The 60,948-nt window shown below is 48.2% G+C and overlaps 1 protein-coding gene and 1 long non-coding RNA gene across 2 annotated transcripts; one reads left to right on the plus strand and one right to left on the minus strand.

Moving 5' to 3' along the window:
* The first annotated feature begins 3,811 nt into the window (after window positions 1-3,811).
* On the plus strand, window positions 3,812-60,339 carry LOC137531584 (uncharacterized). Its single transcript, XR_011023677.1, has 3 exons — window positions 3,812-4,040; window positions 53,777-53,937; window positions 60,261-60,339. It is a non-coding gene; the product is annotated as an uncharacterized lncRNA (long non-coding RNA).
* On the minus strand, window positions 50,379-51,889 carry LOC137531583 (histone H1.10-like). Its single transcript, XM_068251528.1, has one exon. The coding sequence runs from the start codon at window positions 51,827-51,829 to the stop codon at window positions 51,206-51,208; it is 624 nt and encodes a 207-aa protein (XP_068107629.1). The 5' UTR covers window positions 51,830-51,889; the 3' UTR covers window positions 50,379-51,205.
* Window positions 60,340-60,948: the final 609 nt, after the last annotated feature.

Here is a 60,948-nt window from a genome sequence, read left to right on the forward strand (position 1 = left end):
GACAACATCTAAAGAACTGCAGGCCTCACTTGCCTCAATTAAGGTCAGTGTTCACGACTCCACCATAAGAAAGAGACTGGGCAAAAACGGCCTGCATGGCAGATATCCAAGGCGCAAACCACTTTTAAGCAAAAAGAACATTAAGGCTCGTCTCAATTTCGCTAAAAAAAACATCTCAATGATTGCCAAGACTTTGGGGAAAATACCTTATGGACCGACGAGACAAAAGTTTAACTTTTTGGAAGGTGCGTGTCCCGTTACCTCTGGCGTAGAAGTAACACAGCATTTCAGCAAAAGAACATCATACCAACAGTAAAATATGGTGGTGGTAGTGTGATGGTCTGAGGTTGTTTTGCTGCTTCAGGACCTGGAAGGCTTGCTGCGATAGATGGAACCATGAATTCTACTGTCTACCAAAAAATCCTGAAGGAGAATGTCCGGCCATCTGTTCGTCAACTCAAGCTGAAGCGATCTTGGGTGCTGCAGCAGGACAATGACCCAAAACACACCAGCAAATCCACCTCTGAATGGCTGAAGAAAAACAAAATAAAGACTTTGGAGTGGCCTAGTCAAAGTCCTGACCTGAATCCTATTGAGATGTTGTGGCGTGACCTTAAAAAGGCGGTTCATGCTAGAAAACCCTCAAATAAAGCTGAATTACAACAATTCTGCAAAGATGAGTGGGCCAAAATTCCTCCAGAGCACTGTAAAAGACTCGTTGCAAGTTATCGCAAACGCTTGATTGCAGTTATTGCTGCTAAGGGTGGCCCAACCAGTTATTAGGTTTAGGGGGCAATTTCTTTTTCACACAGCTCCATATAGGTTTTGAGGTTTTTTTCTCACTAAATAATAAAAACCATCATTTAAAACTGCATTTTGTGTTCAATTATGATATCTTTGACTAATAGTTAACGGTTTTTGATGAGCAGAAACATTTAAGTGTGACAAACATGCAAAAGAATAAGAAATCAGGAAGGGGGCAAATAGTTTTTTACACCACTGTATGTGACTGATCTTGTTTTATAGCCATTTGACAGTTATATATAACCGTCATTTCCGATATCATTTGGTATAGCTGTTTACAGACCTACTCTCTGGCTACTATATATGCCGCTTTAATTACCATAACTGCTGTATTGAAATCCTTATGTGACTGTATGATTGCTGTTTACATAATAAAAAAAAAAAATAATAATAATTACTAAAACATACCTTCCTTCTTCGGGTTGCGGCATCGGAGCTGCGATCAGCAGCAGGGGTTCCCCGCTCGGCTCGGCGGTCTCTAGGCGAGTGCCTCGCTCCCGCAGCGGAGCTTCCTTGTAAAGCAACAGTGCGGACCATGTTGAGAACAGACCCATCCTCCGCGTGCCGCTGCGCCAGACTTGTGCTTCTTCTCCCGCTTCCTCGCGGGTTTTCAGGCGATCGGCGACCTCCAAACCCGGGACCCCCGGCTCCTTTCCATCTCCGGACTCCCCCCTGAAGAGCCAAACAGGAAACCCGGAGGAATGCCGCCACTTTCACGTGTAAATCTCCCGATCCAGGGGCGCCCCCTGGCGGCCACAGCGCTAACGGCGGGGAGGCGGCTGTTCAGGGGCAGATTGCGGAGGTGAGAAGGGGGCAGAGAGGGGAGATCGCTGCTGGGGGTGGAGGAGGGGTCTCTGACAGACAAGTGTAATGCCCTTTGGAGCCTCCAGGGGGCGGTGATGGGAAGCTATGAGGAGTGTGATGTGACTGGAAAAGCACAGTGCCTGTCAGGTGACCCCGGAGCTGCAGGGAGATGCGGCTATGTCACTGGAGAGGGTCACCTGCAGGCACGTGCCGAGGGGAGGGGCTCTGGGTGGCCAGACATGTATTTTTTTCAAGAAATGTGCTGCAAGAAGCTCCGCCCCTAGGTTGTGAGAAGCTCCACCTACCAGGTAATATGGTGCTTCCCACTGACAGACTTCTCCGCCCCCCCCCCCCAGGTGTGAGAAACTCCGCCCATGAACCACTGTAATGCTGGGTACACACATGTAATTTCCTGCCCGATCGAAGTGTGATCAGACAGGAAGTTGCATCGTGTGTACATATCCAAAGTGCACCTGATCAATAAAGTGATCGATTTTCTAATTATAAATGCGCAAAATTGATTATCGATCAGGAGCAAATTGGACAAGTCGGAAAAAAATCACTCGATTCCCGTCAGTCGGGTGGGAAATTGCATTGTGTGTACCCAGCATAAGCTTTGCCCAGCACCCACCGGAAGCATCTCCTCACTAGTGACAACAAAAACATTCCTTCTCTGATGTTATCAAAAATAATGTATTAGGTCAAAATGAGAAAGCCTTTAACATGTTTAGTACAATGTGGAGCTGCTGGGATATCAGCTATGAACGCCCCCTAGTGAGCAGGCATACTTATTGTTCGGATAGATATTTAAATGCAATGATTATATTTGTTTACTTCTTTTCATAATTCACTCTGATGTAACGCTTCCTGCGTGAGGCTCATTGGCTTTTGCGTATAAAATGACTTTGCTTATCTCTTCAATAAAAACTGTGAAACAAAAAATATAAATGTGACTCTATGATCTTTTTGTTATATAATTAAAAAAAAAAAATACTTTAAAATATTCCTTCCTTGCAGCATTGTAGCTGCAATCAGCGGCAGACCCCTAGCATCAGTGACGCCTTCCATAGAGTCTTATAGCTATATGACAGTTATATGCAACGGTCCTTTCTGATACAATTTGGTATATCTGTTTATATAACTTTCTCTCTGGCTACTATATATGCTGTAATTACTATAATTGCTGTAATGAAATCCTTATGTGACTCTATGCTTGTTATTTAAATAATAAAAAGAGTTGTTTAAATAAAAAAATAATAAGCCAGAGGCTCCCAGCATCCTGTATACCCAGCTGAGTATTGTGAGGTCATCAGGTAGTAATCCCAGTATCCTGCATTTATACCCAGCTGAGTATTGTGACGTCATCAGGTAGTAATACCAGCATTCTCTGTGTATACCCAGCTGAGTATTGTGACGTCATCAGGTGGGGAAAAAACAGCTGTAACCGATCAGTCAAGTTTTCATCTGAAAAGACAATTTACAGCACGTGAGCAGTGTTTGCATTTCGTAGCATTACAGTCTATTCTGTACTAAGGATGTGATTATATTGGTCTCTTTTCATAATTCACACTGATGTATTGCTTCCTGCGTGTGTGTGACTCTATGATCTTGTTTTATAGCCATTAGACAGTTATATATAACCTTTATTTCCGATATCATTTGGTATGGCTGTTTACAGAACTACTCTCTGGCTACTATATATGCCGCTTTAATCACCATAATTGCTGTATTCAAATCCTCATGTGACTCTATGATTGCTGTTTACATAATAATAAAAACAATAATTACTAAAACATTCCTTCCTTCTTCGGGTTGAGCTGCGATCAGCGACAAGAGCTCCCCTCTCGGCGGTTTCTAGGCGAGTGCCTCGTTCCCGCAGCCGAGCTTCCTTATAAAGCCACAGTGCGGACCATGTTGAGAACAGACACATCCTCCGCGCGCAGCTGCGCCAGACTTGTGCTTCTTCTCCCGCCTTTTCGCGGGTTTTCAGGCGATCGGTGACCCCCAAACCCGGGACCCCCGGCGCCTCTCCGTCTCCAGACTCCCCCCTGAAGAGCCGAACAGGAAACCCGGAGGAATGCCGCTGCTTTCATGAGGAAATCTCCTGATCCCTGGGCGCCCCCTGGCGGTCACAGCGCTAGCGGCGGGGAGGCGGCTGTTCGGTGGCAGATTGCGGGGTGATAAGGGGAGCAGAGAGGAGAGATCGCTGCTGGGGGTGGAGGAGGGGTCGCTGCAGACACGAGTAATGCCATTCGGAGCCTCTAGGGGGTGGTGATGGGAAGCTAAGAGGCGTGTGATGTGACCGGAGAAGCACAGTGCCTGTCACGTGACCCCGGAGCTGCTGGGAGATGGAGATGTAGGACCTCGGCACTGCCCCTAGGCCATGTTAAGCCCCGCCCCTCGGTCGTGGTAAGCTCCGCCCACTAACCACGGTAAGCTCCTCCCACTACATGCGGGGAAAAACACTTCAGGTAGAAGTAGTGAGGTAAGCAGGGAATATGGTGCCTCCCCTGACATTGACCACTGACCTCTCCTCACATAATACCCCTCTACACTCACTCTGACCTCCCAAGTACCCACACTGACCACTGACCTCTCCTCATATATTACCCCTCTACACCCACTCTGATTCCTCCCCCCCCCCCTGCCCAGTACCCACACTGACCTCTCCTCACATATTACCCCTCTACACCCACTCTGACCCCCCCTCCCCAGTACCCACACTGACCTCTCCTCACATATTACCCCTCTATACCCACACTGACCTCCCCAGTACCCACACTGACCTCTCTTCACATATTACCCCTATACACCCACTCTGATTCCTCCCCCCCCCCCAGTACCCACACTGACCTCTCCTCACATATTACCCCTCTATACCCATATCTATACCCACTCTGCCCCCCCCCCCACCCAGTATCCACACTGACCACTGGCCTCTCCTCACATATTACCCCTCTACACCCACTCTGATCCCCCCCTCCCCAGTACCCACACTGACCTCTGCTCACATATTACCCCTCTATACCCACTCTGACCCCCCCCCCCTCCCCAGTACCCACACTGACCACTGACCTCTCCTCACATATCACCCCTCTACACCCACTCTGATCCCCTCCCCAGTACCCACACTGACCTCTCCTCACATATTACCCCTCTACACCCACTCTGACCCCCCCCCCCCTCCCCAGTACCCACACTGACCACTGACCTCTCCTCACATATTACCCCTCTACACCCACTCTGATTCCCCCCCCCTCCTTCCCAGTACCCACACTGACCTCTCCTCACATATTACCCCTCTACACCCACTCTGACCCCCCCCCCCCTGTACCCACACTGACCTCTCCTCACATATTACCCCTCTATACCCACTCTGACCCCCCTCCCCATTACCCACACTGACCACTGACCTCTCCTCACATATTACCCCTCTACACCCACTCTGATCCCCACCTCCCCAGTACCCGCACTGACCTCTCCTCACATATTACCCCTCTACACCCCCTCTGACCCCCCCCCCCCCAGTACCCACGCTGACCTCTCCTCACATATTACCCCTCTATTCCCACTCTGACCCCCCCCCCCTCCCCAGTACCCACACTGACCACTGACCTCTCCTCACATATTACCCCTCTACTCCCACTCTGATCCCCCCCCCTCCCCAGTACCCACACTGACCTCTCCTCACATATTACCCCTCTATACCCACTCTGACCCCCCCCCCTCCCCAGTACCCACACTGACCACTGACCTCTCCTCACATATCACCCCTCTACACCCACTCTGATCCCCTCCCCAGTACCCACACTGACCACTGACCTCTCCTCACATATTACCCCTCTACACCCACTCTGATCCCCCCTCCCCAGTACCCACACTGACCTCTCCTCACATATTGCCCCTCTATACTCGTGCTGACCCCCCTCCTCCCTAGCACCCACACTGACCTCTCCTCACATATTACCCCTCTACACCCACACTAAACCCCCCCCCCCCAGTACCCACATTGACCTTTCCTCACATATTACCCCTCTATATCCGTGCTGACCCCCCCCCCCCTCCCAGTACCCACACTGACCTCAACTATACCTGGCACCTACACTTACATCTCCTCACATATCCCAACCACACCCACACTGACCTCCCCCCTCCCCAGTACCCACACTGACCTCAACTCTCCTTGGCACCACCACTGACCTCGCCTCACATATCCCCCCACACACACACAGACCCACACTGACCAGGTAGGGCGTTTGTGCAGGTCGGTGGCGTTCGGTGTCTGGTAAGGTGAGGGTTGTTTGGTTAGCGTAAGGCATCAGGTTAGGGTGTTTGTGCAGGGAGGATGGTTAGGGTTAGGCATCAAGTAGGGTGTTTGGGCGGGGGGAGGGTGGCATTAGGTGTTAGGTAGGATGTTTGTGGGGGGAGGGGGTTAGGGTTAGGCATCAGGTTGGGTGTTTGTGTGTGTTTTGGGGGGGATGGTTAGAGTAAGGCATCAGGTAGGATGTTTGTGTGTGTGTGTGTTGGGGATGGTTAGAGTTAGGCATCAGGTAGGGTGTTTGTGTGGGGCAGTGGCATTAGGTGTCAGGTAGGGTGTTGGGGAGGTGTTTGGTTAGGGTAAGGCATCAGGTAGGGTGTTTGTATGAGGGGATGGTTAGGGTTAGGCATCAGGTAGGGTGTTTGGGCAGGGGTGGTTAGGGTTAGGCATCAGGTAGGGTGTTTGGGCGGGGTGGTTAGGCATCAGGTAGGGTGTTTGTGCAGGGGGAGGACGGCATTAGGTGTCAGGTAGGACGTTTGTGGGGGGAGGGGGGTCAGGGTTAGGCATTTGGTAGGGTGTTTGTGTGTGTGTTGGGGGATGGTTAGAGTTAAGGTGGCCACACACGATACAATAAACTGATCCGATTTTACGGCAATTCGATAAAAACAATCGGATCTCCTGAAAAAATCGAAAGCTTTTTTTTCATTCAACTGAAAAATCTGATCGGATTTCCCTTTTTTTTCTATTTTTATCTAACCAGAGTCAGGGCCGGAGCTACCATAGGAAAAAATGGGCAATTGCCTCAGAGCCCCAGAGCCTGTAGGGGCCCCCAAGGTGTCAGTCCCCATCTTAACTGTTGCTTCCCAGGGACTCTGCAGAGTCTGTTAAGTTGGGAGGTGATTGGGGGAGGGTCAGCAGCCAGCTCAGGGGCCCATGAGGGAAATTTGGCTGCAACAAAGGGCCTCTAATGATGCTTTTTGGTTTAGGGGGTGTCTGTTGGGGGGCCCCCAGGCTAATTTTGCCCTAGGGCCCAATTGTTACTTGAACCAGCCCTGTCCGGAATGCCAGATATTTTTCTTCAATCTCTCTAAAGATTGTATGGTGTGTGTTAGATTGTCAATTTATTAATATACACACCCAAGCAATTTTATCAGAGTTTCCAATCATTTTTATCATCATTGGGGAAAAATTGAACATATGTGTGTGGTACATTGGTCATATTTTTGAAATGTTACAATCAGTCAGAAAAATTGATTGCAATTCTTAAATTGAACAGATATTTAAAAAATTGTATGGTGTGTGGCCACCTTAAGGCTGCATGTAGGGTGTTTGTGCGGGGCAGTGGTGTTAGGTGTCAGGTTGGGTGTTGGGGGGGTGTTCGGTTAGGGTAAGGCATCAGGTAGGGTGTTTGTGCGGGGAGGATGGTTAGGTATCAGGTAAGGTTTTTGTGCGGGGAGGGGGGCAATAGGCATCAGGTAGTGTAATTGTGGGGAGGGGGGCGGATAGTGGCTGGATCGTGTACTGGTCAAGGGCACCGCCTTTGACATGGGAGACCAGGGTTTGAATCCTGGCTAGGGTCAGTACCTATTCAGTAAGGAGTCTAAGGCAAGACTCCCTAACACTGCAGGGTGGCCTCTTGAGCACGTCCCAGTGACTGCAGCTCTTGAGCGCTTTGAGTCCGATAGGAAAAAAGCGCTATACAAATATTTGGATTATATGGATAGGGTTAGGCATTTGGTAGAGTGTTTGCGTCGGGGGGGGGGGGGGGGGGGTCTGGTTAGGGTTAGGCGTCAGGGGGGAGGGTTCTGTGTGAGAATAAGGTGTGTGGGGTGGTGGCGTTAGGTGTCAGGTAGGGTGTTTGTGGGGGGAGGATAGTTAGGGTTAGGTATTAGGTAGGAGGTTTGTACAGGGGGGATTAAGCGTCAGGTAGTGTAATTGTGTGTGTGGGGGGGGGGGTGGATAGGGTTAGGCGTTAGGTAGAGTGTTTGCGTGGGGGAGGGGTCTGGTTAGGGTTAGGCATCAGGGGGAGGGTTCTGTGTGAGGGCAGGATTAGGTTTAGCTTTAGTAAAATATCAGAATTTATTACCAATATTTGACAAACCTTCTTTACACTTTAATAGTAGAGTATTGGTACATTTACTGATAATATACTATCAGCTTTCCTGAGCGCCAAAATTTCCTTTTAATTACGTACATTTTCCATATGGGCTAACATGCTGCATTTTATATATGGTACAATGTGCTGCCTTTTATATATGGTATAACTTGCTGCCTTTTATATATGGTATAACTTGCTGCCTTTTATATATGGTATAACTTGCTGCCTTTTATATGTGGGTTAACGGTCTGAATTTTCTTTATAGGCTAACGTATTGCATTTACTTTATGCGCTATTGTGCTGTGTTCTCTATATAGGCTACTATTCTGCATTTTCCATTTGGGATAGCATGATACATTTTCTGTATGGGCTAATATGCAACATTTTCTATATGGGCTAACATAGCATTTTCTATATGGGTTAACATGCTGCATTTTCTATATGGGCTACCATACTGTATTTTCCATTTGGGATAGCATACTGCTTTTTCTATATGAGCCAACGTGCTGAATTTTATATATGGGCTAATGTGCTGCATTTTCTATATGGGCTAACATACCGCATTTTATATATTGGCTAACATGCTACATTTTATACATGGGCTAACGTGCTGCATTTTCTATATGTGTTAAGTTGTGCTGCATTTTCTATATGGGCTTTCATGCTCTATATAACTAACGTGCTGTATTTTATATACAGGATGGGCTAACATGCTGCATTTTCTGTATGGGCTAATGTTCTGCATTTTATACCGTATACAGTGGTTTGCAAAAGTATTCGGCCCTCTTGAAGTTTTCCACATTTTGTCACATTACTGCCACAAACATGAATCAATTTTATTGGAATTCCATGTGAAAGACCAATACAAAGTGGTGTACACGTGAGAAGTGGAACGAAAATCATATATGATTCCAAACATTTTTTACAAATCAATAACTGCAAAGTGGGGTGTGTGTAATTATTCAGCCCCCTGAGTCAATACTTTGTAGAACCACCTTTTGCTGCAATTACAGCTGCTAGTCTTTTAGGGTATATCTCTACCAGCTTTGCACATCTAGAGACTGAAATATTTGCCCATTCTTCTTTGCAAAACAGCTCCAGCTCAGTGAGATTAGATGGATAGCGTTTGTGAACAGCAGTTTTCAGATCTTGCCACAGATTCTTGATTGGATTTAGATCTGGACTTTGGCTGGGCCATTCTAACACATGGATATGTTTTGTTTTAAACCATTCCATTGTTGCCCTGGCTTTATGTTTAGGGTCGTTGTCCTGCTGGAAGGTGTACCTCCGCCCCAGTCTCAAGTCTTTTGCAGATTCCAAGAGGTTTTCTTCCAAGATTGCCTTGTATTTGGCTCCATCCATTTTCCCATCAACTCTGACCAGCTTCCCTGTCCCTGCTGAAGAGAAGCACCCCCAGAGCATGATGTTGCCACCACCATATTTGACAGTGGGGATGGTGTGCTCTGAGTGATGTGCAGTGGTAGTTTTCTGCCACACATAGCGTTTTGCATTTTGGCCAAAAAGTTCCATTTTGGTCTCATCTGACCAGAGCACCTTCTTCCACATGTTTGCTGTGTCCCCCACATGGCTTGTGGCAAACTGCAAACGGGACTTCTTATGCTTTTCTGTTAACAATGGCTTTCTTCTTGCCATTCTTCCATAAAGGCCAACTTTGTGCAGTGCACGACTAATAGTTGTCCTATGGACAGATTCCCCCACCTAAACTGTAGATCTCTGCATCTTGTCCAGAGTCACCATGGGCCTCTTGACTGCATTTCTGATCAGCGCTCTCCTTGTTCGGCCTGTAAGTTTAGGTGAACGGCCTTGTCTTGGTAGGTTTACAGTTGTGCCATACAGGGGTGAGCCTGGGGTGCCTGGCACCTGGGTGCAAGATTTTCTCTGGCGCCTATGGGAGTGGTTAAATTAACCGCGCCCAACCACATAACCACACCCATGTCCTGCCTAATCACACCCACACCTTCCACCTCTTTACGCATGCATGTGATACCCCATTCCTACCCCTCTTTCATGCATAGCAATGAATCAATCCATTTTCCAATCTAAAGATACATACCGGTGCACCGGGGATATCGTATCGAGGGCAGTGGCGCACAATAGTCCACATGGTGGAGGGCCGGCCGACCACAAAATGCAATCTTATTGGCAGCAGATTTCCCCACAAATGCAATATTATTAGCAGCAGATTTCTCCACAAATGCAATGAGAATTGGCATCAGATTTCCCCACAAATGCAATCTTATTGGCAGCAGTCAATTTCCCCACAAATGCAATCTTATTGGCAGCAGTCGATTTCCCCACAAATGCAATCTTATTGGCAGCAGTCGATTTCCCCACAAATGCAATCTTATTGGCAGCAGATTTCTCCACAAATGCAATGAGAATTGGCAGCAGATTTCCCCACAAATGCAATCTTAATGGCAGCAGATTTCCCCACAAATGCAATCTTATTGGCAGCAGTCGATTTCCCCACATGCGCACAATAGTCCACATGGTGGAGGGACGGCCGACCACAAAATGCAATCTTATTGGCAGCAGATTTTCCCACAAATGCAATATTATTGGCAGCAGATTTCTCCACAGATGCAATCTTTACGGCAGCCAGATTTCCCCACAGATGCAATCTTTACGGCAGCCAGATTTCCCCACAGATGCAATCTTTACGGCAGCCAGATTTCCCCACAGATACAATCTTTACGGCAGCCAGATTTCCCCACAAATGCAATCTTAACGGCAGCCAGATTTCCTCACAAATGCAATCTTTACGGCAGCCAGATTTCCCCACAGATACAATCTTTACGGCAGCCAGATTTCCCCACAAATGCAATCTTTACGGCAGCCAGATTTCCCCACAGATGCAATCTTTACGGCAGCCAGATTTCCCCACAGATACAATCTTTATGGCAGCCAGATTTCCCCACAGATGCAATCTTTACGGCAGCCAGATTTCCCCACAGATGCAATCTTTACGGCAGCCAGATTTCCCCACAGATGCAATCTTTACGGCAGCCAGATTTCCCCACAAATTCAATCTTTACGGCAGCCAGATTTCCCCACAGATGCAATCTTTACGGCAGCCAGATTTCCCCACAGATGCAATCTTTATGGCAGCCAGATTTCCCCACAAATGCAATCTTTACGGCAGCCAGATTTCCCCACAAATTTAATCTTTACGGCAGCCAGATTTCCCCACAGATGCAATCTTTACGGCAGCCAGATTTCCCCACAAATTCAATCTTTATGGCAGCCAGATTTCCCCACAAATGCAATCTTTACGGCAGCCAGATTTCCCCACAAATGTAATCTTTACGGCAGCCAGATTTCCCCACAAATTCAATCTTTACGGCAGCCAGATTTCCTCACACATACAATCTTTACGGCAGCCACATTTCCCCACAAATTCAATCTTTACGGCAGCCAGATTTCCCCACAAATGCAATCTTAATGGCAGCCAGATTTCCCCACAAATGCAATCTTAACGGCAGCCAGATTTCCCCACACAAATGCAATCTTAACGGCAGCTAGATTTCCCCACAAATGCAATCTTAACGGCAGCCAGATTTCCCCACGAATGCAATCTTAACGGCAGCCAGATTTCCCCACACAAATGCAATCTTAAAGCAGCCAGATTTCCCCACACAAATGCAATCTTAACGGCAGCTAGATTTCCCCACAAATGCAATCTTAACGGCAGCCAGATTTCCCCACAAATGCAATCTTAACGGCAGCCAGATTTCCCCACAAATGCAATCTTAACGGCAGCCAGATTTACCCACACAACTGCAATCTTAATCGCAGCATATTTCCCCACAAATGCAATCTTAATGGCAACAGATTTCATTTCCCCCACCACATGACAAATGCAATCTTAATGGCAACAGATTTCATTTCCCCCACCACATGACAAATGCAATCTTATTGGCAGCAATTCACTCACCTCTGGCTGGGTCTGGGTGGAGGAGCATATAGGCAGGCAGTGGCTCTGCGGGCGGCTGCAGCTGACTGTGACCACGGCCGGTGGCACTAGGAGGCGCAGGCCGGGCTGCAGGCGGGCAGTCACTGCGTCTGTGCTGGCGGCTGGCCTGGCGTCGCTGCTAGTAGCTCTCTCTGGTCTGGCTCGCTCTCTTTCTGGATGGTGGCGGGTCACGGTGGCACTAGGAGGCGCAGCCCAGGCCGGGCTGCGGGGCGGGCAGTCACTGCGTCTGTGCTGGTGGCTGGCCTGGCGCCACTGATAGTAGCTCTCTCTGGCTCGCTCTCTTTCCGGACGGTGGCGGTCGGCACTAGGAGGCGCAGGCCGGGCTGCGGGCCGGGCAGTCACTGCGTCTGTGCTGGCGGCCTGGCGCCGCTGCTAGTAGCTCTCCGGCTCGCTCTCTTTCCACTCGCTCTCTTTCCACGCAGGCTGCACGCACCACGGGTCGGGTCGGGTCGGGCGGGAAGCCGCGGTAGTCTCACACGTTGAGGCTGAGGCTCGGGCTCCTCCCCCCGTCAAGCGTGACATGAGGTCAGGTGGGTGGGCTTCCTGCCTGTTTCCCCATTGGGCTGCGCCGACGTCTACATGTGACGTCAGGCACAGCCGCCCGCACAGTGTGTCACTGTCCTGTCTAGCACCCGGGGAGATGAGAATGAGATAGGCGGCCGCGGATGACCCGCCGGCGTCTGTCACAGGCCGGCGCCTGGGTGCAATGCACCCGCAGCACCCGCCCAGGCGCGGCCCTGGTGCCATACTCCTTCCATTTCTGAATGATTACTTGAACAGTGCTCTGTGGGATGTTCAAGGCTTTGGAAATCTTTTTGTAGCCTAAGCCTGCTTTAAAGAGGAGCTGTTAGGTATAAGGTCTCAGAGAAAATAAACACATATATCAGTAGCTAAAGATTGGCTGTACTTACATTACATATGCATTTCACTGTCCACGTTTGGATTTCACAGAATTTGTATATAGTATATGCAGAGATAGATGCTCCTGACAGCTCATGGCAGGCTCCATGTTTTTCTGTCAAATGTGTCGTCATGTCCTGCCTGCTTCCTGATCACAGATAAGCTTGTACTAAATAACACAGTGTGCAGTGAATATTAATGAGCCATGTGGCTAGGAACAATAGCTGACTCCTGCAGTGTAGTCTGCCCGAGATTTATCAGTGCTACGCGATTACAGGCTGCTGTAAGGTCTCATTAGCAGCCGAGGGGAGAGCCCCAGAATGCTTTGCAGTAATATGCGGCTTGCGTCTTCTTAAGAATAACAGACTTGCTGATAAGCACACATCAAAGGTAACTGAGATTTTTATCTTCACTAATTGCTTTTGGGCTTCCTTCTAAACTGTTTAACACAGGAGAATAGAGGTTTAAATTAGCTTCTGCAGCCTGACAGTTACTCTTTAAATTTGTCAATACCTTTATCCCTGACCTGTCTGATGTGTTCTTTGGACTTCATGGTGTTGTTGTTCCCAAGATTCTCTTAGACAACCTCTGAGGCCGTCACAGAGCAGCTGTATTTGTACTGACATTAGATTACACACAGGTGCACTCTATTTAGTCATTAGCACTCATCAGGCAATGTCTATGGGCAACTGACTGCACTCAGACCAAAGGGGGCTGAATAATTACGCACACCCCACTTTGCAGTTATTGATTTGTAAAAAATGTTTGGAATCATGTATGATTTTTGTTCCACCTCTCACGTGTACACCAATTTGTATTGGTCTTTCACGTGGAATTCCAATAAAATTGATTCATGTTTGTGGCAGTAATGTGACAAAATGTGGAAAACATCAAGGGGGCCGAATACTTTTGCAAACCACTGTGTGTGTTAAGTTGTGCTGCATTTTATATATGGGCTAATGTGCTGCATTTTATATATGTGTTAAGTTGTGCAGCATTTTCTATATGGGCTAACGTGCTCCATTTTCTAAAAGGGCTAACGTGCTGCATTTTCTGTATGGGCTAATGTGCTGCATTTAATATATGTGTTAAGTTGTGGTGCATTTTATATATGTGTTACGTTGTGCTGCATTTTATATATGTGTTAAGTTGTGCTGCATTTTCTATATTGGCTAATGTGCTGCATTTTATATATGTGTTAAGTTGTGCGGCATTTTCTATATGGGCTAACATGCTCCATTTTCTAAAAGGGCTAACGTGCTGCATTTTATACATGTGTTAAGTTGTGCTGCATTTCATATATAGGGAATGTGTGCCCCTTTTCATATATGGGCTAACATGTGTTACATTTTATATGTGGGATAATGTGTGCAGTGTTTCATATAAACGTGTGCCGCATTTCATATCTAGGGTAACCAGGGCTGTGGAATCCATGTGGTACATTTCTATGTGCCGTAATGCTTGCTGCATTTCATACATGGGGTAATGATTACTGCATTTCATATGTGGGATAATGATTACCACAATACTAACCAATGGGCTAGGGCTGCCATAAAAGGGCCACTAGGTTGTGTTTTCCCTCCAGTCCAAAAGGTCCCAGTCCTCTCCTGGAGTGGAATGCTGGAGGGAAGCAACATCCCTCTCCTGGCTCTTTCTAGCTATGCCCAGCACCCATCGTGTTCTCTCCCATCCTCAGCACTAATAGTGACCCTCAAACATAAATCATAAAGTAGGAGCGCTGGAATAAACTCGATATTTCCAATATTTACTATTGTTTCATTTTATTTGAGAGATAATAATAATTCCACATATACCACACATGCACACGCTCTTTCACACGAGAGCACACTGGTTCTTCAAAAATATTCCCATTATTAAAAAATATGACAAAATTGTGAAAAGAATATATAAAATATATATATATATATATATATATATATATATATATATATATATATATATATATATATATATATATAAATAAAGATGTCCTATGCATATATATATATTTCTTAAGGATCTATAAAAGAACAAATTGCACAATATCCGGTATTTTAAAAAAGGTATCTACGTGGACTTAGATGATTACAATCCTCTCTCCAAGTTGGCAGATGCTCCCTACATATATCTTAAGGCATCCCAACTTTATGCAGTGTGATACTGTATTAGCCTCCGGTATTAACTACAGTATCATGCAGGCGGGACCTGTGATTAAGACACACCAGCTTCTTCCGTCATCCAGTGCTCTAGGAAGCTTGTAACAGTTCGTGTTAGTAGGGATAATATCCGCACATAAATGTATGCATGCAAAACAGTCTCACCAACCGGGTACAGTACCGCATCCAGACCGCCTTCTAAGTATAATCGGCTCGCTCGTCCCTTGGTGCGAAGATGTTACTCCGGTATCCACTTCCAGCGTGCGCCGGCAATTGATTTCCGGTCCTGCAGAGAGACGGGGGGGGGGGGCGTCACTTCCTCCACCAGTGTCTGCGTGGCAGCAGGCAATTCAACTACTACCTTGCATTCCACTTGGACAAAACTTGCCGCTGGTTGGTTCCTATGCGGTGTTTGTGGAAAAGAGGAAGAGGTATTTGTATCCAAAGGAAAAGTTAGGGCGCCCCACACTCCAAAGGTCACAATTAGATTGACATGTTTCGACAGAAAGTACGTCTGTCTTCCTCAGAATCATTGAATTGCTGGTGACAGGGAGCCATATATAACATCTTTCATTGCTCTTCCCTTCCACCATCATGGATAACTTACGGTGATATTAACCTTCTTTTGTCCATCACTGGCAATTATCTCACTCAATTCCCATTGCAACATAACTGCATAGATTTCTTGACATCCATGGCATATCCTCTCCATAGCTGTATTAATACAGCTATATGTTTTGCAGGCATACATTTATGTGTGGATATTATCCCTATGAACACGAACTGTTACAAGCTCCCTAGAGCACTGGATGACGGAAGAAACCGGTATGTCTTAATCACAGGTCCCGCCTGCATGGTGCTGTAGTTAATACCGGAGGCTAATACATTATCACATTGCATAAAGTTGGGATGCCTTAAAGGGAACCAGAGCTGAAGTAAAGAAAAGATTCTATACATACCTGGGGCTTCCTCAAGCCCCATACGCGCTGATCGATCCCACCGCTGCCCGCATCTACGAGAACCGGCTCCTGTCACTGACATCATCGGAGCCGGGCTAGGCTGGAGAAGTGCACCGTCTATGTATCTCTCCAGGGCCTGCTGCAGAGATACGCAAAGAGCGCACTTCTGCTACGCTAGACCGGCTCCGACTGACGGAACAGCGGGGAGCCGGTTCTCGTAGATGCAGGCAGCGGTGGATGGCGGCGTGGGATCGATCAGTGCGTATGGGGCTGGAGGAAGCCCCAGGTATGTATAGAATCTTTTCTTTACTTTAGCTCTGGTTCTCTTTAAAGAGACTCTGAAGTCTCACCTATAATGAGGTTTTTAGTTTAAAAACCTCATCATTAACATTATAGTCCGACCTAAAACGCCGCAGAACCGCGGCTGAAAACCCCCTCGATCCCCCCAAACTCACGGGGGTACACGGAGGCAACTTCCGCATAGAGGCAGTGCAGCTCTGCCTCTATGCGCGTCAATCAGCGCCGATCGCTGCCTCTCTCCCTCCCCTCTCAGTCTTCCTTCACTGAGAGGGATGGTGAGAGGCCGAGATACGCGCTGATTGACGCGCATAGAGGCGGCAGCAAAATCCACAAGAAAGTCGTGCATTTTGCCTGCCCTATACCCCCCGTGAGTTTGGGGTGATCGAGGGGGTTTTCCGGTCGCAGTTCTGCAGCGTTTTAGGTCAGACTATAATGTTAATGAGGTTTTTAAAATCAAATCTAATTTTAGGTAGACTTCAGAGTCTCTTTAAAGAGACTCTGTAACAACAAAAACCTCCCCTGGGGGGTACTCACCTCGGGTGGGGGAAGCCTCCAGATCCTAATGAGGCTTCCCACGCCGTCCTCTGTCCCACGGGGGTCTCGCTGCAGCCCTCCGAACAGCCGGCGACAGAGCCGACTGTAGCTTCAATATTTACCTTTGCTGGCTCCAGTGGGGGCGCTGTGGCGGCTTTCGGCACGGAAATAGACGGAAATACCCGATCTCCGTCAGGTCCGCTCTACTGGCAGTAGAGCAGACCCGACGGCGATCGGGTATTTCCGCCTACTTCGGAGCCGACAGCCGTCAGAGCGCCTGCGCAGGAGCCAGGAAGGTAAATATTACGTCACCGCTGCACGGAGGGCTGCAGCGAGACCCCTGACGGATGGAGGACGGCGTGGGAAGCCTCATTAGGATCCGGAGGCTTCCCCCACCCGAGGTGAGTACCCCCCAGGGGACGTTTTGTCGTTACAGTTCCTCTTTAAGATATATATAGGGAGCATCTGCCAACTTGGAGAGAGGATTGTAATCATCTAAGTCCGCACAGAGACCTTTTATAAAATACCGGATATTGTGCAATTTGTTCTTTTATAGATCCTTAAGAAATATAAATTGGCTTGCAAAAGTATCCGGCCCCCTTGAAGTTTTCCACATTTTGTCACATTACTGCCACATACATGAATCAATTTTATTGGAATTCTACATGAAAGACCAATACAAAGTGGTGTACACGTGAGAAGTGAAACTAAAATCATATATGATTCCAAACATTTTTTTACAAATCAATAACTGTAAAGTGGGGTGTGCATAATTATTCAGCCCCCTGAGTCAATACTTTGTAGAATCACCTTTTGCTGCAATTACAGCTGCCAGTCTTTTAGGGTATGTCTCTACCAGCTTTGCACATCTAGAGACTGAAATATTTGCCCATTCTTCTTTGCAAAACAGCTCCAGCTCAGTGAGATTAGATGGATAGCGTTTGTGAACAGCAGTTTTCAGATCTTGCCACAGATTCTCGATTGGATTTAGATCTGGACTTTGACTGGGCCATTCTAACACTTGGATATGTTTTGTTTTAAACCTTTCCATTGTTGCCCTGGCTTTATGTTTAGGGTCGTTGTCCTGCTGGAAGGTGAACCTCTGCCCCAATCTCAAGTCTTTTGCAGACTCCAAGAGGTTTTCTTCCAAGAATGCCCTGTATTTGGCTTCACCCATCTTCCCATCAACTCTGACCAGCTTCCCTGTCCCTGCTGAAGAGAAGCACCCCCAGAGCATGATGCTGCCACCACCATATTTGACAGTGGGGATGGTGTGTTCAGAGTGATGTGCAGTGTTAGTTTTCCGTTCCTCTTCTTACGTCTCAACCTGCAGGATTAAACCTGGACATAGTGCATTACTGTTAAACTTAACACACTGACACCCCCGTGCTTTATAGTGCTCCACACGTGCTCCACACTTAATACAATGATCCACACGACCCCTACAGAAATGCAGGCTCACCAGATGCAATCCACCTCGTTTTTCAGGTGGGTCTCTCACATGAATCAATAAGCCAACGAACCAGCAGCTTCAGATCTCCAAAAGAGTTTAATCCACATTCCTTTTAAAATCACAATAAAAAAACAAGGCCAACATAGCGTAAAACCGTAAAACAATAGCTGCCAGTGCCCTGCGCTAAGATGCACTCACGTCATAAGGATGAATTATGCGCATATCAGGCCTCACGTAGGCCTTGCGGTGTCACCTCCAGTGCGGTTTCGGCGTCCCGTCTCCGCTATGGCGCTTCCGCTCGTGTATAGGTTGTAGCCGGCTCGCGTTCCCCAATCTGCTCCCAGTGACGTCAGGCGCTCCAAGCGGAGCTTGGAGCAGATTGGGGAACGCAAGCCGGCTACAACCTATACACGAGCGGAAGCGCCATAGCGGAGACGGGACGCCGAAACCGCACTGGAGGTGACACCGCAAGCCCTACGTGAGGCCTGATATGCGCATAATTCATTCTTATGACGTGAGTGCATCTTAGCGCAGGGCACTGGCAGCTATTGTTTTACGCTATGTTGGCCTTGTTTTTTTATTGTGATTTTAAAAGGAATGTGGATTAAACTCTTTTGGAGATCTGAAGCTGCTGGTTCGTTGGCTTATTGATTCATGTGAGAGACCCACCTGAAAAACGAGGTGGATTGCATCTGGTGAGCCTGCATTTCTGTAGGGGTCGTGTGGATCATTGTATTAAGTGTGGAGCACGTGTGGAGTACTATAAAGCACGGGGGTGTCAGTGTGTTAAGTTTAACAGTAATGCACTATGTCCAGGTTTAATCCTGCAGGTTGAGACGTAAGAAGAGGAGCGCTGTCTACATATATATCAATAGACTGATCTGTGGATTTATGATAGCGAAGACTCTGAACTTTGTGGATATACGCTTATAACAAGTAACCAGTATCTGGAAAGTTGAGTGGGTGGGCGCACTCTGCACCATTATAATAGTGTTAGTTTTCCGCCACACATAGCGTTTTGCATTTTGGTAAAAAAGTTCAATTTTGGTCTCATCTGACCAGAGCACCTTCTTCCACATGTTTGCTGTGTCCCCCACATGGCTTGTGGCAAACTGCAAACGGGACTTCTTATGCTTTTCTATTAACAATGGCTTTCTTCTTGCCACTCTTCCATATTAGCCAACTTTGTACAGTGCATGACCAATAGTTGTCCTATGTAGAAATTCCCCCACCTGAGCTGTAGACTTCTGCACTTCGTCCAGAGTCACCATGGGCCTCTTGACTGCATTTCTGATCATCGCTTTACCTTGTTCGGCCTGTGAGTTTAGGTGGATGGCCTTGTCTTGGTAGGTTTACAGTTGTGCCATACTCCTTCCATTTCTGAATGATCACTTGAACAGTGCTTCGTGGGATGTTCAAGGATTTGGAAATCTTTTTGTAACCTAAGCCTGCTTTACATTTCTCCATAACTTTATCCCTGACCTGTCTGGTGTGTTCTTTGGACTTCATGGTGTTGTTGCTCCCAATATTCTCTTAGACAACCTCTGAGGCCGTCGCAGAGCAGCTGTATTTGTACTGACATTAGATTACACACAGGTGCACTCTATTTAGTCATTAGCACTCATCAGGCAATGTCTATGGGCAAATTACTTCACTCAGACCAAAGGGGGCTGAATAATTATGCACACCCCACTTTGCAGTTATTTATTTGTAAACAATGTTTGGAATCATGTATGATTTTCGTTCCACTTCTCACGTGTACACCACTTTGTATTGGTCTTTCACGTGGAATTCCAATAAAATTGATTCATGTTTGTGGCAGTAATGTGACAAAATGTGGAAATCTTCAAGGGGGCCAAATACTTTTGCAAGCCACTGTATATATGCATAGGAAATCTTTATATATATTTTTATATATTATTTTCACAATTTTGTCATATTTTTAACTAATGGGAATATTTTTGAAGAACCAGTGTGCTCTCGTGTGAAAGAACATGTGCATGTGTGGTATATGTGGGATTATTATTATCTCTCAAATAAAATGAAACAATAGTAAATATTGGAAATATCGAGTTTATTCCAGCGCTCCTACTTTATGATTTATGCTTGATTGTTTTGAGGGGAGGGAATCAGGGGATATCCCACCACAGTTTGTTAGCAGCAGGAGGAAGTAATTGGACTACACTATTTTGTAGTCATTTAAGCGTGACATTTGACCCTCGTTTTTTACCTATTCAAATCAGTGGTTACTTGATATTTACAATATATTTTATACTGAGCAGCGCCTCTTGTTAATTGAATTTTCTTGCACTAACAGTGACCCTGCCTCACCCAGCACCCATACTGACCTCTCCTTCCCACAGTGACACTGTGCCACGCCAAGGAAGGCTGATTTGTTGTGATTATTCATCAATATGAGTCATACACTTTCAGATCGATCTGGAGGATATATGTCAGATCAGCAGAATTTAGCAGCAGTGTAGGAGTTCAGTGATGTAAATATGCAGTGAAGCTTAAACATGCTCTTATGTGCAGCAGGAATCAAATTTTCCCCATTACCAGCATAAGTGAACCTTCAGTGCACAGTTACATCGACAATCCATACATGATTTTGGCTATATCTGGCACCCTAGGAAAGGCAACCTGTGTCACCCCCACCCAGCATGCGCACACACAATATACCACTAATAGGCAACCTGTGTCACCCCCACCCAGCATGCGCACACACAAAATGCCACTAATAGGCAACCTGTGTCACCCCCACCCAGCATGCACACACAATATGCCACTAATAGGCAGCCTGTGTCACCCCCACCCAGCATGCACACACAAAATATGCCACTAATAGGCAGCCTGGGTCACCCCCACCCAGCATGCGCACACAATATGCCACTAATGGGCAGCCTGTGTCACCCCCACCCAGCATGCGCACACACAATATGCCACTAATAGGCAGCCTGTGTCACCACCACCCAGCATGCGCACACAATATGCCACTAATAGGCAGCCTGTGTCACCCCCACCCAGCATGCGCACACACAATATGCCACTAATAGGCAACCTGTGTCACCCCCACCCAGCATGCGCACGCACAATATACCACTAATAGGCAACCTGTGTAACCCCCACCCAGCATGCGCACGCACAATATACCACTAATAGGCAACCTGTGTCACCCCCACCCAGCATGCGCGCACAATATGCCACTAATAGACAGCATGTTTCACCCCCACCCAACATGCGCACACAATATGCCACTAATAGGCAGCCTGTGTCAACCCCACCCAACATGCGCACACACACAATATGCCACTAATAGGACACCTGTGTCACCCCCACCCAGCATGCACACACAATATGCCACTAATAGGCAACCTGTGTCACCCCCACCCAGCATGCGCACACACAAAATGCCACTAATAGGCAACCTGTGTCACCCCCACCCAGCATGCACACACAATATGCCACTAATAGGCAGCCTGTGTCACCCCCACCCAGCATGCACACACAAAATATGCCACTAATAGGCAGCCTGGGTCACCCCCACCCAGCATGCGCACACAATATGCCACTAATAGGCAGCCTGTGTCACCCCCACCCAGCATGCGCACACACAATATGCCACTAATAGGCAGCCTGTGTCACCCCCACCCAGCATGCGCACACACAATATGCCACTAATAGGCAACCTGTGTAACCCCCACCCAGCATGCGCACGCACAATATACCACTAATAGGCAACCTGTGTCACCCCCACCCAGCATGCGCGCACAATATGCCACTAATAGACAGCATGTTTCACCCCCACCCAACATGCGCACACAATATGCCACTAATAGGCAGCCTGTGTCAACCCCACCCAACATGCGCACACACACAATATGCCACTAATAGGACACCTGTGTCACCCTCACCCAGCATGCGCACACACAATATGCCACTAATAGGCAGCCTGTTTCACCCAGCATGCATACACAATATGCCACTAATAGGCACCCTGTGTCACCGCCACCCAGCATGCGCACACAATATGCCACTAATAGGCAACCTGTGTCACCCCCACCCAGCATGCGCACACACAATATGCCACTAATAGGCAGCCTGTGTCACCCACATCCAGCATGCGCACACAATATGCCACCAATAGGCAACCTGTGTCACCCCCACCCAGCATGCGCACACACAATATGCCACTAATAGGCAACCTGTGTCACCCCCACCCAATATGCCACTAATAGGCAGCCTGTGTCACCCCCACCCAGCATGCGCACACACAATATGCCACTAATAGGCAATCTGTGTCACCCCCACCCAGCATGCACACACACCATATGCCACTAATAGGCAACATGTGTCACCCCCACCCAGCATGCGCACACACAATATGCCACTAATAGGCAATCTGTGTCACCCCCACCCAGCATGCACACACACAATATGCCACTAATAGGCAACCTGTGTCACCCCCACCCAGCATGCGCGCACACAATATGCCACTAATAGGCAACCTGTGTCACCCCCACCCAGCATGCACACACACAATATGCCACTAATAGGCAACCTGTGTCACCCCCACCCAGCATGCGCGCACACAATATGCCACTAATAGGCAATCTGTGTCACCCCCACCCAGCATGCACACACACAATATGCCACTAATAGGCAACCTGTGTCACCCCCACCCAGCATGCGCGCACACAATATGCCACTAATAGGCAGCCTGTGTCAACCCCACCCAACATGCGCACACATTCAATATGCCACTAATGGGCAATCTGTGTCACCCCCACCCGGCACGCGCACACACAATATGCCACTAATAGGCAACCTGTGTCACCCCCACCCAGCATGCGCACACACAATATGCCACTAATAGGCAACCTGTGTCACCCCCACCCAGCATGCGCACACACAATATGCCACTAATAGGCAATCTGTGTCACCCCCACCCAGCATGCACACACACAATATGCCACTAATAGGCAACCTGTGTCACCCCCACCCAGCATGCGCGCACACAATATGCCACTAATAGGCAGCCTGTGTCACCCCCACCCAACATGCGCACACATTCAATATGCCACTAATAGGCAAACTGTGTCACCCCCACCCGGCACGCGCACACACAATATGCCACTAATAGGCAACCTGTGTCATCCCCCCACCCACCCAGCACGCGCACACACAATATGCCACTAATGGGCAGCCTGTGTCACCCCCACCCAGCATGCACACACAATATGCCATTAATAGGAAGCCTGTGTCACCCCCACCCAGCATGCGCACACACAATATGTCACTAATAGGCAGCCTGTGTCACCCCCACCCAGCACGCGCACACACAATATGCCACTAATAGGCAACCTGTGTCCCCCACCCAGCACGCGCACACACAATATGCCACTAATAGGCAGCCTGTGTCAACCCCACCCAGCATGCGCACACAATATGCCACTAATAGGCAGCCTGTGTCACCCCCACCCAGCATGCGCATACACAATATGTCACTAACAGGCAGCCTGTGTCACCCCCACCCAGCATGCGCACACAATATGCCACTAATAGGCTACCTGTGTCACCCCCACCCAGCATGCGTACACACAATATGCCACTAATAGGCAGCCTGTGTCACCCCCACCCAGCATGCGCACACACAATATGCCACTAATAGGCAACCTGTGTCACCCCCACTCAGTATGCGCACACACAATATGCCACTAATAGGCAGCCTGTGTCACCCCCACCCAGCATGCGCACACAATATGCCACTAATAGGCAGCCTGTGTCACCCCCACCCAGCATGCACACACAAAATGCCACTAATAGGCAACCTGCGTCACCCCCACCCAGCATGCGCACACAATATGTCACCAATAGGTAACCTGTGTCACCCCCACCCAGCATGCGCACACACAATATGTCACCAATAGGCAGCCTGTCCACCCCTGACCCAGCATGTCTGTGTTCCGCTGTGTCTGTCCAATCTGACTGCATGGAGGTCTCTATTCCGCTGTGTCTGTCCAATCTGATTGCATGGAGGTTTCTATTCCGCAGTGTCTGTCCAATCTGACTGCATGGAGGTCACTATTCCGCAGTGTCTGTCCAATCTGACTGCATGGAGGTTTCTATTCCGCAGTGTCTGTCCAATCTGACTGCATGGAGGTCTCTATTCCGCTGTGCTTGTCCAATCTGATTGCATGGAGTTCTCGATTCTGCTGTGTCTGTCCAATCTGACTGCATGGAGGTCTCTATTCCGCTGTGTCTGTCCAATCTGATTACATGGAGGTCTCTATTCTGCTGTGTCTGTCCAATCTGATTGCATGGAGGTCTCTATTCCGCTGTGTCTGTCCAATCTGACTACATGGAGGTCTCTATTCCGCTGTGTCTGTCCAATCTGACTGCATGGAGGTCTCTATTCCGCTGTGTCTGTCCAATCTGAATGCATGGAGGTCTCTATTCCACTGTGTTTGTCCAATCTGACTGCATGGAGGTCTCTATTCTGCTGTGTCCGTCCAATCTGACTGCATGGAGGTCTCTATTCCGCTATGTCTGTCCAATCTGATTACATGGAGGACTCTATTCTGCTGTGTCTGTCCAATCTGATTGCATGGAGTTCTCGATTCTGCTGTGTCTGTCCAATCTGACTGCATGGAGGTCTCTATTCTGCTGTGTCTGTCCAATCTGATTGCATGGAGGTCTCTATTCCGCAGTGTCTGTCCAATCTGATTGCATGGAGGTCTCTATTCCGCTGTGTCTGTCCAATCTGACTGCATGGAGGTCTCTATTCCGCTATGTCTGTCCAATCTGACTGCATGGAGGTCTCTATTCCGCTGTGCTTGTCCAATCTGATTACATGGAGGTCTCTATTCCGCTGTGTCTGTCCAATCTGACTGCATGGAGGTCTCTATTCCGCTATGTCTGTCCAATCTGACTGCATGGAGGTCTCTATTCCGCTGTGCTTGTCCAATCTGATTACATGGAGGTCTCTATTCCGCTGTGTCTGTCCAATCTGATTGCATGGAGGTCTCTATTCCGCTGTGTCTGTCCAATCTGACTGCATGAAGGTCTCTATTCCGCTGTGTCTGTCCAATCTGACTGCATGGAGGTCTCTATTCCGCTGTGTCTGTCCAATCTGACTGCATGGAGGTCTCTATTCCGCTGTGTCTGTCCAATCTGACTGCATGGAGGTCTCTATTCCGCTGTGTCTGTCCAATCTGACTGCATGGAGGTCTCTATTCCGCTGTGTTCAATCTGATTGCATGGAGGTCTCTATTCCGCTGTGTCTGTCCAATCTGACTGCATGGAGGTCTCTATTCCGCTGTGTCTGTCCAATCTGACTGCATGGAGGTCTCTATTCCGCTGTGCCTGTCCAATCTGATTGCATGGAGGTCTCTATTACGTTGAGTCTGTCCAATCTGACTGCATGGAGGTCTCTATTCCCGCTGTGTCTGTCCAATCTGACTGCATGGAGGTCTCTATTCCGCTGTCTCTGTCCAATCTGACTGCATGGAGGTCTCTATTCTGCTGTGTCTGTCCAATCTGACTGCATGTAGGTCTCTATTCCGCTGTGTCTGTCCAATCTGATTGCACGGAGGTCTCTATTCCGCTGTGTCTGTCCAATCTGACTGCATGGAGGTCTCTATTCCGCTGTGTGTCCAATCTGACTGCATGGAGGTCTCTATTCCGTTGTGTCTGTCCAATCTGATTGCATGGAGGTCTCTATTCCGCTGTGCCTGTCCAATCTGATTGCATGGAGGTCTCTGTTGTGCTGTGGTTGTCCAATCTGACTGCATGGAGGTCTCTATTCCGCTGTGTCTGTCCAATCTGACTGCATGGAGGTCTCTATTCCGCAGTGTGTCCAATCTGACTGCATGGAGGTCTCTATTCCGCTGTGTCTGTCCAATCTGACTGCATGGAGGTCTCTATTCCGCTGTGTCTGTCCAATCTGACTGCATGGAGGTCTCTATTCCACTGTGTCTTTCCGATCTGATTGCATGGAGGTCTCTGATCCGCTGTGTCTGTCCAATCTGACTGCATAGAGGTCTCTATTCCGCTGTGTGTCCAATCTGACTGCATGGAGGTCTCTATTCCGTTGTGTCTGTACAATCTGATTGCATGGAAGTCTCTGTTGTGCTGTGGTTGTCCAATCTGACTGCGTGGAGGTCTCTATTTTGCTGTGTCTGTCCAATCTGACTGCTTGGAGGTCTCTGATCCGCTGTGTCTGTCCATTCTAACTGCATGGAGGTCTCTATTCTGCTGTGTCTGTCCAATCTGACTGCATGGAGGTCTCTATTCCGCTGTGTCTGTCCAATCTGACTGCATGGAGTCCTCTATTCCGCTGTGTCTGTCCAATCTGACTGCATGGAGGTCTCTATTCCGCTGTGTGTCCAATCTGACTGCATGGAGGTCTCTATTCCGCTGTGTCTGTCCAATCTGACTGCATGGAGGTCTCTATTCTGCTGTGTCTGTCCAATCTGATTGCATGGAGGTCTCTTTTCCGCTGTATCTGTCCAATCTGACTGCATGGAGGTCTCTTTTCCGCTGTATCTGTCCAATCTGACTGCATGGAGGTCTCTATTCCGATTCGTCTCTCCAATCTGACTGCATGGAGGTCTCTATTCCGCTGTGTCTGTCCAATCTGACTGCATGGAGGTCTCTATTCCGCTGTGTCTGTCCAATCTGACTGCATGGAGGTCTCTATTCCGCAGTGTCTGTCCAATCTGACTGCATGTAGGTCTCTATTCCGCTGTGTCTGTCCAATCTGACTGCATGGAGGTCTCTATTCCGCTGTGTCTGTCCAATCTGACTGCATGGAGGTCTCCATTCCGCTGTGTCTGTCCAATCTGACTGCATGGAGGTCTCCATTCCGCTGTGTCTGTCCAATCTGACTGCATGGAGGTCTCTATTCCGCTGTGTCTGTCCAATCTGACTGCATGGAGGTCTCTATTCAGCTGTGTCTGTCCAATCTGACTGCATGGAGGTCTCTATTCCGATTCGTCTCTCCAATCTGACTGCATGGAGGTCTCTATTCCGCTGTGTCTGTCTAATCTGATTGCATGGAGGTCTCTATTCCACTGTGTGTCCAATCTGACTGCATGGAGGTCTCTTTTCCGCTGTGTGTCCAATCTGACTGCATGGAGGTCTCTATTCCGTTGTGTCTGTCCAATCTGACTGCATGGATGTCTCTATTCCGCTGTGTCCGTCCAATCTGACTGCATGGAGGTCTCTATTCCGCTGTGTCTGTCCAATCTGATTGCATGGAGGTCTCTATTCCGCTGTGTCTGTCCAATCTGACTGCATGGAGGTCTCTATTCCGCTGTGTCCATCCAATCTGACTGCATGGAGGTCTCTATTCTGCTGTGTCTGTCCAATCTGACTGCATGGAGGTCTCTATTCCACTGTGTCTGTCCAATCTGATTGTATGGAGGTCTCTAGTCCGCTGTGTCTGTCCAATCTGACTGCATGGCGGTCTCTATTCTGCTGTGTCTGTCCAATCTGACTGCATGGAGGTCTCTATTCCGCTGTGTCTGTCCAATCTGACTGCATGGAGGTCTCTATTCTGCTGTGACTGTCTAATCTGATTGAATGGAGGTCTCTAGTCCGCTGTGTCTGTCCAATCTGACTGCATGGCGGTCTCTATTCTGCTGTGTCTGTCCAATCTGACTGCATGGAGGTCTCCATTCCGCTGTGTCTGTCCAATCTGACTGCATGGAGGTCTCTATTCCTCGGTGTCTTTCCAATCTGACTGCATGGAGGTCTCTATTCCGCTGTGTCTGTCCAATCTGACTGCATGGAGGTCTCTATTCCGCTATGTCTGTCCAATCTGACTGCATGGAGGTCTCTATTCTGCTGTGTCTCTCCAATCTGACTGCATGGAGGTCTCTATTCTGCTGTGTCTGTCCAATCTGACTGCATGGAGGTCTCCATTCCGCAGTGTCTGTCCAATCTGACTGCATGGAGGTCTCTATTCCGCTGTGTCTGTCCAATCTGACTGCATGGAGGTCTCTATTCTGCTGTGTCTGTCCAATCTGACTGCATGGAGGTCTCTATTACGCTGTGTCTGTCCAATCTGACTGCATGGAGGTCTCTATTCTGCTGTGTCTGTCCAATCTGATTGCATGGAGGTCTCTATTCCGATTCGTCTCTCCAATCTGACTGAATGGAGGTCTCTATTCCGCTGTGTCTGTCCAATCTGATTGCATGGAGGTCTATATTCCGATTCGTCTCTCCAATCTGATTGCATGGAGGTTTCTATTCCGCAGTGTCTGTCCAATCTGACTGCATGGAGGTCACTATTCCGCTGTGCTTGTCCAATCTGATTGCATGGAGTTCTCGATTCTGCTGTTTCTGTCCAATCTGACTGCATGGAGGTCTCTATTCCGCTGTGTCTGTCCAATCTGACTGCATGGAGGTCTCTATTCCGCTGTGTCTGTCCAATCTGATTGCGTGGAGGTCTCTATTCCGCTGTGTCTGTCCAATCTGACTGCATGGAGGTCTCTGTTGTGCTGTGTTTGTCCAATCTGACTGCATGGGGGTCTCTATTCCGCTGTGTGTCCAATCTGACTGCATGGAGGTTTCTATTCCGCAGTGTCTGTCCAATCTGACTGCATGGAGGTCTCTATTCTGCTGTGTCTGTCCAATCTGATTGCATGGAGGTCTCTATTCCGCTGTGTCTGTCCAATCTGATTGCGTGGAGGTCTCTATTCCGCTGTGTCTGTCCAATCTGACTGCATGGAGGTCTCTATTCCGCAGTGTCTCTCCAATCTGACTGCATGGAGGTCTCTATTCCGCTATTTCTGTCGAATATGATTGCATGGAGGTCTCTGTTGTGCTGTGTTTGTCCAATCTGATTGCATGGAGGTTTCTATTCCGCAGTGTCTGTCCAATCTGACTGCATGGAGGTCTCTATTCTGCTGTGTCTGTCCAATCTGATTGCATGGAGGTCTCTATTCTGCAGTGTCTGTCCAATCTGACTGCATGGAGGTCTCTATTCTGCTGTGTCTGTCCAATCTGACTGAATGGAGGTCTCTATTCCGCTGTGTCTGTCCAATCTGATTGCATGGAGGTTTCTATTCCGCAGTGTCTGTCCAATCTGATTGCATGGAGTTCTCGATTCTGCTGTTTCTGTCCAATCTGACTGTATGGAGGTCTCTATTCCGCTGTGTCTGTCCAATCTGACTGCATGGAGGTCTCTATTCCGCTGTGTCTGTCCAATCTGACTGCATGGAGGTCTCTATTCTGCTGTGTCTGTCCAATCTGATTGCATGGAGGTCTCTATTCCGCTGTGTCTGTCCAATCTGACTGCATGGAGGTCTCTATTCCGCTGTGTCTGTCCAATCTGACTGCATGGAGGTCTCTATTCCACTGTGTCTGTCCAATCTGACTGCATGGAGGTCTCTATTCCGCTGTGTCTGTCCAATCTGACTGCATGGAGGTCTCTATTCCGCTGTGTCTGTCCAATCTGACTGCATGGAGGTCTCTATTCCGCTGTGTCTGTCCAATATGACTGCATAGAGGTCTCTATTCCGCTGTGTCTGTCCAATCTGACTGCATGGAGGTCTCTATTCTGCTGTGTCTGTCCAATCTGACTGCATGGAGGTCTCTATTCTTCTGTGTCTGTCCAATCTGACTGCATGGAGGTCTGTATTCCGCTGTGTCTGTCCAATCTGATTGCATGGAGGTCTCTATTCCGCTGTGTCTGTCCAATCTGACTGCATGGAGGTCTCTATTCCGCTATGTCTGTCCAATCTGACTGCATGGAGGTCTCTATTCCGCTGTGCTTGTCCAATCTGATTACATGGAGGTCTCTATTCCGCTGTGTCTGTCCAATCTGACTGCATGGAGGTCTCTATTCCGCTATGTCTGTCGAATCTGACTGCATGGAGGTCTCTATTCCGCTGTGCTTGTCCAATCTGATTACATGAAGGTTCTATTCCGCTGTGTCTGTCCAATCTGATTGCATGGAGGTCTCTATTCCGCTGTGTCTGTCCAATCTGACTGCATGAAGGTCTCTATTCCGCTGTGTCTGTCCAATCTGACTGCATGGAGGTCTCTATTCCGCTGTATCTGTCCAATCTGACTGCATGGAGGTCTCTATTCCGCTGTGTTCAATCTGATTGCATGGAGGTCTCTATTCCGCTGTGTCTGTCCAATCTGACTGCATGGAGGTCTCTATTCCGCTGTGTCTGTCCAATCTGACTGCATGGAGGTCTCTATTCCGCCTTGTCTCTCCAATCTGACTGCATGGAGGTCTCTATTCTGCTGTGTCTGTCCAATCTGACTGCATGGAGGTCTCTATTCTGCTGTGTCTGTCCAATCTGACTGCATGGAGGTCTCTATTCCACTGTGTCTGTCCAATCTGACTGCATGGAGGTCTCTATTCCGCTGTGTCTGTACAATCTGACTGCATGGAGGTCTCTATTCCCTGTGTCTGTCCAATCCAACTGCATGGAGGTCTCTATTCCGCTATGTCTGTCCAATCTGACTGAATGGAGGTCTCTATTCTGCTGTGTCTGTCCAATCCAACTGCATGGAGGTCTCTATTCCGCTATGTCTGTCCAATCTGACTGCATGGAGGTCTCTATTCTGCTGTGTCTGTCTAATCGGACTGCATGGAGGTGTCTATTCCGCTGTGTCTCTCCAATCTGACTGCATGGAGGTCTCTATTCCGCTGTGTCTGTCCAATCTGACTGCATGGATGTCTCTATTCTGCTGTGTCTGTCCAATCTGACTGCATGGAGGTCCCTATTCCACTTTCTGTCCAATCTGACTGCATGGAGGTCTCTATTCTGCTGTGTCTGTCCAATCTGACTGCATGGAGGTCTCTATTCCGCTGTGTCTGTCCAATCTGACTGCATGGAGGTCTCTATTCTGCTGTGGTTGTCCAATCTGACTGCATGGAGGTCTCTATTCCGCTGTGTCTGTCCAATCTGATTGCATGGAGGTCTCTATTCCGCTGTGTCTGTCCAATCTGACTGCATGGAGGTCTCTATTCTGCTGTCTCTGTCCAATCTGACTGCATGGAGGTCTCTATTCCGCTGTGTCTGTCCAATCTGACTGCATGGAGGTCTCTATTCCTCGGTGTCTGTCCAATCTGACTGCATGGAGGTCTCTATTCCTCGGTGTCTTTCCAATCTGACTGCATGGCGGTCTCTATTCCGCTGTGTCCATCCAATCTGACTGCATGGAGGTCTCTATTACGCTGTGTCTGTCCAATCTGACTGCATGGAGGTCTCTATTCTGCTGTGGTTGTCCAATCTGACTGCATGGAGGTCTCTATTCTGCTGTGTCTGTCTAATCTATCCGACTGCATGGAGGTCTCTATTCCTCGATGTCTGTCCAATCTGACTGCATGGAGGTCTCTATTCCTCGGTGTCTGTCCAATCTGACTGCATGGAGGTCTCTATTCCACTGTGTCTGTCCAATCTAACTGCATGGAGGTCTCTATTCTGCTGTGTCTGTTCAATCTATGTGACGTTCTGCATTTATCCTGACACTAACATGATTTGCAGCAAGACTACTTAGTCTGCTGAGTGAGTCGTGTTTCCTTGGGGCAACCATATGACATGGGTGACCCGAGTTTGGGACGTGGTGAAGAGCAAGGGTGTAACGACATTCCATGGGGGCCTCAGCAGAACTTTGTTACACCCCTCTCCGTAGGTGAGTATCTGTTTTGTTTTTTACTTCAGACTTCATTTACATTTGATCTTTGAATCTTTACCATCTCAGTTTGTAATTCTGAGTTGATGTAAATATTATGTTCATTTTATACCTATGTAGCTGCTGCATTTGATTGGACCATTTCCATAGTGAGTGACTGTCATGCAGAAAGAGGATGATGCAGACAGTGGATGGCAATAGTGCAGATAGTGGGTGATGGTGGTGTAGAAAGTGGGTGATGGTGGTGTAGAAAGTGGGTGATGGTGGTGCAGGAAGTGGGTGATGGTAGTGTAGAAAGTGGGTGATGGTGGTGCAGGAAGTGGGTGATGGTAGTGTAGAAAGTGGGTGATGGTGGTGCAGGAAGTGGGTGATTGTGGTGCAGGAAGTGGGTGATGGTAGTGTAGAAGGTGGGTGATGGTAGTGCAGGAAGTGGGTGATGGTAGTGTAGAAAGTGGGTGATGGTAGTGCAGGAAGTGGGTGATTGTGGTGCAGGAAGTGGGTGATGGTGCATAGTGGGTAGCAATAGTGCAGGAAGTGGGTGATGGTGGTGCAGAAAGTGGGTGATGGTGCAAACAGTGGGTGGCAATAAATGCAGAACGTCACATAGATTGGATAGACACCGAGGAATAGAGACCTCCATGCAGTCAGATAGATTGAGTGGTGCAGATCGTGGGTGATGGTAGTGCAGGAAGTAGGTGAGGGTGGTGCAGATAGTGGGTGATAGTGGCATATGTAAACGCAGGGGGGATTACAGCTGCCCACATTCTCCCCTCAGACTATGGCCGGTGCAGTGTGTGGGGAGAGGCACTGCCCCCTTTCTTTCCCTGCTATAGTTGACTTTTGATGGAGCAGCAGTGTGTGTACAGTAGAGATGGCCTGAACAGTTCACCGGTGAGCATTATTCTGCGAATATCGGCTGTTCACATTCGCGGCACATAGTGAACATTTGGCGTGTTCGATTTGCCCCCTATACATCATCATTGAGCTAAACTTTGACCCCTTACCTACCAGTTGCGATGGCCATATTGGCCATATTGGATTAATTTTCTGCTGGTTGCTGACTGGTAGTGAGAGCAGGGTCAGACTTGCTGCAGATAGGTAGGGAAAGCATTAGCTAGGCCTGTGTTCTTGTTCCTCACTTGCTGTTAAAGCACTTCAAACAGCCCTATTGAGGGCTACGGTAGCACATCGGTCTCCTGTGTTTTGTTTGTGTGTGACACTCCAGCCCACTGACACCCAGAGCTGTGTGCACACTACTGCTGTTGCCTCATTAAGTTGCAGGCACAGTACCAGTGCATTATTATTATTTCACCTGTATTCTGATAGTACTATTGCATTTCTCTGTTAGTGACACTCCACAGCCTACTGATACCCAGAGCTGTGCATAATGTGATTCCTGCCCTTTAGGAATTAAAACCCGACTTTGCGTCAACTCCGTAATTTTTGGTGAGACTTTTGGCATGGATACCCCTCTGGCATGCCCCTGTCCAGGTGTTAGACCCCTTGAAACAACTTGTTCATCACTTTTGTGGCCAGAAACAGTCTTTGTAGGTTTTAAAATTCGCCTGCTCATTGAAGTCTATGGCGGTTCCCCAGATTGGCCTGTTTGCGAACATTTGCAGAAGTTCGCGTTCGCCATTTGCGAACAGAAAATTCTATGTTCACAACATCTCTAGTACAGGGCACAGAGCAACAGCGTGTGTACAGAGCATGGAGCAGCTCTGGGTATACCGAGCCAGGTATGAGCACAGCCCTGTGCCCTGCTGTGCGAATGCTTCACTTTCCCCTTCATGAGCAATGTCGGCTGTCCTCATTATTATCTGTATCCAAACTGCTCCTGGTCGATCCCGGTGTTGATCGGGAGCAGATCAACATGTTGGAAATAATAGTCAGATCCTGTCAGTCGGAAGGCAAATTGCATTATATGCACACAGCATGATGTCCTACCATATTATTACTCTGTACTGTGAGAGGCTAAGGAAGACCTTTCAGGAACCCCCCCTTGAAAATCCTGGGTTTGCCCCTGGGTGATGCAGATAGTGGGTGGCAATAGTGCAGATAGTGGGTGATGGTAGTGCAGTCATTGCAGATAGTGGGTGATGGTAGTGCAGGAAGTGGGTGATGGTAGTGCAGGAAGTGGGTGATGGTGGTGCAGATAGTGGGTGATGGTTGTGCAGGAAGTGGGTGATGGTGGTGCAGATAGTGGGTGATGGTAGTGCAGGAAGTGGGTGATGGTAGTGCAGGAAGTGGGTGATGGTGGTGCAGATAGTGGGTGATGGTAGTGCAGGAAGTGGGTGATGGTAGTGCAGGAAGTGGGTGATGGTGGTGCAGATAGTGGGAGATGGTAGTGCAGGAAGTGGGTGATGGTAGTGCAGGAAGTGGGTGATGGTGGTGCAGTAAGTGGGTGATGGTGGTGCAGGAAGTGGGTGATGGTGGTGCAGATAGTGGGTGATGGTAGTGCAGAAAGTGGGTGATGGTGTTGCAGATAGTGGGTGATGCTGGTGCAAATAGTGGGTGATGCTGGTGCAGGAAATGCGTGATGCTGGTGTAGATGGTGGGTGATGCTGGTGCAGATAGTGGGTGATGGTAGTGTGGGAAGTGGGTGATGGTAGTGCAGGAAGTGGGGGATGGTGGTGCAGGAAGTGGGTGATGGTAGCACAGGAAGTGGGTGATGGTAGTGCAGGAATTGGGTGATGGTGGTGCAGATAGTGGGTGATGGTAGCGCAGGAAGTGGGTGATGGTAGTGCAGGAAGTGGGTGATGGTAGCACAGGAAGTGGGTGATGGTAGTGCAGGAAGTGGGTGATGGTGGTGCAGATAGTGGGTGATGGTAGTGCAGATATTGGGTTATGGCAGTGCAGGAAGTGGGTGATGGTGGTGCAGATAGTGGGTGATGGTAGCGCAGGAAGTGGGTGATGGTAGCGCAGGAAGTGGGTGATGGTAGTGCAGGAAGTGGGTGATGGTGGTGCAGATATTGGGTGATGGTGGTGCAGATAGTGGGTGATGGTAGTGCGGGAAGTGGGTGATGGTAGTGCAGGAAGTGGGGGATGGTAGTGCAGGAAGTGGGTGATGGTGGTGCAGATAGTGGGTGATGGTAGTGCAGATAGTGGGTTATGGTAGTGCAGGAAGTGGGTGATGGTGGTGCAGATAGTGAGTGATGGTACTGCAGGAAGTGGGTGATGGTGGTGCAAATAGTGGGTGATGGTAGTGCAGATAGTGGGTTATGGTAGTGCAGGAAGTGCGTGATGGTGGTGCAGATAGTGGGTGATGGTAGCGCAGGAAGTGGGTGATGGTAGTGCAGGAAGTGGGTGATGGTGGTGCAGGTAGTGGGTGATGGTAGCACAGGAAGTGGGTGATGGTAGTGCAGGAAGTGGGTAATGGTGGTGCAGATAGTGGGTTGCAAACCACATGAATAAAAATCCCAGCGTTTCTGCCTTCAGTCAGGCAGGGGCAGGGTCTCAATAAACATCCTCATGGCCCTGCTCTCTCCATCAACCCTAGCGGCACTGAGCGGCTAAACGTACTCGCAGGGTGGAATGATGGACTATGGGTGGAGCTATAGCACAGCAGCAGCTGCGCTAGAGCTTGGTGAGGATGGGGGTGAAAACGGACGAGGTGGTTTAGAAAGAGGAGGCTACCCAGAGCAAGCTCCATGGGCGGCACCCTATGTGCTCTCCCTCCCACCATTCACAAGGGCAATTGTTATGCCCCCCGTCATTGACCATTTATAATCATGAGATTTAGATCCTATAAGTAGAAGGTTTTTATTCCACACAGTCCGCCATACTGAAGCTTATTCCAACAATTGGTTAATTCTATTGTTTACCTGCCTGGACAAAGCAGACCCTGTGTGAAAAGGGAGCCCGCTATGCGAACTGCGTCTCCTGCTATTTGTAGCTCTAATTCGCATAGTTAAGGTTAGGTGGGGAGGGGCAGTTTAAGGGAACCTGGGGAAGAAAAAAAAATGTATACATACCTGGGACTTCCTCCAGCCCCCTCCAGGCCGATCGCTCCCTCCGCCTTTACCTGGCTACTCTGATCCCCTGCTAGATGGCCTGGTACATCTCAGAAGCCATGCTTAGTCACACATGTGCAACCCGGTCATGCTCCCTTGGCCAGGAGCCATGCGCCTGTGCAGTACTATGGGAGCATAATGTGCTAACTGGCGGATTTACCTGGCCGTCTAGCGAAGATTTGAGGTGCCCCAGGAGGCCGGCAAGGGAGCCAGAGGAAGCCCCAGGTATGCATTTTTTTCTCCCCCACTAGGTTCCCTTTAAAGAGAACCCGAGGCGGGTATTTTATATCTTAAGAGAACACAGAGGCATGTTCTGTGCATAATGACATGCCTCTGTGTCTCTGTATTGCCGCCTCTAATCCCCCCCGGGGTCTGCTGTGCCCCCCGAAAAAAAGCAATAGGCTAGCGACAATCGCTAACCTTGTATTTACCTGCAGCCTGTCATTCTATATTAGCTCCCCCGCCTCTGTCCCCGCCGCTGCCCGCCTCAGTGTGCTTCCTCCAATCAAAAGCTAAGTCACGACCTGGTAGGTACAGTGGCTTGCAAAAGTATTCGGCCCCCTTGAAGTTTTACACATTTTGTCACATTACTGTCACAAACATGAATAAATTTTATTGGAATTCCACGTGAAAGACCAATACAAAGTGGTGTACACGTGAGAAGTGGAACAAAAATCATACATGATTCCAAACATTTTTTACAAATCCATAACTGCAAAGTGGGGTGTGCATAATTATTCAGCCCCCTGAGTCAATACTATGTAGAACCACCTTTTGCTGCAATTACAGCTGCCAGTCTTTTAGGCCCCCAACCCCCGGCCCACTGCTGGTCCGTGGGCCCTTTGCTGGTGGTCCGCGGGTCTAGCCTCTTGCCACCCCCCTCCGTGGCTACCCCGACCCCGGCGGTCGCTGCTGCGGTTACCTTAGCTGGCGGCCGCTTCCTCTCTTATATTCCCCTCTCCTGCGTGTGTGATTTTGCTTCACAGCAGCGCGCCCCGTGGCTGCTATGATGAGGCAGAAGCAGGAGAGCGGCTTCCTGTAGCGGCAATGTGTATCGCCGTTACTATGATTATTCCAAACATTTTTTACAAATCAATAACTGCAAAGTGGGGTGTGCGTAATTATTCAGCCCCCTTTGGTCTGAGTGCAGTCAGTTGCCCATAGACATTGCCTGATGAGTGCTAATGACTAAATAGAGTGCACCTGTGTGTAATCTAATGTCAGTACAAATACAGCTGCTCTGTGACGGCCTCAGAGGTTGTCTAAGAGAATCTTGGGAGCAACAACACCATGAAGTCCAAAGAACACACCAGACAGGTCAGGGATAAATGTATTGAGAAATTTAAAGCAGGCTTAGGCTACAAACAGATTTCCAAAGCCTTGAAAATCCCACGGAGCACTGTTCAAGCGATCATTTACAAATGGAAGAAGTATGGCGCAACTGTAAACCTACCAAGACAAGGCCATCCACCTAAACTCACAGGCCGAACAAGAAGAGCGCTGATCAGAAATGCAGCCAAGAGGCCCATGGTGACTCTGGACGAGCTGCAGAGATCTACAGCTTAGGTGGGGGAATCTGTCCATAGGACAACTATTAGTCGTGCACTGCACAAAGTTGGCCTGTATGGAAGAGTGGCAAGAAGAAAGCCATTGTTAACAGAAAAGCATAAGAAGTCCCGTTTGCAGTTTGCCACAAGCCATGTGGGGGAAACAGCAAACATGTGGAAGAAGGTGCTCTGGCCAAAATGCAAATTGCTCTGTGTGGCGGAAAACTAACACTGCACATCACTCAGAACAACAACAACAAATAACATTTGTAGAGCATTTTTCTCCCATAGGACTCAAAGCGCATAAGCATGGCTCAGACCATCGTGGTACAGAGGAAGAATTTTATAAGTCCGGAAATGCCAGGCTAAACAGGTGGCTTTTCAGTCTGGATTTGAATAGCTCCAGGGATGGTGCTGTCTTTACTGGGTGTGGCAGGGAGTTCCAAAGAGTAGGGGCAGCATGACAGAAGGCTCTATCTCCAGATTTTTTGAGGTTCACTCTGGGAGTGACTAAGTTTATAGAACTAGCTGATCTGAGGTTGTGAGAGGTTTGGTGCAGCTTCAGCAAGTCCTTCATGTATCCAGGGCCCAGATTGTGCAGGGATTTGAATGTCAGCAGTCCAATCTTGGAGAGTATTCTCCATTCTACTGGTAGCCAGTGCAGTGAGCGAAGGATCGGTGTAATGTGACAGTGGCGAGGCTGGTTTGTTAGCAATCTGGCAGCAGCATTCTGCACTAATTGCAGGCGACGCAGGTCCTTTTTGGGGAGGCCAGCATAAAGGGCATTGCAGTAATCCAGCCGTGATGTGATGAAGGCGTGAACTAGGGTTGGAAGATCCTCTGGGGGAATCAGATGTTTAATCTTTGCAATGTTCTTCAGATGAAAGTAGGAAGATTTAACCTTCCTGGCGGTAAGCCCGAGCTGAGCTCGGGCTATGCCGCCGGAAGGCACCGCTCAGGCCCCGCTGGGCCGATTTGCATAACTTTTTTTTTGCTGCACGCAGCTAGCACTTTGCTAGCTGCGTGCAGTGCCCGAACGCCGCCGCTACCCGCCGATCCGCCGCTATCCGTCGCGCCGCAGCCGCCCCCCCCAGACCCCGTGCGCTGCCTGGCCAATCAGTGCCAGGCAGCTCTATGGGGTGGATCGGAATCCCCTTTGACGTCACGACGTCGATGACATCGGTGACGTCATCCCGCCCCGTCTTTGAACGGGATCTCCTGATCGCAGGGGCTGGGGGGATGCCGCTGAGCAGCGGCTATCATGTAGCGAGACTTTGTCTCGCTACATGAAAAAAAAAAAAATTTAAAAAAAAAGATTTGCTGCCCCCTGGCGATTTTTTAGCAAACCGCCAGGAGGGTTAAATACAGATGAAATTTGGTTTCTGAAACTTAAATCCCCATCGATTAGTACGCCAAGGCTGCGCTCAAGGTTGGAGCTGTTTATGTCCGAATTCCCAATCCTGATTGGTGTTGCTTTAGGATAGAGCTGTTTTGATGGCGAGCACTGGCTTTGGACAAAGAGGACCTCAGTTTTGTCAGCATTCAGTTTCAACCAGTTATCATTCATCCATGCCTGTAGCTCAGCTAAGCAAGAGTTTATTTTTGGAGTAGGGTCTGTTCCACCAGGTTTGAAGGACAGGTATAGCTGTGTGTCATCGGCGTAGCAGTGGTACGTCAGGCCATGTCGTTGGATAAGTGTACCGAGTGGCAACATGTAGATTGCAAACAGCAGAGGGGATAAGATTGATCCTTGTGGCACTCCGAATTGTAGAGGTGCAGGTTTGGACATTATAGGTCCTAGGGATACTCTCTGTGTTCTGTCAGTCAGGAATGATCTGAACCACTGGAGGACTGATCCACTGATGCCACAGTACTCCTGCAGTCTGTTAAGCAGAATTTCATGGTCAACTGTATCAAAAGCTGCTGAGAAATCCAACAGGATTAGGATGGAGCATTCCCCTCTGTCCCTTGCCATGAGCAGATCGTTGCAGACTTGGATGAGGGCTGTTTCACAGCTGTGGTGTTTCTTAAAGCCAGATTGTAGAGGGTCCAGGATGTTGTTTACTGACAGCCTGGTTTCAAGTACACACCATCCCCACCCCACTGTCAAATATGGTGGTAGCAGCATCATACTCTGGGGGTGTTTCTCTTCAGCAGAGACATGGAAGCTGGTCAGAGTTGATGGGAAGATGGATGGAGCCAAATACAGGGCAATCTTGGCAGAAAACCTCTTGGAGTCTGTAAAAGACTTGAGACTGGGGCGGAGGTTCACCTTCCAGCAGGACAACGACCCTAAACATAAAGCCAGGGCAACAATGGAATCGTTTAAAACAAAACACATACATGTGTTAGAATGGCCCAGTCAAAGTCCAGATCTAAATCCAATCGAGAATCTGTGGCAAGATCTGAAAACTGCTGTTCACAAACGCTGTCCATCTAATCTGACTGAGCTGGAGCTGTTTTGCAAAGAAGAATGGGCAAGGATTTCAGTCTCTAGATGTGCAAAGCTGGAAGAGACAAACCCTAAAACAGGGGTCCCCAACCTTTTTCGGCCCGGGGACCGCTATCTGACCAAACTTTTCTCTGGGGCCCGGGGGGCGTGTGTGTGTGTGTGTGTGGGGGGGGGGGTGATGGACAGTGTCTTGCGCACCGGGATATGGGGGGGGGGGGATCGGGTGTGGCGGCATAGCTTGCATAGTTGCCCTAATATAGGGAGTTTGGTTTAGTTGCCCCAGTATGGCTAGTATAGTTATCCCAGTATAGCTAGTATAGTGCCCTAGTATAGCTAGTATAGTTCCCCAGTATAGCTAGTATAGTGCCCCAGTGTGCCCCAGTGTGCACCAGTATAGCTAGTATAGTGCCCCAGTATAGCTAGTATAGTGCCCCAGTATAGTTAGTATAGTAGTATAGTACCCCAGTATGGATAGTATAGTGCCCCAGTCAGGGCCGGAGCTACCATAGGAAAAAATGGGCAATTGCCCCAGGGCCCCAGAGCCTGTAGGGGCCCCCAAAGTGTCCCTCCCCCATCTTAACTGTTGCTCCCCACGGACTTTGCAGAGTATTTGGCAGAGTAGTGTCTCATCTATGCTGGGGGGCAGGTGAGACACTACACTGACAGACACTGCAGAGGTCCTACGGAGCACAGTTAAGTTGGGAGGTGATTGGGGGAGGGTTAGTAGCCAGCTCAGAGGCCCAGGAAGGAAATTTGGCTGCAACAAAGGGCCCCTAATGATGGTTTTTGGTGTGGGGGTTGTCTGTTGGGGGCCCCCAGGCTAATTTTGCCCTAGGGCCCAATTGTTACTTGAACCGGCCCTGGCCCCAGTATGTGTAGTATAGTGCCCCAGTATAGCTAGTATAGTGCCCCAGTATGGGTAGTATAGCGTCCCATAATAGTTGCCCCAGCATACGTCCCCCCCCCCCCCCCCCCCCCGCGGCCGCCGCGGCGGTTACCTTAGCTGGGGGCCGCTTCCTCTCTTATACTCTTATATTCTCCTCTCCTGCCTGTGTGATTTTGCTTCACAGCAGCGCGCCCCGGAGCTGCTTTGATGAGGCAGGAAGCAGGAGAGCGGTTCCCATAGTAACGGCAATACACATCGCCGCTACAGGAAGCTGCTCTCCTGCTTCTGCCTAATCACAGCAGCCACAGGGCGCGCTGCTGTGAAGAAAAATCACACACGCAGGAGAGGGGAATATAAGAGAGTAAGCGGCCACCAGCTAAGGTAACCGCAGCAGCGACTGCCGGGGTCGGGGTGGCCGTGGAGGGGCAAGAGGCTAGACCCGCGGACCACCAGCAAACGGCCCACGGACCAGCAGTGGGCCGCGGACCGGGGGTTGGGGACCTCTGCCCTAAAAGACTGGCAGCTGTAATTGCAGCAAAAGGTGGTTCTACAAAGTATTGACTCAGGGGGCTGAATAATTATGCACACCCCACTTTGCAGTTATGGATTTGTAAAAAATGTTTGGAACCATGTATGATTTTCGTTCCACTTCTCACGTGTACACCACTTTGTATTGGTCTTTCACATGGTATTCCTATAAAATTGATTCATGTTTGTGGCAGTAATGTGACAAAATGTGGAAAACTTCAAGGAGGCCGAATACTTTTGCAAACCACTGTACTTCCTATTCTCTTTAAAGGGAACCTAAACTGAGAAGGAAAATAATACCAGTTGCCTGACCCTCCTCCTGATCTAATATTTTTAGCCACAGCCCCTCAACAAGCATACAGATCAGGTGCTCTGACTGAAGTCAGACTGGATTAGCTGCATGCTTGTTTCAGGTGTGTGATTCAGCCACTGCTGCAGCTAAAGAGATCAGCAGGACTGACAAGCTACTGGTATTGTTTAAATTGAAACATCCATATGCCTCTCAGTTTAGGTTCCCTTTAAGGTTAGGTGCAAAGGGGGGGGGGGAGGGATGTTAAGGATGGGCGCCCACCGGGGCAGAGTTCCGCGTGAGAGTAGGGAGAGGTTAGGTCATAGTAAAATATTGGTTAAAGGATACCCGAGTTGACATGTTGAAATAGACGTGTATGTACAGTGCCTAGCACATACAGTGCTGTGAAAAACTATTTGCCCCCTTCCTGATTTCTTATTCTTTTGCATGTTTGTCACACTTAAGTGTTTCTGCTCATCAAAAACCATTAACTATTAGTCAAAGATAACAAAATGCAGTTTTAAATGATGTTTTTTTTATTATTTAGCGAGAAAAAAAACTCCAAATCTACATGGCCCTGTGTAAAAAAGTAATCGCCCCCCTTGTTAAAAAATAACTTAACTGTGGTTTATCACACCTGAGGTCAATTTCTGTAGTCACCCCCAGGCCTGATTACTGCCACACCTGTTTCAATCAAGAAATTACTTAAGTAGGAGCTATCTGACACAGAGAAGTACACCAAAAGCACCTCAAAAGCTAGATATCATGCCAAGATCCAAAGAAATTCAGGAACAAACAAGAACAAAAGTAATTGAGATCTATCAGGCCGGTAAAGGTTATAAAGCCATTTCTAAAGCTTTGGGACTCCAGCGAACCACAGTGAGAGCCATTATCCACAAATGGCAAAAACATGGAACAGTGATGAACCTTCCCAGGAGTGGCCGGCCAACCAAAATTACCCCAAGAGCGCAGAGACAACTCATCCGAGAGGCCACAAAAGACCCCAGGACAACATCTAAAGAACTGCAGGCCTCACTTGCCTCAATTAAGGTCAGTATTCACGACTCCACCATAAGAAAGAGACTGGGTAAAAACGGCCTGCATGGCAGACATCCAAGACGCAAACCACTTTTAAGCAAAAAGAACATTAAGGCTCGTCTTAATTTTGCTAAAAAAACATCTCAATGATTGCCAAGACTTTTGGGAAAATACCTTGTGGACCGACGAGACAAAAGTTGAACTTTTTGGAAAGTGCGTGTCCCGTTACATCTGGCGTAGAAGTAACACAGCATTTCAGCAAAAGAACATCATACCAACAGTAAAATATGGTGGTGGTAGTGTGATGGTCTGCAGTTGTTTTGCTGCTTCAGGACCTGGAAGCCTTGCTGTGATAGATGGAACCATGAATTCTACTGTCTACCAAAAAATCCTTGTAACGATTGTGGAATTCTCTCCGTGGTCAGCGCACAGGACGCACGCTGACACTGCGGAAATCCTCCACAAGTGTATAATTTGAGAGAACCCAGCAAAAGGTGCAACGCACCTGTAGTGGGAAATTCCTGTCGGCAGATGGAGCTGTGGAGTGCAGAGGAACAGATCCTCTGCCCTGCCACAGACGCCAGACAGGAATTGTACGAAGGGAAGAAACGCAGGGCAAGATAGCCCTAAAGAGAGAGAGTAAAGCGACAGAGTGTATGTGTGTCCACCAATCTAGTCACCACCCTGCGACGATGAACACACAACCATGAAGATCAGATGAGAAGGCAATCGTAAGAGATGGCGATTGCTAACAGCGACACAAGACCGAATAAGCACAGATGAGGAATGTATGTATGTCCACCAATCTAGCCGCCAACCTGCGACGGTGGACACACAACAGAGGAAACCAAGTGAGAACGCAATCGCAAGACAAGCGATTGCGAATGAGAATGAGCACAGGGACAGAATGTATGTATGTGCACCAATCTAGCTGCCAACCCGCGACGGTGAACACACAACAGCAGAAACAAAGTAGGAACGCAATCGTGAGAGAGGCGATTGCCAGAGGTGACACAAGGCTTAAGCAAGACAGGGCACGAGAGTAGCAAAGGCACAGCAAATCATACAATGAGAAGATAAGGAAAATAACAAACGCTAACTAAACGCGAACACCGCACTCATTCGCAACAGCGAACGCGTTTACAGCGCGATCTCCGCACGTTAAGCGCAACAGAGACAAGCACGCCTAACTAACCCCCGCCACACAAACACGAAACAGAGAACGCGAGCGCTTGCTTAACGGTTACCTCACCGAGCCTACAGCAAGCGTTCGTATCAGACAAGACAGACAGACGGACGGGAAACAGGATAGGAGAGATCCACTGTTCTTTCCGCCAGAGCGAGTGCGAACCAAGTAAAGCAACAGAGCTTAGCAGGATCCACTGCTCTTTCCGCCAGAGCGAGTGCCATCCAAGTTCAGGGACAGGATAACAGATCAGAAGGATCCACAGCCGCTACCGCTAGGGGCTAGTGCGATCCAAGCAAGACAGGCAGATGAGATAGCCGGTAGCAACCGCTGCCCCAGCTATACTCCAAGAAAGCAGATCAGAAGGAGCCACAGCCGCTACCGCTAGAGGCTGATGCGATCCAAGAAGACAGATGAAACAGAAGGGGCTACCAGTAGCATCCGCTGCACTGGTTAGCACCCACAGACAGGACGATTTCCTATCCACCACCGTTGGCGACAGGATAATCACAACAGAGAGGTAACATAGACAAAACAGATAAGCAGGCTAACTACACTAGAGGAGCTGCCTATTGCAGTCCCCAGAATTACTCTAAGATACCTATAACAATCCAACAGGGAAGACTGACACTCCAGGAGTGTATTAAACAAACCGTTATGACCAGCAAAGCCTTCTGGTCAGCAGAAGGTCTGTATACTGCCAGCCCTCAAAGGAGACAGCTGGGCAATTTGCATGTATGCAAATCCCTCAGCAAAGCAACTCTGAAAGTTGCAAGATGAAGCCAGGTCTCTTTTCCAGAGACCTGCATCTCTCAGACATAAGGAATGGTCAAACAGCTGTCTGCCTGTGCAGCCAGCTGAGCGGACCATTACAATCCTGAAGGAGAATGTCCGGCCATCTGTTCGTCAACTCAAGCTGAAGAGATCTTGGGTGCTGCAGCAGGACAATGACCCAAAACACACCAGCAAATCCACCTCTGAATGGCTGAAGAAAAACAAAATGAAGACTTTGGAGTGGCCTAGTCAAAGTCCTGACCTGAATCCTATTGAGATGTTGTAGCATGACCTTAAAAAGGAGGTTCATGCTAGAAAACCCTCAAATAAAGCTGAATTACAACAATTCTGCAAAGATGAGTGGGCCAAAATTCCTCCAGAGCGCTGTAAAAGACTCGTTGCAAGTTATCGCAAACGCTTGATTGCAGTTATTGCTGCTAAGGGTGGCCCAACCAGTTATTAGGTTCAGGGGGCAATTTCTTTTTCACACAGGGCCATGTAGGTTTTGAGGTTTTTTTCTCACTAAATAATAAAAACCATCATTTAAAACTGCATTTTGTGTTCAATTATGTTATCTTTGACTAATAGTTAACGGTTTTTGATGAGCAGAAACATTTAAAGAGGATCTGTAACATGAAAAGATCCCCTGGGGGGTACTCACCTCGGGTGGGGGAAGCCTCCGGATCCTAATGAGGCTTCCCACGCCGTCCTCCATCCGTCAGGGGTCTCGCTGCAGCCCTCCGTGGAGTCCGGGCAGCGGTGACGTCAATATTTACCTTCCTGGCTCCTGCGCAGGCGCTCTGACGGCTGTCGGCTCCGAACTACACGGAAATACCCGATCGCCGTCGGGTCTGCTCTACTGCGCAGGCGCAAGTTTCCTGCGCAGTAGAGCGGACCCGAATGAGATCGGGTATTTCCGTGTAGTTCGGAACGGAAAGCCGCCACAGCGCCCCCGCTGGAGCCAGCAAAGGTAAATATTGAACTGACAGTCGGCACAGTCGCCGGCTGTTCGGAGGGCTGCGGCGAGACCCCCGTGGGACAGAGGACGGCGTGGGTAGCCTTATTAGGATCCGGAGGCTTCCCCCACCCGAGGTGAGTACCCCCCAGGGGATCTTTTTAATGTTACAGAGTCTCTTTAAGTGTGACAAACATGCAAAAGAATAAGAAATCAGGAAGGGGGCAAATAGTTTTTCACATCACTGTAAATAACTATCGCTGATAAGAAATTACAACTATAAAACACTTTCCTAGCAGAAAATGGCTTCTGAGAGCAGGAAAGAGATAAAAAGGGTCAATAGTTCATAGATTTTAGCTTTGGCATACTTCAATGAATGTGTCATTGATCAAAAACAATAAAACAGTAAAAACATAAAGTAGATTTAAATATAAAATAAAACTGTGGAATATCTTAAAAAGTCATTTTTAGGAGAAGGAAGGTAAATACAATTGTTTATTTCATTCGTTTATTTTCACCTCGGGTGTCCTTTAATACTACCAATATTTTACTATATGAATAAAGTAGTAGAATATCTGTAAATTTACCAATAATGTACTACCGCTATTGCTGCAGAAGCAGGTCTTCTGCCTTCTTCAGCCAAGCAGTGCCTGCTTTAGGCACCGCCATAGACCATAATGTTATTACGGCTATAGTGGCACTGCAGGGGTCTAGTCCTAGGAAAAGAGGTGAGTGGGCTCACCCCGAAAACCTCTGCGCTGCGCATAGTGCGGCACATCAATAATGGGCGTGGTCAAGCATAATGTGGGTGTGGTCATGGGTGGGGCCAAATATACATGACCTTAGCAGTCATGTAAAAGGTCTGCCAGGGAAGTTTGAGCTCTGCCGTAGTGTATCCCCCAAAAATAGATGTAATTTGTCAGCATTTCACCAAAAAGACACCAGCACAACTGTCATCTTCGTGCTTACCATTTATCTGCATCAGTGTTTTACTTCACCTAACATCTGAAAATATGCCTGAAGAAGGGGACTAGATCCCAGAAAGCTTGCATCATTTAACTCTATTAGTTAGCCATTAAAAGGTATTATTTTTTACAAAACGTTGTTTTTTTCTACCTATACCAAAAAGACACGTAATCTGGTAGAAGTTCCTCCAAAATACAGATAATATGGCAGTGGTTCCCCCAAAATAGACAATGAAGCAGAAGCAGTTCCCCCAACATACACATAATCTGGAAGCAGTTCCCGAAAATATGCGAAACCTGGCAGCAGATCACCCAAAATACACGTAACACCCCAAATACATGTAATCTGGCAGCAGTGGTCCCCCAAACATACACAATCTGGCAGCAGTTCCCCAAAATGCGTAATCTGGCAGCAGACATTCCCCTAACATACACATAATCTGGCAGCGGTTCCCCAAAATACACTTAATCTTTTAACAGCGGTTCCCCAAAAATGCAGATAATCTGACAGCAGTTCCCCCAAAATAGGTACCCCCAGCATAGGTAGCCAGGTATATAGGTGTCCCCAGTATAAGTAGCCATGAGTATAGTTGACCCCAGAATAGGTAGCCAGGTGTATAATTTCCCCAGAATAGGTAGCCAGGTGTATAATTTCCCCAGAATAGGTAGCCAGGTGTATTTATGTCCCATAGGTACCCAGGTGTATAGATGTCCACAGAATATGTGACCAGTTGTATATGTTCCATAAGTAGCTGGGTTTATGGCTGTCCCCAGTATATGTAGCCAGGAGGTATATGTGCCCAGTATATGTAGCCAGGGGTATATGTGCCCAGTATATGTAGTCAGAGGTATATGTCCCCAGTATATGTAGTCAGGGGTATATGTCCCAGTATATGTAGGCAGAGGTATATGTCCCCAGTATATGTAGCCAGGGGTATATGTCCCAGTATATGTAGTCAGGGGTATATGTCCCAGTATATGTAGGCAGGGGTATATGTCCCCAGTATATATAGGCAGAGGTATATGTCCCCAGTATATATAGGCAGAGGTATATGTCCCCAGTATATGTAGCCAGGGGTATATGTGCCCAGTATATGTAGCCAGGGGTATATGTCCCAATATATGTAGTCAGAAGAATATGTCCCAGTATATGTAGTCAGGGGTATATGTCCCAGTATATGTAGGCAGGGGTATATGTCCCAGTATATGTAGGCAGAGGTATATGTCCCCAGTATATGTAGCCAGGGGTATATGTCCCAGTGTAAGTAGCCAGTGGTATATGTCCCAGTATATAGTCAGGGGTATATGTCCCCAGTATATGTAGCCAGGGGTATATGTGCCCAGTATATGTAGCCAGGGGTATATGTGCCCAGTATATGTAGCCAGGGTTATATGTGCCCAGTATATGTAGTCAGGGGTATATGTCCCCAGTATATGTAGCCAGGGGTATATGTGCCCACTATATGTAGCCAGGGGTATATGTCCCAGTATATGTAGTCAGGGGTATATGTCCCAGTATATGTAGTCAGGGGTATATGTCCCCAGTATATGTAGGCAGGGGTATATGTCCTCAGAATAGGTAGCCAGGTGTCCCCCCAGCAGGAGGGGATCAGCGCAGAGAAGGGGAATTGTGGGGAAGGGTGGACGTCTCCCCTCCTACCCTCACCTTGGGGCTCCCCCTCCCTCGCTCTCCCCTCCAGAACTAAGTGTTGTGCGGTGGCTGGCAGTAGGCGGAACTTACCTCCGTCTCGTTGCAGGCACGGGATGGTCTCTGGATTTGCTGCTTGTCTGGTCTGGTCCAGAGCAGCGGCACCAGAACTTCCGGCGCTTGGAACGAGACGGAGGTAAATTTCGCCTATTGCCAGCCACGGCACAACACTTAGTTCTGGAGGGGAGAGTGAGGGAGGGGGAGCCCCAAGGTGAGGGAAGAAGGGGGGAAACGTCCCCCCTTCCCCACTGCTGTCCCTACAGCTCCCCTTCTCTGCACTGCTCCCCTCCACTATAGATGCTAAGCAGGTGGACGTTGTCCACCTGCCTTCACGCCCCACTCGACCCCTGCTGCAAGGCAAACACTGTAATTCAGGAGTCGGCGATAGCTGGAGCCCGCCACCAGAGGACAGGCTAGATAATCAGTAGAACATATTTACTGTATTCTCCTACTTTGCTGTATGCAGGGAGCCATGACTTGACTTCTTCCCGCACCCAGATCGACATTGCTGGGAACATGTGTACTGTATTCCTGAACCCTTTAACCTCTTGATGACCGTAGGCTTACACCCCCTAGTGATCAGGCTATATTTTACAATTCAGGTCACTGCAGTTTAAGGGCTTGCTGCAGGGCCATACAACTCAGCACACAAATGATCCCCCTCCCCTTTTCTGCTCACCAACAGAGCTTTCTGTTGGTGGGCTCTGATTGCTCCCACAATGTTTATTTATTTGTGCCTTCTTTTTATTATATTTCCCTATTTATTTACCCCCTCCCTCTGCCAGCCAATCCCAGCAATTGTAATTTTGTAATTGCTACTTATACTTTTGCACCTGCGCAGTACCACAGATCTGCTTAGCCTTCAGTGGACAAAGCCAAGACCGATCGGTTCCATGCTACTGTGCAGAGGTGGCTCATGCATGAGCAGTAGCACAGACCCGATTAAGCTCTGCTTTTTTTTGCCAAAGCCTGAGCAGGTCCATGCTAGTGCGCATTTGCGAACCATTGATAGGGGGGGGGGGGGGGGCGAAGCACTGAAACAGGAAGGAGGAGGATGGCTGAACTCTCTGGAGGATCCAGAGGCTTCCCCCTCCCGAGATGAGTAACCCTTAGCAATTCTTTCTTTCCTTACAGGTACACTTTAAAGAGAAACCGTGACCAAGGATTGAACTTCATCCCAATCAGTAGCCGATACCCCCTTTCCATTGACAAACCTATTGCTTTTCTCAAATGGATCATCAGGGGGCTCTGTTTGGCTGATATTGTGTTGAAACCCCACCCACAGTGGGATGTCAGGACCATGGTGCTGACAACACACTGTGGGAGTCTTGTTGCATTGTGGGAAATGACTTCCAACTGCCAAAAAAGCAAGCAGCAGCTACTTCCACTGACATCACCTGCCAGCAGTAAAAATGTCACCATGTGATATATGTCAGAATGTAAATCAGTGAGAGGAAAGATTTTAGAATGGGCAAACAAACAACCAAACACTAAATTGGTCAAATACTGCTACTTCCGCTGCCGAAGGGAGGCATCGGCAGTCTTCGGGAATCCGAGTGCTCCCGAAGACAGGCCGCTCCAAACTGAGCACGTGCGAGCGCCCTCTATCACGTCATCGCACATGCGCAGTATGGAACCGCCCGTCTTCAGGAGGACTCGGCTCCCAAAGTCCCCGGGATTTAAACGGGGGAGCTGCCGCTGCGACGAGGGCATCGGGAGAGGAGAGGGGAGGCTCATTAGGACACAGAGCCTCCCCTCTCCTTAGGTAAGTAGCTGGCTTTTTTTTCAGTAATCGGGAAACATTGGCTTTAATACTAATAAAGAAAATGAGGAGAACTCAACCAGCAGTAAAAGAAACTAAGAAAAGTTGTAATTACTCCACATAATTCTGGCTTGCACGGACCAATCAAATGAACCGTCCTTTCAATCTTGATTGGTCCAGTTTTAATTGGCATACAATTTGCCTACAAATTTAAATGCAAGCCAGAATCAGTTGGTGAATGACTAGTCTTAGCTCTGTAGCCCATATCATACTACTCCTCCTAATAAACCATTCCAGTATGTCTATTATGCCTTGGGGCTTTCAATTGGCAATACATTCTTCAATGACCAAAACAATTGAAACAACGTTTGTTTATTCAGCATAAAAAGTAACAAAAGCGACAATAATGCTTATGAAAGATGGATCTGTACACATGAAAAGAGCAGCAAAGTGCAGATTAGCTCATAAATTGCGATCAACACAACATTTACCATATAAAACTGAACATTTGATGGTCCCGCATGCCCCTCTATTGACAAAAAAATAAGCATAAAAAAATCATAGCAAGAACGGCAATACCTCTCCTCCCACTAAAGTAACCACCCACCTCCCCCAGTAAACAAGCGAGCTGTCAGTGGAGCCCCGCCCTCCTACGCCGTTACCATGGTGCCAGCTACCAGAACGTGTAGCCAATAAGATAAATTTGGTTGTTTTCAAAGTTCTACAATAAAGCCGATGGATACATTGTAGCAGGTGTGGCAGTTAGAGAAAAGGCAATCAGTGCGAATAGAGATCACAGGGACCGGGGAGTCAGGGTGCCCGCACCAGCCTCCATCATAAGGACGATAGTAAATGGAGATCAGGGGGTCCAGTTCAGCCATCAAGGTGAGTAGAGATCAGAGACGGGTGTCCAGACCAGCCTCCATCATCAGGACTGCAGCAGTAGAGATCTCAGAGACAAGCGGGTCCAGGGTAGACCAGCCTTCATCAGGACTGCAGTAAAGTGAGTTCACAAATGGCCAGGAGGGGTGGGGCAACCTTCTTCATAAGGGGTCGGCGGGGGTCTACAGGAGAGTCACTGCTGCACATCACAATAATCCAGCGATCTTCTCGGCCACATCGGTAAAGTCACTGATTGCTTTAGACAGTTGTTGGCTACTATCCCAGTCCTCCCCAAGCTTGCTCACGCCTTCCTGGATTTGTGCCCCTTTGGCTTGCCAGCTTTCTTTACCTTCTTGCCCCCTCCAGTGGCTGCTGCATTCTTCTTCTTCTTGGCGCTTTTGGCCACCGCCTTGGGGCTGCTCTTCTTAGCCTCCTTCTTAGGCTCGGGCTTAGCTTTCGTCTTTGAGGGGCTCTTCTTGGGGGGCGCTTTCTTAGCAGCAGGCTTGGGGGAGGGGGCCTTCTCAGGGGTCCCCCCCTCCAGCTTCTTCTTGTTGAGCCTGAAGGAGCCGTTGGCCCCCACCCCCTTCACCTGCAGCAGGGTGTCATTCTGCACCAGAGCCTTCACCGAGTACTTCAGGTAGGTGCGGCCGTTCTGCTGGTCGAACCAGGACACCTTCTTGGCCTCGCTGTAGATCTTGGCCAGAGAGGAGCCGTTCCTCTCGCCCAGTTTGCGGATGGTGTCCACCACCAGCTGGCTGTACTTGCCCGGCTGGTTCTTCTTCTTCTTACTCTTCTTCTTGGAGCCAGAGGAGGGGGCTGCTGCTGCTGTCTTCTTCCTGCTGGAGGACCTCTTCTTATCACTGGGGGCTTCCTCATCCTCCTCTTCCTCAGTGCTGGGGACATTCTCCTCTAGCTCTAGTGACATGATGCTGCTGGATGATGATGGTGCTGATGCTGGATGACGATGATGGTCTGATCCGCCTGTGGGTGGTGTGCTGCTCTTGTAGTAGCTGAGCGGACCAAGTTGAGAACATCAGCAGCCTCACCGGCTCTCTGCATCAACTTGTGTTTCTTGCTCCACTTCTGCTCCTTCTGCCTCCCCATCCAGGAAGCCCCTCATCTCTCCCGACGCCGACCCACCCCCTCCAGACGCTTCCCCGTGTAGCCGATGGCAGATCTGCCCTGAAGATGCCCCCAGTGCCCTCCCCGGAGGCATTTTAAAACAAGCACCCTTTGCTTGCTTGGCAGCCGCGGATGGGGGGCTGATCTTCTCACGCTTGTAGCGTCCTCCCCTGTCCACCCCAGGCTTATTAAAGTACAGAGGTGAGAAGACAAGAGTTCCAAGAGAATGATGGCGGGGTCAGCGGGTTGTGCCCGGCCAGGGGGTCTTTAGATTAAAAGGATTAATTTGTTGTAACTAACACAAGGAACTCCCTCTAGTGGCGATACAGTGCAAAGTCACGCCATCATACACAGGTCTAAATTTATCGAGAGGCACGCCTCATCCCTGTATTTATAAGTTGATAGCTTGTTTATATTCAGCAATGTCGTGGAAGGATCTGAAGGAACCTTGAACACTTGATTTGGCATATTATCGCTGTTTCGCTCATCAAAAATTGATTGGGAAAAATCTATTGAGGTAGCCATATGTATGGGCAGATTCGACCAAGAGACAAAACAAACAGTTTCGCAACGATCAACGAACACGACGAAACCTCCTGGCGCTTTCCCCCTTAATGAAAAATGCCCCCCCCCCCCCCCATTGCCCCGTGCATGTAATACATTACCTTTCCGCCATCTCTGCTAGTCTCCGCATTCCACTTGCCATAAGCGCGCACCACGCAGTTGCCTAGTAACAATGTCGCGTGTATGACGTCTGACGTCATACACGTGTCCCTTACTAGGAAACCACGTGGGTTTCATCGCGTTTTTTGATCGTTGTGAAATTGCACGCTGTTACCGCCATATGAAAAGGGTCCCAGGCAGGGCTGGTAGTCTGGAGGAGGGCTTGGGATCCAGAGGCTTCCCTCTTTTTAGGTAAGTAACTAATTTTTTTTGTTTTCTGCCACCTCGTTTTCTTTTTACCCACTTCACCACGGTTTTTACCAGAGGACCAGAGCAATTTTCACCTGTCAGCGCACCTCCCTTTATTCACCACTAACTTTATCACTACTTATCACACTGAAATACCTTGTTTTTTCCACCGCAAATCAGGCTTTTTGAGGGGGATTTTTGTTTTCAGTAATTACTTAACTTTCTATTAATTTTAAAGGGAAAAAATACACTATTTCTCTAAATCCATCCCCTAAAGTTTTAAAATACTACTGTCAATAAAACTCCCTTATTTTATTTGCCCATTCGACCAGTTCTTACAATGGTTAAATTATGTTCTTAGTACAATGTATGGCAACAATTTATTGTTTTGAAATAAAGGTGTATTTTTTACTGTTTTGTGGTGGTGGTGGTGGTGGGGGGGGGGGGGTTGTACTCGATCAATAATCAGAAGCCCTTATTTACCAAAATTCTTGTTGTAGCCATGATCTTTCCATTACAGGCACTTTGTTTGGCTTAGGGAACACTTGTTCCTATTCACCAATCAAAGATGTGTCACTCTTAGCAGGTACGTGCGGTGGGAGCGTGCACACGGCAGCAGCAAACAGCGTTTTAAAACATCCATTTGCCAATAACAGAGGTAAACTGGACTTCAAAAAAATTTAAAATGTAACGAATAAAGAAAAAGCGTACTAATTTATATTGTTTTCTCTTGCTCCTAATATGTATAAACAAAACAAAAAACAAAACAGCATGCTCTGCTCAAGTAATCGCCACGTACAGTATATTTCCTACAGTTTGTTTCCTTCTATTTCTCCAGCAATGTCAGTGATATGTGTGTCCAAGAGGAAGGTCCTCCCATCAGTTGTGTTGTCTGAAGTATCGGCAGAAAAGTGACTACTTTGATGTGATCTTCTTCAGCACTGGAAATACAGGAAAGAACGAAGCCCTTTTCTTCAAGGAGGCTGATACGGGGCTCCAGTGAGTGACACAGTATATCCAATTTTTTATTCCGTTATAACTCTAACAGCTATTGGCATGGTATTGTAAGTGATTGACACTCCTCTACTTAAAGTGAAGCAGAGGCGAAGCACCCTCATGTATATTGCCATATAAATCAGTGGGAACATTAGAGAAAACACCTACCCTGCTCTCTGTTTCATTCTTCACTGCTTAGCCTGCTTCTTATCAACCCTAATGAAATCCCCCACTGAGCATTCAGTCTAGCTTTGCTCAGGAATCATTAAAGCTGAGTCTGTCTTCTCTGATGTAATTTCAAGCCCAAGCCTACCCCCTTCTGGCTCTGCTATAATAACTCAGCTATAATGATTCCTGAGCAAAGCCAGACTGAATGCTCAGTCAGGGATTTTATCAGGGCTGATAAGAAGCAGGCTGAGCAGTGAAGAATGAAACAGAGCACAGGGTAGGTGTTTTCTCTAATGTTCCCACTGATATATATGGTAAAATACATGAGGGTGCTTCATCTCTGGTTCACTTTAAAGGACAACTGTAGTGAGAGGTATATGGAGGCTCACATATTTATTTCCTCTTAACAAGACTCTGAAGTCTCCTTTTTTTTACCTGATTTTCTTATTTAGTTCTGTTCAGCATTAAATTGTAAGCGGATTCGCTGCATTCCCGTAGCATAACGAGTGATTTACAGCAAATAAATAGACCTGCAAATTTCCACGACTTTGCAGGTTGCAGATTTTGCTGCCTTAGGGAGGCAGAGCTTTGCGCAGTAGCTCTGTCTCCTGTCTAGTCAATCCCTGCCTCTCCCCGCCCCTGTCAGTGAAAGAAGACTGAGAGGTGGCGGGGAGAGGCGGCTATTTCTTTGCTATAAATCACTAGTTCTGCCACAGCAACGCGGCAATTCCGCTTAGAATTTAATGCTGCACAGGACTAAAGATGAAAATCAGGTAAAAAAAAAAAAAGAGACTTCAGAATCTCTTTAAAGAGACTCCGTAACAAAAATTGCATCCTGTTTTTTATCATCCTATAAGTTCCAAAAGCTATTCTAATGTGATCTAGCTAACTGCAGCACTTTCTACTATGACAGTCTCTGTAATAAATCAATGTATCTTTCCCCTGTCAGACTTGTCGGCCAGTGTCTGGAAGGCTGCCAAGTTCTTCAGTGTTGTGGTTCTGCTATGAACTCCCCCTTCCAGGCCCCTCTCTGCACACTGCCTGTGTATTATTTAGGATTAGAGCAGCTTCTCTCTTCTCTCTTATCTTTTACAAGCTGGATAAATCATCCTCTGAGCTGGCTGGGCTTTCACATACTGAGGAATTACAAACAAGGGCAAAGCTGTTTGCAGGAAGAAAAGAGCAGCCTGAAACTTCAGTGCATGGGGGAAAGAAACACACAAATGATCTCTTGAGATTCAAAAGGAATGCTGTATACAGCCTGCTTGTGTATGGATGTATTTTCTATGTGTGGACATACTGTACATCAACCTACTTCCTGTTTTGGTGGCCATTTTGTTTGTTTACAAACAAACTTTTTAAAACTGTTTTTAACCACTTTTAATGCGGCGGGGAGCGGCGAAATTGTGACAGAGGGTAATAGGAGATGTCCCCTAACGCACTGGTATGTTTACTTTTGTGCGATTTTAACAATACAGATTCTCTTTAAGCAATACCAGTTGCCTGGACTCCCTGCTGATATATTTGGACGCAGTACTGTCTGAATTACACCAGAAACAAGCATGCAGCTAATCTGGTCAGATCTGACAAAAATGTCAGAAACACCTGATCTGCTGCATGCTTGTTCAGGGTCTATGGCTTAAAGTATTAGAGGAAGAGGATCAGCAGGACAGCCAGGCAACTGTTATTGCTTAAAATGAAATAAATATGGCAGCCTTCATATACCTCTCATAACAGTTGTCCTTTAATTCTAGCTATTCCTGTTCCAGTGGCATTTTCCATTCACAGGTCCCCTCTACTTTACCTTCACCGTGGCTTCCTTGATGCTTTTTTTCACTGGACACTTACGCAGTTTTCCCTCACTGCACTTTGGGTGTTGTTTTTCCAATAATATTAGTCACCTTGAAGGTTTGTTCTGAACATTGCTTAGGGAAACTGCACTGCACCTTATTTGTGGCACTGTATGGTTTCTTAGATGAAACAAGCACCACGTTTTTTGAATTGGATCAACTATCTGGTTGAGTGCAATTGCTTTATATCACTCATCTTCCTATTGCACTGCTGCAATTTAGTCTTTAAGGCCTCTTTCACAGTAGGACGTTGCGTTTTGATGCAACGTTAAAGTCGCAACGCAAATTACAACGCAATGCCCCAAAAAAGTCGCAATGCAACTTAATGCCCTGTTACGGTCGCATACAGTAGAGCATACAGGCAATGAAAAGTATGTTTCCAAGTCATTACTGAGCATGTGCAAACAGTCCAACGCATCTAATATTGTGTATAGCGCACTGTATGCAGTACTTTCACTTAACGTGCAGCACTAGACACCTGCGGAACGTGTGCACTGTGAATGGGGCATTGATTTTTCATTGCAGTGAGTTATTCTGCGTCAGTCAGCTCTCCAAGCACCCTATTAGCACCCCCCAGCGTGAACTGACTTTCGGCGTCAGTTCACCGGCACCAGCAGCCCGAAGCTGCGGCAGAGCAGGGCTATGGTAAAATGGCGCCTGAAGCCCTGCTCTGGAGACTTCGAGTCTGCAGTTCAGGGCTTCGGGCGCCATTTTCCCGTAGCCCTGTTCTCAGCACGGGAGTTTCAGTTGCTGGCTGCAGAGGATCGTGGGAGCTGCGCACCGGACGGAGGCCAGGACAGGAGGTCTGCTGCAGCCAGGTGAGTAAATGTTTTTTTTTATTTAGTAGCAGGTGTATTTGCTGGGCAAGTCTGCCACATGATTGAAGTGTTTTCTGGTCAGGTCTGCCACATGATTGAAGTGTTTTCTGGGCAAGTCTGCCACATGATTGAAGTGTTTTCTGGTCAGGTCTGCCACATGATTGAAGTGTTTTCTGGGCAAGTCTGCCACATGATTAAAGGGTTTTCTGGTCAGGTCTGCCACATGATTGAAGTGTTTTCTGGGCAAGTCTGCCACATGATTGAAGTGCTTTCTGGGCAAGTCTGCCACATGATTGAAGTGTTTTCTGGTCAGGTCTGCCACATGATTGAAGTGTTTTCTGGGCAAGTCTGCCACATGATTGAAGTGTTTTCTGGTCAGGTCTGCCACATGATTGAAGTGTTTTCTGGGCAAGTCTGCCACATGATTGAAGTGTTTTCTGGTCAGGTCTGCCACATGATTGAAGTGTTTTCTGGGCAAGTCTGCCACATGATTGAAGTGTTTTCTGGGCAAGTCTGCCACATGATTGAAGTGCTTTCTGGGCAAGTCTGCCACATGATTGAAGTGTTTTCTGGGCAAGTCTGCCACATGATTGAAGTGTTTTCTGGGCAAGTCTGCCACACGATTGAAGTGTTTTCTGGGCAAGTCTGCCACATGATTGAACTATTTTCTGATCAAATCTGCCACATGATTGAACATATTTTCTGGGGAAATCTGCTCACATTACGTGTATTTTCTTGAGAAAGCCTGCACACCTATGCGAATTTTCTGTGGAAAGGGTCACAGAAACTTGGGCCCACTGTCTTTGCGTTGCACTTTTAAAGGGAACCCAAGGTGAGAATAATATTGAGGCTGCCATATTTATCTCCTTTTAAAGGGAAGGTTCAGGGACAATAAAAAAAATTAAAAATCCATATCCAGTTACCTGGGGCTTCCTCCAGCCCTTGGCAGGCAGGAGGTGCCCTCAGTGCCGCTCCGCGGGCTCCCGGTGGTCTCTGGTGGCCGACCCGACCTGGCCAGGCCGGCGGCCAGGTCGGGCCTCTTCTGCGCTCCATTATGCGTTTCACGCCGCCGTGCTGACGTCCTCCGGGCTGTACTGCGCAGGCTCATGGGGAGAAAAAGTCCCTGCGTCTGGAGACAGGACACAGGAGGACACATGGAGACAGGACACAGGAGGACACATGGAGACAGGACACAGGAGAACACATGGAGCCAGGACACAGGAGGACACATGGAGACAGGACACATGGAGCCAGAACACAGGAGGACACATGGAGACAGGACACAGGAGGACACATGGAGACAGGACACAGGAGCACACATGGAGACAGGACACAGGAGGACACATATGGGAGACATGACACAGGAGGACACATGGGGAGAAGGGACACACAGGACACATGGGGGAGAGGACACGTGGGAGATGGCGCACACAGAAGGGAGACATGGGGCACACAGAAGGAAAGATAAGGTACACAGGAGGACACAACATGTACAAAGACGCTCCTGGAATATAGACGTACCAGATTTAATATATTTTTTCCCCCAAGTTTTTGCCCTCTAAACTTGGGTGCGTCTTATATGGCGAAAAATAGGGTACATCCAAATTCAACCAGAACTTGATGGAAGTATTTAGATTTATATAAAAAAAAAATTTCAGTGCACCACCTCCCTCTGAGACCACCAGCATGCTTAACTTGCTGAGCGGTCTGGACGAGCTCAGCTCGTCCAGTACCGCCGGAGTCTGCCGCTCAGGCCCTGCTGGGCCGATTTGGCTCAAATAAAAAGCAGCACACGCAGCCGGCACTTTGCCAGCCGCGTGTGCTGCCTGATCGCCGCTGCAGTGCGGCGATCCGTCGCATGCAGCGGCGAAAGAGGGTCCCCCCAGCCGCCTGAGCCCAGCGTAGCCGGAACAAAAAGTTCCGGCCAGCGCTAAGGGCTGGATCGGAGGCGGCTGACGTCAGGACGTCACTCCGCTCGTCGCCATGGCGACGAGGTAAGCGAAACACGGAAGGCCGCTCACTGCGGCCTTCCGTGTTACTTCTGGCTGCCGGAGGCGATCGGAAGAACGCCTCCGGAGCACCCTCTAGTGGGCTTTCATGCAGCCAACTTTCAGTTGGCTGCATGAAATAGTTTTTTTTTTATTAAAAAAAACCCTCCCGCAGCCTCCCTGGCGATCTTAATAGAACGCCAGGCAGGTTAAGGACCGATACCAGGCACACTGTAGATCTGTCCATAATCGTGTGGGTTGGGTTATAGAACATATGCGTCAGGCCCACGGGGGTGATGTAACTCAACTTCGATTTTTTGGCATAGAACAGGTTAAGCATGATAGAAGAGGGGATGATTGGCATCGTAAACTTACCTGCCTTGCCTACAAAGCTGTGCACAAGACCTGCCCAACCTACATTTCTGAGCTCGTCAACAGATATATACCTGCCCATCCCCTCCGTTCCTCCAATGATCTCCGCCTGACCACCCCACGTATTTCTCATTTCCATGCATGCTTACAAGACTTCTCAAGAGCTGCCCCCACCCTATGGAACTCCCTTCCATTCCCCCTCAGACTCGCTCCTTCCTTCAACACCTTCAAGCAAGCCCTTAAAACACATTTCTTTAAAGGAGAACTGTAGTGGGAGGTATATGGAGGCTGCCATATGTATTTCCTTTTAAGCAATACCAGTTGCCTGGCTGCCCTGCTGATCCTCTGCCTCTAATACTTTTAGCCCTAGATCCTGAACAAGCATGCAGCTGATCAGGTGTTTCTGACATTTTTGACAGATGTGGGAAGATTGTTTCTGATTCACACTACTGCAGGCAAATAGCTCAGCAGGGCTGCCAGGTAACTGCTATTACTTAAAAGGAAATCAATATGGCAGCCTCCATATACCTCTCACTACAGTTCTCCTTTAAAATGGCCTACCCCACATCTACCACACTCTAACGCTCTCAGTCAATCACCTTTTACAAGGCCCTACCTTATGTGTCCCCCCCCCCCCCCCCCCACCACCACCCTTTAGATTGTAAGCCGTGGCAGGGCCTCCCCTTCCCTTAGTGTGTCCTTAATTTTACTACCCCAGCAATGACACCCTTCTCATGGACTAACTCGTACTTGTTTTGCCAGGTCTTTGTAAAACGCATTTTATACCCTGATTGTATGTATAACCGTTTGCTACCTCTCTGTCACCCCTTGTTGCAATGTATGTATCCCTATTTATTGTCCAGCGCTGCGTAATATGTTGGCGCTTTATAAATACAATAAATAATAATAATAAACTCCTTCAGAGAGAAAGTTTTTGGAAATCCTTTTTTGATGTGGTGGGACCATTAGGATTGAATGAGAGAAATAACCTCTCTGTATTTATTTGAGGATAATGGTGTTTGGTTACATCGATTTTAATGATTCACTTTACCATTTATATATGGTTTTTAAACTATGTGATGTGATATTGCTTCTATCCCTCCTTACCTTGTCTTTTCTATCCCCTTTAGATATGAATGGCTGGCCCTGCCTCATCAGGCTGTCCCATGTGGGGTGGTGAGTGAATTATTTTGGACCAAGATAGTTATAAATATGGTATGTGAAAATTATTGGAAATATCTCCTCCTCATTGGACACCACATGTTGTCAAGGACTTTGGTTTTTATAACTGTTTTTCAGACATATTTACTGTATATGTCACATGGAGAAACAGCTTTTCCCCTTTTTTTCATTTTTCTTGCAGTCTCTTTTTTGGACACAAGATGGCATAACGATGCCGTCTATATGGCTGCGGTCGTGGGCCTATTAGTTTTTTTTACAGGCGAATATGTTGATCATTGATCGATGCGCCCAGTTTGCTGTTTTTTCGCGTTCCACGCAAATTTCGAATGCGTTCCAGGTTCCACTATTGTTTGCAGCCATCCAGAAATCACGTCATTGCCTCTTCCGGGAGGGCGTTCCATGGGGCAGGAAACTCAGTACACGCTATATGTGGCGTGCGCTCCATGTTTTTCGGGCTAGTACACAGCCACGCCCACGGGACCTCTCTGTTCCTTTGTGTGGAGAGCATCAATTTAAGGGGTGATGCTTCTTGGGGCGGGTTGTCGTGATGATGCGCCACAGTGTTTGACGGCACGAAACGGCTGTAGACCTCTTCCTGCCTGTACCTCTCTCCATTGTTTGCTACAATTGTGTTGA

Source organism: Hyperolius riggenbachi, chromosome 9 (genome assembly GCF_040937935.1).
Source record: "Hyperolius riggenbachi isolate aHypRig1 chromosome 9, aHypRig1.pri, whole genome shotgun sequence".
Classification (NCBI taxonomy): Eukaryota; Metazoa; Chordata; class Amphibia; order Anura; family Hyperoliidae; genus Hyperolius; species Hyperolius riggenbachi.

Coding starts and splice junctions, on each gene's coding strand:
- LOC137531583 (XM_068251528.1), bottom strand. CDS start 51,829: ATGTCACTAGAGCTAGAGGAGAATGTCCCCAGCACTGAGGAAGAGGAG.